The sequence below is a fragment of the Oncorhynchus nerka genome, unplaced genomic scaffold, assembly GCF_034236695.1.
Source record: "Oncorhynchus nerka isolate Pitt River unplaced genomic scaffold, Oner_Uvic_2.0 unplaced_scaffold_12___fragment_6___debris, whole genome shotgun sequence".
Taxonomy (NCBI): domain Eukaryota; kingdom Metazoa; phylum Chordata; class Actinopteri; order Salmoniformes; family Salmonidae; genus Oncorhynchus; species Oncorhynchus nerka.
Genome location: NW_027039963.1, coordinates 26090 through 98178, shown reverse-complemented (window position 1 = coordinate 98178; position 72089 = coordinate 26090). Strand labels below are relative to the sequence as shown.

General features: G+C 42.7%; 3 protein-coding genes across 7 annotated transcripts in view; 1 reads left to right on the top strand and 2 right to left on the bottom strand.

Annotated features, from left to right (window-relative positions):
• The window catches only part of rnf141 (ring finger protein 141), a 14414-nt gene extending 313 nt beyond the window's left edge, over positions 1 to 14101 (top strand). The window contains exons 2-6 of one of the 2 annotated variants that reach the window (XM_029634811.2): positions 4551 to 4725; positions 5165 to 5273; positions 5486 to 5649; positions 5781 to 5888; positions 10402 to 14101. In XM_029634811.2, coding sequence (XP_029490671.1) covers positions 4589 to 4725; positions 5165 to 5273; positions 5486 to 5649; positions 5781 to 5888; positions 10402 to 10552 — 669 coding nt within the window. In that variant the 5' untranslated portion in view covers positions 4551 to 4588 and the 3' untranslated portion in view covers positions 10553 to 14101. Of the gene's footprint in view, positions 1 to 4550; positions 4726 to 5164; positions 5274 to 5485; positions 5650 to 5780; positions 5889 to 6389; positions 6562 to 10401 lie in introns of those variants that run through there. The other variant, XM_065015594.1, reaches the window with a different exon arrangement.
• Positions 14102 to 18372: 4271 nt separating this feature from the next.
• Positions 18373 to 39314, bottom strand: LOC115109634 (AMP deaminase 3-like). Of its 4 annotated transcripts, none has more exons than XM_029634815.2 (15): positions 39068 to 39314; positions 32191 to 32416; positions 31747 to 31939; positions 31384 to 31549; positions 30939 to 31158; positions 30720 to 30849; positions 30375 to 30569; positions 29911 to 30042; positions 29657 to 29820; positions 27431 to 27557; positions 25230 to 25393; positions 22988 to 23108; positions 20179 to 20352; positions 19802 to 19912; positions 18373 to 19522 (listed from the first exon to the last, which is right to left on the bottom strand). In XM_029634815.2, the coding sequence occupies exons 2-15, from the start codon at positions 32409 to 32411 to the stop codon at positions 19346 to 19348; spliced, it is 2295 nt and encodes a 764-aa protein (XP_029490675.1). In that variant the 5' UTR covers positions 32412 to 32416; positions 39068 to 39314; the 3' UTR covers positions 18373 to 19345. The 4 variants fall into 4 exon arrangements, with proteins under 4 accessions (XP_029490675.1, XP_029490674.1, XP_029490672.1 ...); XM_029634814.2 differs by having other exon boundaries at positions 32191 to 32413; XM_029634812.2 differs by lacking the exon at positions 39068 to 39314 and adding an exon at positions 37496 to 38173.
• A 3117-nt stretch (positions 39315 to 42431) lies between these two features.
• Positions 42432 to 67663, bottom strand: LOC135568831 (coiled-coil domain-containing protein 120-like). The gene is made up of 4 exons (XM_065015593.1): positions 67188 to 67663; positions 65936 to 66025; positions 61726 to 61789; positions 42432 to 43816 (listed from the first exon to the last, which is right to left on the bottom strand). Exons 2-4 carry the CDS (start codon positions 66023 to 66025, stop codon positions 42432 to 42434), a joined length of 1539 nt encoding a protein of 512 aa, XP_064871665.1. The 5' UTR covers positions 67188 to 67663.
• Between the last annotated feature and the right edge of the window lie 4426 nt (positions 67664 to 72089).

Below are 72089 nucleotides of genomic sequence, written 5' to 3'. Positions count from 1 at the left end.
CGTAAAATGCCAAAGAGAAATTGCAACAACTATAGGAAAGCATTTCATGTGACTAACAAACAGTTACAGTTTTTGATGTCAAGGCAAGCTAACTTAGCTGGCTAGCTCGCTGAGTTGATTACATAACATTTCTGATACCACTAGTATCGTATTCGTAACAGCGTGTAACGTTGGTTAGCGTTCAAATTGTTGTTGCGATTCTTCTGGGAACTTCGACATTGGCGTAAGCTAACGTTTGATGGATAATCATATCAATGCCGTGATAGGGAACAGTCCTGACTAGCCACATAATGAACTTAGGTACCTTAACGACCCTGGGTTTATAACCGCGGATATTGACTCTGCCGGGTGCTTTTGAGGCACAGTCGATAGTCCCAACGACCTTATGTACGTTTTGAAGGGCAATAGGCTCTGGAAACAAATAAACAGACAAATACGCCATCTAAACGTGAATTGATTCTCAATTGATTCTAGAAACATAAATCCCTTGACTTTCATTTCACAAATGCAAAATACACACGTCACTGTACACTTTTGCAGCCGACAGTATTTTTCAATTACCACGTTTACATGCACACCAATATCCCGTTATTATTCTGCATACTCTTTTGTCATGACTTGTTGACCCAGAAGACTAAATATAGTAGTGCTCACCATAATGTCTTCCATCTATAGAATGAATGCATTAGTAATCAAGTTAACACCTGTAAAGTTGTCTGTTTTGTTTTAGGGACGGGAAGAATGGTCCTGTGCAAAATGTTAGTCATCAGTTTGAAAGGTTTTAAGGAAATGAAAAGAGAGAACGACACACGTTTCTGATAAGACTTAAGTGTGTCTAGGGTGCATATTTTATGTGGTTGAAATACTGTCTGGTTGCATACGTGTAAAAGATAACACATTATACAGGCATTCACATTTTCTCAAGAGATGCTGAAATAATAAATAACTTTTCCTGTGTCCATATTTAAGTTACTATTCAATTTAACCCATATGATCTTAAATTAGGAATATTCTGTTTATTCGTGAATACTGGGATACTAATGAGCGGGATATCAAAGGTGCATGAAAATAGATTATCCCGAATAAGACCTTAAGTGGGATATGAGCTACTAGCTGGAATACTGTGCACAATGTAAACGTTGCCAGTGACAACACATTTGTGGTGTACACAGGTGTTCGGAGACGCATATATAGCTAATTAGCACAGATAGTCCACTCTCCACTCACAGAAATATTTGCATTTACAACAAGCTTTGCTTAAGAAAATATAAATTTCCTTACGGCAGCAAGTTCAGGATGACTGAATTGACATTTAAACTTTCGGTTGTATCAATGTAAATAGTTGGTTAGAAAATACATTCCACATGAGAGGAGCACTGAGAAGGAGCACCAGTATTGGCAAGCAAGGAAGTTGGATTTTGGAGAAATGTCATCAGTGCATGCTCCTCAAGCACTACAATCAGGTTCGGCTCCGGGATGACATGCCGGTGGGGGCTTTTGAAAATCCATTGGGGGCGGGCACAACTTAAATTGCTTTAGAACCTAAATAAATCCACATGAGGACTGGTGGCCCAAGAGCACTTATTAAAACAGCACATGCCGTAACATCGATTCAGTACCATGGACAGAAGGCTACCGCGCGATGACCTCACACTCAACAAAACAAAGGAGATGATCGTGGACTTTAGGAAACGGCAGAGGGAGCACCCCCATCCATATCGACGGGACAGTAGTGGAGAAGGTGGAAAGTTAAGGTCCTCGGCGTACACATCGGCAACTGCTCCTCCCACAATCGTAAGGCTCTCCTTAGGGTAGTGAGGTCTGCACAACTCATCACCGGGAGCAAACTACCTGCCCTCCAGGACAACTACACCACTCGATGACCAGAATTTTGAGTTTTATAAATGTAAAGCTTGGATCTGCCAGTGCTTTCAATAAGCCTGTGACCTCAAGTGTCACATCTGTGCCAATTTGCATTAAGTAGATTCGATGTCACTGAGTTTCATAGTGACTGACACCGTGGTGAGGTGGCCAGTTCCCCTCTGATCAATACTTTTGTTTTTTCTCTGTTTTTTTTGTCCCCCAGTGTACTGTGCAGCCACTGTGGCTTTCCTGAATAAATTGCTCAGGCAGCTACACATTGAAACATCCTATATCGCCTCAGACGGCATGGCGTGCGCCACAACCAAATGCAGACCTTGAAACAGGTGCTACAAATGACTGCTTTCTCCCACTGAAAATGCGACTCGGGGAAAGTGTCAAGACAAACCTGTGCTGGCTCCTCATCACTGAGGTCGTCAGGCGCTAGTGACTGGGTTAACGGCGGTGCAGGTGCTTGTTGTAATGTTGCCCTCTTGCTGCTGGCGCTAGGCCCGGGCTCTTCTCGATCTTGTTGGTCAGCAGGCAGTGGTGGGAGATGGGTGGGTATTACATTTTGCTGATAGGCTCGTCAACCTCAGTGGCCGGGCTAGCAAGTTGCTTGGTGAGCTCGGCATCTGTCTCTACATGATGGTCCTCAATTATTTTTTATCTTGGCAGTGCCCAGTCATTTTCGGATATCCATGCTGATCAAAGCTTGCCCAACTAGCTATAATTATTCAGTGCGCCACGACCAAAACTTAGCGAAGCTAGCTGTCTGCAAAAGTGAACCAACTTTTTTTGTGAGTAAAAAATAAAATGTCATTTTGACCCCGCCCTGGGATCCAAATTTCATCTGGGGGGTGCTTTTCTACTGCTTTTCTATGCCTTAGAGCCGGCCCTGACTATAACGGATGAAGGCATGGTAAGAGCGTGTTGAATGAATAGACGTGGTTATGGACAGTGAGGGAGAAGAGCCGAGTGCAGAGGGAATATGTGTGCTGAGGAAGAATGGCGCCAAGTACAAACCGCACTCTGCTGTCAGCGCAAAAATTTAACCTGACGAGAGTGAGGATGAATTATGTGCGGTTGCCTCCTTGTTCATGCAAAGGATGAATCTGGCCCAGTGGGAGTGACATTTTCTTTTGAGAATGTGGCTCCCTGCCTTTTGGTGGACCCATAGATGGTATCAGACTGGGTAGAAAAGAAGTTGGGTACTGTTAAATCGGTGAAGATAGCTCGACATAGAAGTGCCCAATGTGAGAGGGAGGTTAAGCTTGCCAGGATCAGAGGAGATCAAAAGGCGTTGTATGCTGAGGATCTGTCAAGGTGTGTAGTAGACCTAGGCCAACGCAGCCAATCCGTTGACTTTCCGTAAACAAGCGCTGTAACCCTAGATAGGTGTGTATGAATTCAACCTTTTTTTTGTTTTATTTATTAATTCTCACTGATATGAAAGATAAGGTCCTTATGCTTCCAAAACTGTAACGCAAGCGCTGTTAATGTTCAGACTGAGCGTCGGTCCAATTACTCTTATGTGTAATGTAATGGAACTGAGTGACGATGAAGGGCTAAATCCTAGCTAGCCAGGTATATTTGGCTATTTTGTGAAACACTACCTGCCTCAATTTATTTGGGTCCAACCCATTACAAATGTTCACAAATGGGCCTCCCGAGTCGTCACTACAGCCTGGGGTTCGATCCGAGGCTGTGTCATTACCAGCTGTGACCGGGAGTCCCATAGGGCGGTGTGCAATTGGCCCAGAGTTGTCTGGGTTAAGGGATGGTTTGGCCAGGGGGGCTTTACTTGGCTCATCGCGCTCTAGTGGCTCCTTGTGGTGTGTCGGGCACCTGCAGGCTGACTTTGATCGTGTTTCCTCCGACACATTGATGGCTTCCAGGTTAAGAAGCGTTTTGGTGGGTCATGTTTTGGAGGAAGCGTGAATTGACCTTCACCTCTCCCGAGCCTGAGTTGCCGGGATGAAGCAAGATCGTAATCACGAAAAGGGAGGGGGGCGGTTATTTATTATCTAAATAATACCCTTTGGCTGGTAGAAGTCTGAAAACACAGATCGTAGGCTACAACGCTGGGATAAGTCCTTCACTGAGTTCCCTCTTAAGCAGCGCTTCCCAATCTAGGGGATGTGACCCCATGTGGGGTTGCTTGATTTGAAAATGGAGTTGCGAGAGAAACTAGGTGTGGTTGTAATAAACAGTGGTTTCTGTTTTCTTCCTTAAAATGTGGCGCTATCTTTTGAACAGTTTTAAGGTACAAAAGATTGACCCCATCACAGAAAGATAAGACTTTCTGTTTCCCTCTACAACGCCCACAAGTCTCATTTAGAACAGACTGGACAAGACCAGGCACTAAATCAGACTGGGGGGAATAACCTAATCAATGGTGATATTTTCTACACAGAAGATCATACAAAATTATTACCTGATGAATTTAACAATGCCTTCCTGACGCATTTCTGTCACGTCAAACCATACTTTCTTCAGATTGACAGTACCCCAATTTAAAAAAAGTAAACATTGGCAGTTGATTACATCACATTTTTCTTTAACAGGGTTGGGTCATGAACTTTTTTTTAATATCAAAATGGGGTCGTGGGCCAAAAGTTTGGGAGATCCTTGCTCTAAAGACCGTAGGTAAATTACTTGGTGACTTTGCTTTTGTTTCCCTCGGTCAGGCCACCCTGCATAGTGCTGTTCTTTGAGCGCGGTTGGGATGGGCCAGCAGATCTCAGGCCAGGCGGTGATGACCCGTCTACCTGAGAAGCTGGTGAAGCATGCTGGGCTGGTTCGCGACAGCGGCTATCTCAACTACGAGGAGTTCCTGGCCAGGGTGGCAGAGCTCAATGACGTGTAAGGACGGCCATGTCGTGACTGTCAATGTAGTCCTTGTTTGCTTTGTACTTAGTCATTAAACAAATAGATGACGATGATAATAATATCCAACTCTACAAAGAGAATAACAATATTTCCCAGTTCATTTACAGATGGGGAACTAATTCCCCCAAGTAACATCCAGCTCCTCCGCTGGCACTTCTTGAAAATTATCCACTTATAACGCTACTTATTAACTGACATAATTCAGGTTATGAACCTTAATCAAGAGCTTAGAGCACTCTCTCCCTGTTAGGATTTAACCTAGTCCTTCCCCAATCAGTAGGCCTTGCTGGTGTGAATGTGGCTTTCACAGGCAGTGAGTGATATAAACTGAGGAGGGTTAGGGGACAGTGTTAAGTTGTCATTGGATCATTTGTTGAGTAACAATGTTTCTCCATGACTGTCAACTGAACAGGACGGCTAAGCTAGCAGCTGGACAGCAAAAACACCTGATCTTTGAAGTCCAGACTGGCTCGGACACCTCTGCTCTGTGGAAAGTGGCTGTGAGGATAGTCTGTACCAAGGTGAGAAAGGGACAAAAGTTGGTCTCTTGATGGTGACATGTCATTGTGAATCAGTCTTCACTCTCGCTATTTTTTAAAAAATTTAGGGGAAATGTGTGTTTTTCAACCAGTAATGTGTGTGTTACTGTGTGTGTTGTCGGCACATTTGTGTTCATGGCATGTGTGTTTTTGAGACTGAAACATGTTTGTGTTGTTGCGCTGTGCTCTGGCAGATCAACAAAGAGAATGGGATGGTGGAGGCGTCTCGCATCATGAACCTGTATCAGTTCATCCAGCTGTACCATGACATCACCAGTCAGGCAGTGGAGGTGCTGTCAGCAGAGGGCGCCAGCCTCCCGTCAGGGGACTCCTGCCAGGCCAGCATGTGGATGGGCAGGTTAGTAGTTCAGTGTGCGTCTGTGGGAAGTCTTGCATTGCCATCCTTCCAAGTCTTGTTCCGTAATGTGAGGAAGTCTGGAACTGGAGGCAAGTCTATGACTGGCTGCCATTGTGTGTATTCCCCTACAGGGTGAAGCAGTTAACTGATGAGGAGGAGTGCTGCATCTGCATGGATGGTAAATCTGACCTCATTCTGCCCTGTGCTCACAGCTTCTGTCAAAAGTGCATTGACAAGTGGTAAGAGACACCGACACATTCCACAGTGGTCCCACTGATAAATCTGTTGTCCCGACGTCTGTTGTCATTGAGCATGTTCGATTATAACGCCTATGTTTCTCTGCAATTTGATCAGATAGTTAGGACATGTAAACACCTTAATCGGAGTGCCAGCTGTGTCTGCGCATGTGCTTGCAGGAGCCTTATGTGCGAGTGAAGTGAGCTTGTAAAACCTAATTGTGAATGTTATAAATAGTTTTCATATACAAACCTTCTGTCTGAACTTGGGTTCCATGGCAGTCAGATTTGATGCTACATCCTATGCATAAGATTTTGAGTTTAAGGAGCAAAACAAAAGGGTAATTGTTTCTAGTGTACATTTCTTATAAACCTCTTCCTCTTGGTACTTTGTGGATAAGATATCTTCCAGGATAAGTGTTTTAGCTGGGATCGTGTGCAGTCTAATATTCAACACGCTTCTCTGAATCCTGATCACCAACATCCATTGTCATTTTTACACAGGACCTATGTGACTCCTCGTCAGCTGTTTCATATCAACATTTTGAGTGACGCTTCCTGTATATTGTTCCCTCTTAATGAACCTGGTAGCTTTTATACTTTATTTTTGCTGGTCTGAACAGTGGAACGGAACGAGAAATTGTGCTTCTGCTCAGAATGAAACGATTGGAAAGTAGTTTCTGTTCCAACCCCTTCTTTGAACCAATGCCTTCTTGTCGCTGAAACACTTTGATGTGTCGCTTTAGTTTCTTTCTGTCATTTTTTTCATGTATGTTTATTTAATTTGATCCCTTAGGTCCTCGGATTGGGATAGGGGGGGGGGGGGGGTTGTCATTTAATTTTGGTATTATTTCTCAATAAAACAAACTTTAGCACAAAAAAAGCTTCCATTATACTGAAACTGTATCTAAATCCAAACTGGTTTTCCAGTAGGCTACTAAGAGAAGCGCATCAAATATTTAAAATGGGTCTCTTTGCTCTTAACGCTCCTTCTTAAATGAAGTGGTACAGAGTTGGCTACAATTCCATCCTCCAGAAGAGATGGCATATATGTGTGGATAAACCAATTTTCTTGGAGAGAATGTATCATGACATTTGTAAACAACGATGGTAAAATTGTCACGCAAGCAATTAATCAAGGTGAATGGAGATGAATACACAATGAGGGGCTATGCGTTCTTTGGAAAATAATGAACGACGTGGAAGGTGTGTTCCATGACGTGCTAGGAGAGTTGAACTGACCTTCCATGGAGTTGCATTATTTGCCAGAGAAAGCATAGAGCACCAAGTTACCAATGGCTATAATTTAAAACATTTGCTCCAGAAATGAAGTAGCTAGCAAGTTTACCAGATGGTGACCGTAGTTGCCTTGGTAACCGAACAGATGTGCTAGTTTAGCTAATCAAACCATTAGTCCTACCTTGCTATTATAAAATCTAATTCAACAATGCCAATGTTTTCAATTCCTGCTTTTGCTTTCAAAAGCAGCTCAAACCTAGAACATGTAAGAATGAACTATAGCCATTGAAATATTTTTTTAATAATATATTTTTCTTCCTTTTTTTTTCCCAAAAACAAAAACAAACTTTTATACATCTGAATGATAACTTGTAGTCATTCTTTGTGACTATATCTCATCTGCCCAGACCCGCCTGCTCACACTCCCATCCCTAGTGCCTGCATTATTGTTTGCCACTTGGTCTTTTAAAAAAATTCAGTAGCCCATGCTATTTAAATAGTTAATCATTAGATTGTGTTAATTATGGCAGATTGGCCTCTCGGGTGGCGCAGTGGTTAAGGGCGCTGTACTGCAGCGCCAGCTGTGCCATCAGAGACCCTGGGTTCGCGCCCAGGCTCTGTCGTAACCAGCCGCGACCGGGAGGTCCGTTGGGCGACGCACAATTGGCCTAGCGTCGTCCGGGTTAGGGAGGGCTTGGTCGGTAGGGATGTCTCATCGCACACCAGCGACTCCTGTGGCGGGCCGGGCGCAGTGCGCGCTAGCCAAGGTTGCCAGGTGCACGGTGTTACCTCCGACACATTGGTGCGGCTGGCTTCCGGGTTGGATGCACGCTGTGTTAAGAAGCAGTGCGGCTAGGTTGGGTTGTGTATCGGAGGACGCATGACTTTCAACCTTCGTCTCTCCCGAGCCCGTACGGGAGTTGTAGCGATGAGACAAGATAGTAGCTACTACAACAATTGGACACTACGAAATTGGGGAGAAAAAGGGCTAAAAGGGCTAAAAGAATTGTCCAGCCCATTGGGTATCACACTACATATGTAGACAGGTGGATTAAAAGTATGTTTTTATATTTTAATACTTCTGACAACTTTCTGGCTCCGCCCACAACTTCTAAACTTTATACTATTCCCAGAAAGCATAGATCGAGTCATAATACTTGTACACTTGAGACATGACTCAGACGTTGTGCTGTAGAATTTGTGAATTCTCTCTGTCATAGTTGAAGTGTACCTATGATGAAAATTACAGGCCTCTCATCTTTAAGTGGTAGAACTTGCACAATTGGTGGCTGACTAAATACTTTTTTGCCCCTCTGTATATATTTGTCACTTATTAAGCATCCTATTTTAAAAAAAAATTTTTGTGGTCCTCTTAAACTCAATTCACAGCAATCCTTTTTCTTTGTCCTATTGCCATTATTTCATATTTTTACACATTAATGTTATAACCTGAGATTTGAGTCTTCTGAAAATATTTTAAGCACCTGTGGAATTGAGTTTTCAATATTGGTCAGGTATATCTGGAGATCATCGGCAAATAAGTTTAGTTTAAATGACTGATACCTGTTACATTTGAGTCCTGTCTAGTTCTTTCTGCAGGCTGTTCAATTGCCAGTGCAAACAGGAGGGGAGAGGGGACATTCCTGTCTTGTGCCCCTTTCTAAAGCAATTTAATCAGATAATGTATCATTTTGCTTTAGGATATTTATACAACAATGTTATTAAATGTATTGTTTCAGCTGGAAATGTTGAATAGGAACTGTCATTCAAGACAATCAACAGCCATTATTATAGCCATTGAATTCTACTGTGCAAATATACTGTGTTAATAGGGAAATAATGCACGCTCTTAAATGCCCTTCAAGCCAATCAGAAACAAGTATTCAACAATCCCATGGCATAAAATTATAAACTGGGTGGTTCGAGCCTTGAATGCTGATTTGGCAGACAGCCGTGGTATATCAGACCTTATACCATGGGTATGACAACATATATTTTTACTGCTCTAAGTTGGTAACCAGTTTATAATGGCATTATGGCACCTCGGGGGTTTAGGGTATATGGCCAATAAACCACCGCTAAGGGCTGTATACAGGCACTCCACGTTGCGTCTTGCATAAGAACAGCCCTAGCCGTGGTATATTGGCCATATACCACACCCCCTCGAGCCTTATTGCTTAAATAACCAACTTATCACAGCTCTGCCACAAATGGAAGAAGCAATTACTTGAAAGAGAAAGGAATTAATTAGTTAGTTTGTCTGCCACCAATTAAAAAGTACAGTATCAATGGCATAAAATGACCAATATAAATTGCAAAATATATCATTTTCACTTACGGTCAAGAGGTTTGACAACTATGCTTCATAAAATTCAAGATAGTTGGGAACAAATTTTCTAAGTCCCAATACCATGACATTGGTTTTATGAACTGATATACAAAACTTAGATTTAAGCTGTTATATCAAATTCTCACTACAAAAGAATGCTCAGTATATGGGGCATTGAACAGTCAGACCGGTGCAGGCTGCCACAAGGAAACCGACTCAATAGAGCATCTCTTTTGGTTCTCTCCATCTGTGGCTTGATTTTGGCGCATTTTCGGTAGAAATGTTGCAGATGGGGAGGTTCAAGTCCCTAGTGAGACACCATGGTAGATTGGAGGTATGTATTGCCAGAGGAAATGGTACAATAATGATTTACCGGGAGAGATGGGTTGATCTGTGGCTGTTTTGAAGGTTGGAATAGATACATACACACTTGCACATTTTATAAAGGTTTGAGATCCTTCAATCAGGGGTGAGTGTGGGGCTGTGATTGTATGTTTTGTGTTTAGTCATGTATGTTTTTTTGGTTTCACGCTGTGGGCGGTGTGTGCGCTGGCCTGGTGGTTATGGGTACGCTCACTTCCATGCCCGCCTGGGCAATCGGGTGGGGCTTGGTTCTTCCCACCCTTGGAAAATCCCATTGGGCCGGGGGCAATCGGGTGGGGGTTAAGCGCATCCACTGCCCAGAGGACCCACTGATAGGAGTGGCCCTTTGTATTGTCTTTGTATTATATTGTTTTAATAAAATGCTAGACTTGATAGCACATTTATTTTGATTGGTTATTTTCGGGATTCACTAAAGTCCCTTCGGGTAGCCTAATTTAGGCCTGATGTCCATTTTAAACCGAATTATTAGGGAAATTGTTCTTGCAAAGCATACAGAGGTTTTAATCAAACTACATTAATCAGTGTCCATGTAAATGTACCCAATTATTTGGTTTGTTTTCATAGGAGTGGGCAGAGCAGGAATTGTCCGATATGCCGCTTGCAAGTGACCGCTGCCAATGAGTCGTGGGTGATGCCTGATGCCCCTACAGAGGACGACGTAGCTGGCTATATCCTCAACCTGGCTGACGAGGCAGGCCATCCACACATACCTTAAGCTACTCAACACTAAGACACTTTGATTAACCACTGACAACCAAACTGACATCAAGAATAGTTCGGGGAAGGGTTTGGAGTTTTTCGTTTTGGGGGTATGTAGAGAAGATGGGTTGCTTTATAGGAATTTGCCGGTTGTGATTATTTCTTTTTGTTCTTTTCCATATTTCAAGATTATTTTTACATGATTGCTCTTAAACTTGTGTGTGTATATACAGTGCCTTCGAAAGGTATTCAGCCCCCTTGACTTTTCCCACATTTTTGTTACGTTACAGCCTTATTCTAAAATTGATTGTGTGTATATATTATATATATATATAATTTTTTGTATTTTTTTAAGTCCTCACCGATCTGCACACAACTCTAATGAAAACAGGTTTATAAATTTGAGGTGCCTATAATTGAAAAAAAAATGATATCACATTTACATAAGTATAAGACTCGAAATTGAGCTCAGGTGCATCTTGTTTCCATTGATCATCCTTAATGTTTCTACAACTTGATTGGAGTCCAACCTGTGATAGATTAAATTGATTGGACATGATTTGGAATGGCACACATCTGTCTATATGCATGTCAGAGCAAAAACCAAGCCATGAGGTTGAAGGAATTGCCTGTAGAGCTCCGAGACAGGATTGTGTCGAGGCACAGATCTGGGGAAGGGTACCAAGACATTTATGCAGTATTGAAGGTCCCCAACAACACATTGGCCCTCATCCTTCTTAAATGGAAGAAGTTTTGAACCACCAAAACTCCTAGAGCTGGCCAAACTGAGCAATCGGGGGAGAATGGCCTTGGTCAGGGAGGTGACCAAGAACTCGATGGTCACTGACACTGCTCTAGAGTTCCTCTGTGGAGATGGGAGAACCTTCCAGAAGGACAAACATCTCTTCAGCACTCCACAAATCAGGCCTTTATGGTACAGGGGCCAGATGAAGGCACATGACAGCCCACTTTGAGTTTGCCAAATGACACCTGAAAGACTCGAGACCATGAAAAACAAGATTGAACTCTTCGGCCTGAATGCCAATCGTCATGTCTGGAGGAAAGCTGGCACCATCCTTATTGTGGTGGCAGCATCATGCTGTGGGGATGTTTTTCAGTGGCAGGGACTGGGAAACTAGACCGGATCGAGGGAAAGATGAATGGAGCAAAATGTAAAGATCCATATGAAAACCTGCTCAGGACCTCAGACTGGAGAGAAGGTTCACCTTCCAACAGGACAATGACCCTAAACGCACAGCAAGACAATGCCGGAGTCCCAATGTCCTTAAGTGGCCCAGCCAGAGCCCGGACTTGAACCCGATTGGACATCTCTGGCGAGAGCTGGAAATAGTTGTGCAGCAATGCTCCCCATCCAACCTGAAAGAGCTTGAGAGAATCTGCAGAGAAGAATGGGAGAATCTCCCCAAATACAGGTGTGCCTAGCTTGTCGCTTCATACCCAATAAGACTCAGGGATGTAATTGCTGCCAAAGGTGCTTCAACAAAGTACTGAGTAAAGGATCTGACAACTTATGTAAATGTGACATTTCATTATTTTTAGGAATTAGCAAAAATGTGAACTGTTTTTGCTTTGTCGTTTATGGGTTATGATTTGGAAAGGCACACAGGACAATGTTATCAGTTTTAGAATAAAGCTGTAACCTAACAAAATGTGAAATGTCTGAGTACTTTCTGAAGGCACTGTATATACAGTACCAGTCAAGTTTAGACACACCTACTCATTCAAGGGTTTTCCTTTGTTTTTACAAAAAAAAATTACATTCAACTATGACAACACATGGATTCATGTAGTAACCAAAAAAGAAATCAAAATAGATTTTAGATTCTTCAAAGTAGCCACCCTTTGCCTTGACAGCTTTGCACACTCTTGGTGTTCTCTCAACCAGCTTCACCTGGAATACTTTTCAAACAGTCTTGAAGGAGTTCCCACATATGCTGAGCACTTGTTGGCTGCTTTTCCTTCACTCTGTGGTCCAACTCATCCCAAACCATCTCAATTGGGTGGAGGCCAGGTCATCTTATGCAGCATTCCATCACTCTCCTTCTTGGTCAAATAGCCCTTACACAACCTGGAGGTGTGTTGGGTCATTGTCCTGTTGAAAAACAAATGATAGTCCCACTAAGCGTAAACCAGATGGGATGGCGTATCGCTGCAGAATGCTGTGGTAGCCATGCAGATTACGTGTTTCTTGAATTCAAAATCAATCCGTGTCACCAGCAAAGCACCATCACACCACCTCCTCCATGCTTTACGGTGGGAACCACATGTGGAGAGCATCTGTTTACAGATTTCCACTGGTTTCATGTCCATTGCTCGTGTTTCTTGGTCCAAGCAAGTCTCTTCTTCATATTGGTGTCTTTGCAGCAATTCAAACATGAAGGCCTGATTCCCGCAGTTTCCTCTGAACAGTTGATGTTACTGTTACTCTGTGAAGCATTTATTTGGGCTGCAATTTCTGAGGTGCACTTAACGCTAATGAACTTATCCTCTGCAGCAGAGGTAACTCTGTCTTCATTCCCTGTGGCGGTCCTCATGAGAGACGGTTTCATCATGGTGAGTGATGGTTTTTGCGACTGCACTTGAAGAAACGTTCCAAGTTCTTTACATTTTCCAAAATTGACTGACCTTCATGGCTTAAAGTAATGATGGACTGTCATTTTCTCTTTGCTTATTTGAGCTGTTCCTGCCATAACATGGACTTGGTCTTTTACCAAATAGGGCGATCTTCTGTATACCACCCCTACCTTGTCACAACACAACTGATTGGCTCAAACACATTAATAAGGAAAGAAATTCCACAAATGAACTTGCATTCCAGGTGCATTCCACCTCATGAAGCTGGTTGAGAGAATGCCAAGAGTGTGAAAAACCCTGGAATGAGTAGGTGTGTCAACTTCTGACTGGGGGGTGTGTGTGTACACAATCTCTCCACAATAATATATAAACCAAGCACATTGTTTCGTTAAACCTACTCTTATAATTGCACTTTGAATAGTAGATGTTTTTATAGGCACCTCGAACTGCTGTGGAAATGTCCATAAATCACTAATCACACAACTTCTGTACTTTTATTTTATTTTAATTTTGAAATCCTATAACACACTGAATGGTTTGCTATTTGATGAAATGTGAAAATTTAAGTACAATAATCTCATGGATGCTTCAGCCACGATAATCTTTATATTTTCTCCTCAATGTTAGTTAGATGAGGTGATGTCTCCCCAAAAATGTAGCTTTTAGTTTAAATATACAAAAATGTCATTGTTTATCAAAATAATTTCTATATCATGAGTACTTAAGCAAGGCCAGTGCATTGGATGTTTTAAATATTTAACTTTTTATTACGTGTGAGGCTGAGTGAATGTTAAAATAGTACTACATAATATATTTGGAATGTGTTATTCCCATTAGGGAACTGAAGATTTGAGCTGTATGTACTTTACTCATGACTGGCTGGTACTATACTGAACAAAAATTTAAACGCAACATGTGAAGCGTTGGTCCCATGTTTCATCAGTTTAAATAAAAGACCCCAGAAATTGTCCATATGCACAAAAAACTTCATTCTCTTATTTTGTGCACACATTTGTTTACATCCCTTTAGTGAGCATTTCTCCTTTGCCAAGAAAATTCATCCACCTGACAGGTGAGATATATCAAGAAGCTGATTAAACCATGATCTGTGCACCTTGTGCTGGGGACAAAAGGCTACTCTAAAACGTGCAGTTTTTCTCCAAGTTTTGAGGGTGCATGCAATTTGCATGCTGACTGCAGGAATGTCCGCCAGAGAATTTAATGTTCAATTCTCTACCATAAACTGTCTCAGTCCTTTTTGATAATATGGCAGTACAACCACAGATCACCTGTAACCACGCCCAGGACCTCCACATCCGGCTACTTCACATGCAGGATTGTCTGAAACCAGCCACCAGGACAGCTGATGAAACTGTGGGTTTGCGAAAGTGCCGGCATAAGCTATGGACACAATTGCATTTTATCGATGGCAATTTAAATGCACAGATACCGAGATGAGATCTCAAAGCCCATAGTCTGCCGCCATCACCCAATGTTTCAGCATGATTATGCACAGCCCCATGTCGCAAGGATATGTGCACAATTCCTGGAAGCTGAAAATGTCCCAGTTCCTCCATGGCCTGCATACTCACCAGACATGTCACCAACGTACCGCGACCTCGCCTTTCCTTCAGGACTGCCGCGCGAAAGAAATGTCATGCTGCACAGAGACACAAACGATTGAACTTCATTGAGTTCGCACCATTCATTTGCACTATATAGATCAACGTTTTTTTCTGGGATCGAATCAACATAAACGACTTTTCAATGCAACCAACCAAAACAAATCTAACTTTGCAGGTTTGTGTCTTTGATTTTGTTGTAGGCAGAGCCAGAGCGCAACGGAGTAGAATTCTATTGGCGTGAACTTGCGCTCTTTCAATCACTCGCGAGGTAATGCGCTTGTCAGATCAGAGCGCAGATTTGTAGCTATTCTTTGCTAGTTATCGAGTTATTATCCCAGTTATAGATACGTGTATAGGTCAGCAATGGGGAGTTGTTGCTTCATACAAGAGCACAAAACGTGTAGGCTACATTTTAAGCTGTCTTTGAAAAGCCGGTCAGGCAAAAAGCATATGTCTTAATTAAAGGAGCAGTGTTGTATTTTGAGACAGGCTTGAATATGCAAATACGGCAATGGGCCGAGGGGTAGCCTACATTGTCAAATTTCTGTATGGTGATAATACATTTTATTTTGTAAAGCCACTTCTTGCATTGTCCAATGAATGCAATTTACAGTCAGCTATTTGGCCCATGGTGTTACAGACCAAGTAAGAAACGTAATGTAAAAACGTTTTTAAATGTCTCATGCAATATAGGCCTGCACTGAACACCACATATAGGCTAGATCCTATAAATTAAAAGCTTATTCCGTGTGAAAATGTTCTGGGATTCGTTCCATTGGTTTTGTTGGGAGGCCTACATTATGCTCAAAACCACAATGGCCTATTGGCTACTGTCAAACTGTAAGGGTACGGCCTCAGTGTTCGCTGTAAACAAATGCCGGAGGTTGCACAAAATTCACACTATGTTAAAGTTTCCGCTCACAAGAGCAAAAATGTGCTCAGTGCCCCCAAAAATTAGAGAGAACATTTTGTAACCCACTGAGCATGTTTGGGATGCTCTGGATTGACGTGTACGACAGCGTATTCCAGTTCCCACCAATATGCAGCCATTGAAAAGGAGTGGAACAACATTCCACAAGCAACAGCCTGATCAAGTTTATGTGAAGGAGATGTGTTGCGCTGCATGAGTCAAATGGTGGTCACACCTGATACTGACTGGTTTTCTGATCCAACAGATGCATATCTGTATTCCCAGTCATGTGAAACCCATAGATGAGGGCCCAATTAATGTATTGACTTTGACTGATTTCCCTATATGAATTGTAACAGTGTACTTGAACAACATTTTAATTAATGTTTTAAAATTAGTCCACAGAAAATATGTAAATCAAATCTGACCAAATTATTTAGTGTTTAATGTTGACCAATTGCACTTTTGAATATTTTTGTAGTTTACTGTGATAATTAGTGCATTTTTGAGTAAAGGGTTGTTCCATATGATTTTGATCACTTTCTGACTGCACCCCTTTTGATTTGAACAACACCTTCCATACATGTTCACCCACAGAAGAAGAGGTCAGAAAGTGACCTTTTGGACCTGAATGCCAAAATATTAAGGAGATAAAGGTGCTCAAAGTTGACCCATTTTGCATACCCCACCCTACCATGAGACATCTGTCTTCATCACTGAAAAAGATAAACGGTTGAGTTTGATATAATTTGAAAGTTTACACACATGGTTGTCAAACTTTTTTTTTTTATATATAAAACATACGTTTTAATGTTGGCAATTTTAAAGCTTTAATGTCCATTATCTATAAAGGCATAAACTCTGTTTCATGTTCATATACAGTACCTGTCAAAAGTTTGGACACCTACTCATTCCAGGGTTTTTCTTTATTTTTACTATTTTCTACATTGTAGGAACAGTAGTGAAGGCATCAACACTATGAAATTACATATTCTCTTAACCAGCTTAATCTGGAATGCTTTTCTAGCAGTCTTGAAGGAGTTCTAACGTATGCTGAGTACTTGTTGGCTGCTTTTCCTTTTTTATTTAATTTTTTATTGTCCCCAGCACTTGAGTAATGAGCATGCAGTTTAATCAGCTTCTTGATATGCCACACCTGTCAGGTGGATGGGTTATCTTGGCGAAGGAGAAATCGCATATTACATCATTATGCAGCATATTTGGACTCGCCTTGTTGTGCTTACTTGAACAGGAAGGTGGCGCGGCGGTCCTTCGTGGGCAAATTTTGTCATCAAAGTCTGGCATTCTCTGGATTTATGGTGCTATCAAGACAACTGAGAACTCTGGGGGGAGGTTGAATCATGACATCCGTGATCTTCACAAGCCACAAGTAGCTCTAGAAAGAGGCCTGAGTTCCCGACTTACAATTCCCGAGATGGATGAGCATTCAAAACATATTTTCCCAGTCGGAGCTAGTTTTCTCCCCCCCAAGTTCCCAGTTGTCAGAATTCCCAGTTCAGAATTAAGTTGTTTTGAGCGTGGGTCAAATCATCCTTCTTTGACAGCATGGCCAATGTTGAATGTTTTTCATTTAAAGCTTGGAAAAGAGACCCTTAAACCCAGACTTGGGACCACACAGCCACTCCACTGAATAGCAGGCTAGTGATTGCTTTGCAATGCTTGCAGTTAGCCACTGATTCCTTCCATTCACTGAATTCACTGAATTTGTGATTTCCAACTTGTTGTGTAATGTTTTTATGTCCAATGACCATTGAGTACCGATACGTTTTATCTATAATTTCTCTTCATATGACAAGGATTAAAAAGGATTTGCCAGTAGATTGTCGACTTAATTCATGATGATGACTGCTAGCTAAGATTTTGAAAGTATGATGTTGACATGATCAGTCCAATCAAAACTACTGTAGATATGATTTGATGTAATTTTATCTGTGGCCAATGACCTTGAGACTTCTTGGATGGGCACTTCTAATGTAACTATATGGCAGCACCCAAGGGGCTTGAATTTTCTAGCTCTCCCCACTGAGCCAATCACAGCGCAACGCTCCGTATTTTCTGCTGGCTTGCCCCACCACCACAGAAAGCATTTGGCTAGGCTGAAACACCTCCATTTTGGATCTTCCTTACTCAAGAAAACAAAAAAGAGACCATGTTTGTATTCCTTATATTAAGCAAGCCAGACTGCACAATTTTTTTTTTTTTAATGTACGTATTGCCAGGGGCACACTCCAACACACTCAGACATAATTCACATTAAGCATTTGTGTTTAGTGAGCCTGCCAGATCAGAGGCAGTAGGGATGACCAGGGATGTTCTCTTAAGTGTGTGAATCGGACCAAAATGTAACTTTTGGAGGTCAGGGAAAATGTATGGAGTGAAAAGTACATTATTTTCTTTAGGAATGTAGTGGAGTAAAAATAGTCAAATATCTATAGGAAAGTACAGATACCCCCCCAAAAAGGACTTAAGTAAAAATACTGTAAAGTACTACTTAAGTACTTTACACCACTGATTAAATAAACCAATACCATTGGCTAATAAAGAAGTTCATATTTTGCACATATATGTATTCTGTCTTCTATTATATTAAAAGAGTTTTGACAACTTCTTGTGATTGCCAGTCTCATATTTGACCAACTGTGTTTCAGGTGCATGTGTAACAGTTTTGATTCTGTTTGTGTGAAATATTGTAAGTAACTCTTTATTGTCATATAAAAACATACATTCCCTCTATCGCATCATGTACAATACAGTTGAGTGACATTTGATGCTGCATTGAGACAAGGGTGAAAGTCTCCCAAATTTGTAATATTCGGCACATGATACTAGTTAACCTTTTTGAAGTGATTTTTGTGGACCATCTCTACAGCAGTGATATAATGAGCACCTCGGAGGAGCATTCAAAATGGTGGAAGGGGCTCCGTAGCAAACCTCTCTTCACAAACTTGTATAATAAAAAAACACCACCACCCTCAGACACAGTTACAACAACAGGGATACAGACCTCGAAAACAATGCATCAAAATGTATGGCTATCCTTTACATGTGAGTCCTTTTTACCTGACATAGTAATATCCCTCCTACCACTATGTACTGTATTTCAAATAGAAAGGCCACAATTACACAACGACCGGTGTGCTCTCTGATTTGGCTTTTAATCTGGCGTTGAGAGCTCCTGTGTTGGCACAGTTGGTAGTATTTCTTGAACAGGACACGAGAACTATGGTAGTGCATAAGCAGTGTCCCTCTGGATCCTATGTTCAACTACAAACAGGGTTTTCGTGGTAGGGATGAAGTTCTACTTTATCAAACACCATATGGGAAAAAGGCATGCAGACCAAAGAAAACAAGAATCAATAGGGTAATGTTGATTTGCCTAGTGCGCTGCTGTTGGCTTGGCTTGATTTGGTGCGGCTTACACGGTACAGTCTCATTCATTTAGCTCGGTGTCTTATTCTCTCAGTATTACCGTAGCGCGGTAGCAGTACAGGATTTGGCTGTGGTCTAGAGCTGAAGTGAAGAGCGACCAGAGGTCACTCTAACCCTTTTCAACACTACTGTCACGACCCAAACCATACTGTGCTGCCACAGATACCTTTAACATTGACCTTTCCAACACTGTCCCAGCAGCTACTGTGTGGGTCTCTCTGTGCTGTGGTCACTCGACCTGTGTGCCGCCGGCCTCGGTCTTCACAGCCTCCACCAGGAAGCTGAGCTCATTGCACAGGGTCTCGTGGCGGTAGGCCATGCGGATCTGAGCCACATTGGTCCGTCTAATGTCATTCCCGTCGGGCCCGTCCTGCAGGTAGTTGGCCCCCAGGAAGTGCTTCTTTTCCTGGCAGGAGAAAAGGGGGATACAGGATACGTGTCACTAAATGCGTGTCACTTCAGTGACACAACACTGGGACACACTCAGGAGTTCCATGAGGAGGTGGTCGGGGATGGCTACTGAAATCACTTGTGAGTGTGATGCCCCGGTGAGTTCTCCGAAGCTGTCGGCATGAGCTTATAGAGGGTGAAAGCATCTGTCACTGTCAGCAGGCACTACTCGTGTTTGCCGCAACGCTACAAATTTACCCAGGAGTTCTATTTACCAGGTATTGATTTACTGTACCTGATGAGACAGACCACTCTGCAGCACACTGTTCCTGGCGATTTCACATGTGTCACAGGTGCTTAGCTTCCACAGCTGGGCCGCGATGGCATATTCCTCCATCAAGGCCTCCTGCAGCATGGACAAACAGACAGGGGGGAGTTTCCCCAAAAGCTTCTTTGCTAACACACTACTTTATTTCACGCACAGAAGACTAACCGTCAAACATTGATTTTACAATTGTTACTCTCTGGTAGGTGTGCAGCTGGGTTGTGTAGATATATTTATTACGACGATGAGGTTCGTCTTGCCTTCTGGTAGGCTAGTTGTCATTTCTGCCACATTGCTTACACCAATCCAATCATTTCATATCAACAGAAGTGCCCAGTGGCTCTGACCTTGGTGTAGTGAAACTGCATGGGGTCGTCAGTGGACAGGGACACACACAGGCCCTTCTGGAGGAACTCCTTGAGAGGGTTCTTGGAGTACTCCAGGAACAGGCTGTTGTTGCTTAGAGGAGACATGGCGATGGGGACCTGGGCCAGGTAGTACAGGTACTGCAGCACAGGACTCTGAGAAGGGAGAGATGGAAAGATGTCAACACTCTCTTTGTCTTGACTTTGAGCCATGGGTAGGGGGAAGGGTGGGGTTGTTTGGGCGGGTGTGACAGCTAGGATGGGACTCAGGTGGGATCTGGGGAAAGGATGGTTGGGATGGGATGGGATGGGAGGGCCAGCTGTATGGGGACCTGGGATCATGGGAGGATGGAGACAAAGAGGTTCTTATGGTCTTCCACAACTTTCTACATTTTTCACAGATTGCCATGTTTAAATTGTACCATTTGCAACCATAGAAAATGTACCAAACTGTGCCATTGTATATTCTACTGCTGTTTCTCATGATTGGTATACACAAAAAATGTAACACCAAGTTCCAGGGAAGCTTTCCCAATCTTCATTCTTTGATTGTGCAATTCTAGGTCTTTATTGTCTGATCCACCCTTAACATAACAGTGTGATAAAGACCTCAATAGATGTAACATGTCCAAGTTCAATCCGATTATTTCATGAGTTAGATAATCAATTGTGTCAAATACTCAATGTAGTCTATTCAAAGTTAACAAAAACACTAAGATCTGTTTACAAAGGTAGACAGGTGGTTTTTACTGTATTCGTTTCCACTTAGCTAAAATAAGCTGCTGATTTGTCATGTATGTCATCCCAGTGCTTGTGAAGTGAACATGGTGGAGCTGTGCTGTGCAAATGAAAAGTGTCCTTTTGACACAAAGAAGCTGATGAAATGTGGAGTGATTCAGTTCTCAGTAAGTGGGCGCTCTTGACTTTTGGTAAAAAAGAAAAAAAGAAAGGTTTCTGTGGAAAGCAACCAAGGAGAGGAAATTTAGCAGTTTTGGAGATTTCAAATACACTATATATACACAAACGTATGTGGACACCCCTTCAAATTTGTGGATTCGGCTATTTCAGCCACACCCGTTGCTGACAGGTGTATAAAATCGAGCACACAGCCATGCAATCTCCATAGACAAACAATGGCAGTAGAATGGCCTTACTGAAGAGCTCCGTGACATTCAACTTGGCACCGCCATAGGATGCCACCTTTCCAACAAGTCATTTTGTCAAATTTCTGCCCTGCTAGAGCTTCCCCGGTCAACTATAAGTGCTGTTATTTTCAAGTGGAAACGTCTAGGAGCAACAACGGCTCAGACACAAAGTGGTATGCCACACAAGCTCTCAGAATCAGACAGCTGAAGTGTGTACTCGTAAAATCATCTGTCTTCAGTTGCAACACTCACTACCGAGTTCCAAACTGCCTCTGGAAGCAACGTCAGCACAATAACTATATGCCGGGCGGCCTCCCGGATGGCGCAGTGGTTAAGGGCGTTGTACTGCAGCGCCAACTGTGCCATCAGAGACTCTGGGTTCGCGCCCAGGCTCTGTCTCATCGCGCACCAGCGACTCCTGTGGCGGTCTGGGTGCAGTGCGCGCTAACCAAGGTTGCCAGGTGCATGGTGTTTCCTCCGACACATTGGTGCGGCCAACGTCCGGGTTGGATGCGCACTGTGTTAAGAAGCAGTGCGGCTTGGTTGGGTTGTGTATTGGAGGACGCATGACTTTCAACCTTCGTCTCTCCCGAGCCCGTACGGGAGTTGTAGCGATGAGACAAGATAGTAGCTCCTAAAAACAATTGGATACCACGAAATTGGGGAGAAAAAAGGGAGAACATTAAAAATATGTATATATTTTTAAACTGTATGCCGGGAGCTTCATGAAATGGGTTTCCATGCCCGAGCAGCCGAACACAAGCCCAAGATTACCATGCACAATGCCAAGCGTCGGCTGGAGTAGTGTAAAGCTCGCCGCCATTGGATTCCGGAGCAGTGGAAATTAGTTCTCTGGAGTGATGAATCACGCTTTACCATCTGACAGTCCCACAGACGAATCTGGGTTTGGCGGATGCCAGGAGAATGCTACCTACCCCAATGCATAGTGCCAACTGTAAAGTTTGGTGGAGGAGGAATAATGGTCTGGGGCTGTTTTTCATTGTTCGGGCTAGGCCCCTTAGTTCCAGTGAAAGGAAATCTTAACGATACAGCATACAGTGACATTTAGACGATTCTTTGCTTCGCACTTTGTAGCAACAGTTTGAGGAAGGCTCTTTCCTGTTTCAGCATGACAATGACCCCGTGCACAAAGCGAAGTCCATACAGAAATGGTTTGTCAAGATCGGCGTGGAAGAATTTGACTGGCCTGCACAGAGCCTTGACCTCAACCCCATCGGACACCTTTGGGGTGAATTGGAACCCCGACTGCGAGCCAGGCCTAATCACCCAAAATCAGTGCTCGACCTCACTAACGCTCTTGTGGATGAATGGAAGCAAGTCCCTGCAGCAAAGTTCCAACATCTAGTGGAAAGCCTCCCCAGAACAGTGGAGGGTGTTATCGCAGCGAAAGGGGTCCAACTCCATATTAATGCCCATGATTTTGGAATGAGATATTCGATGAGCAGACTTTTGGTCGTGTAGATTAGACAGAAGGGAAAAGCTTCCATTCCCAGTGAAAGGTGATTTATGAGCTGTGTGGCTCAGCACAGCTTTAAAATATTATAATTCCTGTTACAGGTAATCCTTTACTACCCAACCTTGGGCATATCATAGGTAATGATTAGGGGTCAGTTGAGGTTTCGGACCTTCTTCAGGTTGAGACCGTGGGAGATGTTGTCGGCCGTGAGGAAGGCAGAGACCAGGTGGGTGATAGAGCCGGCCTCGCCACAGTGGGGCCTGAACTGGAAGGTGTTGAGGCCTCGTTCCCTGAGGGAAAACAAAGAATGACGCATTACATAAAGAAGGAGACAAATTTCTGAAACGGTTGGACAAATAAAGTACAGTGGCAAGAAGAAGTATGTGAACCCTTTGGAATTACCTGGATTTCTGCATAAATTGGACAAAACATTTAATTTGATATTCATCTAAGTCACAACAATAACACAGTCTGCTTAAACGAATAACACAAACAATTATACATTTTCATGTCTTTATTGGACACACTGTGTAAACAGTCAAAATGGAGGGGAAATGGGAAAAGTATGATCCCTCGGATCAGACCTGCACATTCCTCTTTCCAAAACTGTTTAAGTTCAGCAATATTCTTGGGATGTCTGGTGTGAACCGCTCTCTTGAGGTCATACCACAGCATCTCAATCGGGTTGAGGTCAGGACTCTGACTGGGCCACTCCAGAAGGCGTATTTTCTTCTGTTGAAGCCATTCTGTTGTTGATTTACTTCTGTGTTTTGGGTCGCTGTCCTGTTGCATCTCCCAACTTCTGTTGAGCTTCAATTGGCGGACAGATAGCCTTACATTCTCCTGCAAAATGTCTTGATTGACTTGGGGATTAATATTTCCATCAATGATTGCAAGCTGTCTAGGCCCTGAGGCAGAAAAGCAGACCCGAACCATGATGCTCCCTTCACCATACTTTATAGTTGGGATGAGGTTTTTATGTTGATGTACTGTGCCTTTTTTTCTCCACTCATAGTGTTGTGTGTTCCTTCCAAACAACTCAACTTTGGTTTCATTTGTCTACAGAATATTTTGCCAGTAGCGCTATTGAACATCCAGGTGCAACTTCAGACGTGCAGCAATGTTGTTTTTTTTGGACAGAAGTGTCCTTTTGTGGTGTCCTCCCGTGACCACAATTCTTGTTTAGTGTTTTACGTATCATAGACTCGTCAACAGAGATGTTAGCATGTTCCTGAGATTTCTGCAAGTCCTTAGCTGACACTAGGATTCTTCTTAACTGTCACGCCCTGATTTGTTTCACCTGTCCTTGTGCTTGTCTCCACCCCCCTTCAGATGTCACCGTTCTTCCCAATTATCCCCTGTGTATTTATATCTGTGTTCTCTGACTGTTTGTTGCCAGTTCATCTTGTTATTTCAAGCTATCCAGCGTTTTTCCTGTCAGCGCCTATGTTTCCCAGCCTCTCTTTCCTCGTCCTCCTGGTTTTTTGACCTTTGCATGTCCTGACCCTGTACCCACCCACCTGACCTCTCTGCCTGACCCTGAGCCGGGCTGCCGTCCTGTACCGTTGCTCCACCTCTGGATTACTGAACTCTGCCTGTCCCTGACCCTGAGTCCACCTGCCATCCTGTGCATTTGCCTTACCGTGGATCTTCGACCCCTACCTGCCTTTGCTACAATAGACATTGTTACTTCGACAGTCTGCATCTGGGTCTTACCTTGATTCCTGATATTAATCTCATTAAGCATTCTGCGCTGTGTTCTTTGCAGGACGGCCACTCCTAGGGAGAGTAGCAACAGTGCTGAACCTTGTCCATTTATTGACAATTTGTCTTACCGTGGACTGATGAACATCAAGGCTTTTAGAGATACTTTTGTAACCCGTTTCAACTTCATGCAAGTCAACAATTCTTAACCTTAGGTCTTCTGAGATCTCTTTTGTTCAAGGCATGGTTCACATCAGGCAATGCTTCTTGTGAATAGCAAACTCAAATTTTGAACCAACATCTCCAATCCTGTCTCATTGATTGGACTCCAGGTTAGCTGATTCCTGACTCCAATTAGCTTTTGGAGAAGTCCTTAGCCTAGGGGTTCACATACTTTTCCCAACCTATACTGTGAATGCTTAAATGATCTATTCAATATAGACAAGAAAAATACAATAATTTGTGTATTATTACTTTAAGCACACTGTGTTTGTCTATTGTTGTGACTTAGATGAAGATCAGATCAAATTGTATGACCAATTTATGTAGAAATCCAGATAAGTCCAAAAGGTTAACATACTTTTTCTTGCCACTGTATGTATTGTACATTACGAGTCTACCTTTAATCATAGCAGTAGGCTACACATAGGAATAACATTAGTACAGTACATGTTTTCCGGACACCCTGGTCATGAGCAGTGACTTACTTCCTCAGGTTGTTGAGGACCATGATGTTGGCGTACATGTGGAAGAGGTAGTAACTGTAGGGGGGGTTTTCGCCTGAGGTCCACTCCTCAGGTTTGGGGCTCTTGTAGGAGAACATGTGGTCACTGTGCTTGGACTCATCATCCACGCTGTCGAACCCGGTCACCTACAGGACAAGGGGTGACCTGAACAGGTGCCATAGCTGATGCACTGTAACCATTTTGGCACTAAATTGCTGCTACACATGATGCTTGACACAGGAGTGTGCTACACATTGGTGCTGGTAGAAGTCGTGAATTACTCTCATACAATGTAAAATGCTTTGAGACCCAGGGGGAAGTACTACTGTATGAATGCAATCCAATACCAACATTTTATTATTAGGTGTGTGTGTGTGTGTGTGTGTGTGTGTGTGTGTGTGTGTGTGTGTGTGTGTGTGTGTGTGTGTGTGTGTGTGTGTGTGTGTGTGTGTGTGTGTGTGTGTGTGTGTGTGTGTGTGTGTGTGTGTGTGTGTGTAAATATGTAAATATATGTATATACAGTTGAAGTCAGAAGTTTACATACACTTAGGTTGGAGTGCCTTTAAACAGCTTGGAAAATTCCAGAAAAGGATGTCATGGCTTGAGAAGCTTCTGATAGTCTAATTGACATCATTTGAGTCAATTGGAGGTGTACCTGTGGATGTATATCAAGGCCTACCTTACAACTCAGTGCCTCTGCTTGACATCATGGGAAAATCAAAAGAAATCAGCCAAGACCTCAGAAAAAAAATTGTAGGCCTCCACAAGTCTGGTTCATCCTTGGGAGCAATTTCCAAATGCCTGAAGGTACCACGTTCGTCTGTACATACAATAATACGCAAGTATAAACACCATGGGACCACTCAGCCGTCATACCGCTCAGGAAGGAGATGTGTTCTGTCTCTGAGAGATGAACGTACTTTGGTGTGAAAAGTACAAATCAATCCCAGAACAACAGCAAATGACCTTGTGAAGATGCTGGAGGAAACAGGCACAAAAGTATATTTTGCCACAGTAAAGTGAGTCCTATATCGACATAACCTGAAATGCCACTGCAAGGAAGAAGCCACTGCTCCAAAACCACCATATAAAAGCCAGACTATGGTTTGCAACTGCACATGGGGACAAAGATCGCACGTTTTGAGAGAAATGTCCTTTTTATCTGATGAAAAAAAATAGAACTGTTTGGCAATAATGACCATCGTTATGTTTGGATGAAGAAGCGGGAGGCTTGCAAGCCGAAGAATACCATCAGCCGAAGAACACCATCCAAACCGTGAAGCACGGGGGTGGCAGCATTATGTTGTGGGGGTGCTTTGCTGCAGGAGGGACTGGTGCACTTCACAAAATAGATGGCATCATGAGGAGGAAAATTATGTGGATATATTGAAGCAACATCTCCAGACATCAGTCAGGAAGTTAAAGCTTGGTCGCAAATGGGTCTTTCAAATGGCCAATGACCCCAAGAATACTTCCAAAGTTGTGGCAATGGCTTAAGGACAGCAAAGTCAAGGTATTGGAGTGGCCATAACAAAGCCCTGACCTCAATCCTATAGAAAATGTTTGGGCAGAACTGAAAAAGCGTTTGTGAGCAAGGAGGCCTACAAACCTGACTAAGTTACACCAGTTCTGTCAGGAGGAATGGGCCAAAATTCACCCAACTTATTGTGGGAAGCTTGTGGAAGGCTACCCAAAATGTTTGACCCAAGTTAAACTATTTAAAGGCAATGCTACCAAATACTAATTGAGTGTATGTACACTTCTGACCCACTGGGAATGTGATGAAATAAATAAATCATTCTCTACTATTATTCTGACATTTCACATTCTTAAAATAAAGTGGTGATCCTAACTGACCTAAGACATGGAATTTTTACTAGGATTAAATGTCAGGAATTGTGAAAACCTGAGTTTAAATGTATTTGGCTAAGGTGTATGTGAACTTCTGACTTCAACTGTGTGTGTGTGTGTGTGTGTGTGTGTGTGTGTGTGTGTGTGTGTGTGTGTGTGTGTGTGTGTGTGTGTGTGTGTGTGTGTGTGTGTGTGTGTGTGTGTGTGTGTGTGTGTGTGTGTGTGTGTGTGTGTGTGTGTGTGTGTGTGTGTGTGTGTAGTTATTTCACCATTTCTGACTTAGAAAATCAGTCTAAAGTTGAGCTACTCCACTGTGTTTTGTAAATACTCACGTATTTTAAGAAAACGTGTATCTCCTTGTTCTTTTGTGGATTGACTGTAGCCTCGAACAGTGGGAGGAAAATATTCTCCAGCAGCTTGGCGAAGTTCGGTATTATCTTCTTCGACCTGAAAATGTCACTGCAAGACAAAATGTTACATTTGTGAAACATATCTTTAGATAGACCGATGTAATTTGCTTGATCACTGTAAGACTGATTGATGGTGGATTCAGTTCAATTATTTGTTGATAAATAATAATGCTGACAACAGCCTTTCTTTGTTAAAGTAGCAGCACCATTCCTACTATCCTTTGTGTGACTTATACACTCATAGAAAAAAATGGTTCCAAAATGTTTTTTCGGCTGTCCCCATAAGAGCACCCTTTTTGGTTCCAGGTAGAACCCTTTTGGGTTCGATGTAGAACCCTCTGTGGAAAGGGTTTTACAAGGAACCCAAAAAGATTCTACCTGGAACCAAATGGGTTCTACCTGGAACCGAAAATGGTTCTTCAAAGGGTTCTCCTATGGGGACAGCCAAAGAACCCTTTTAGGCTCTGGGAATCAATTGCTTCTAAGTTAAATAACAACCAGTAAAAGGGACCATAACCTTGGTTGACAATGTAACGTCATAAACTCAGCGAAAAAAGAAACATCCCTTTTTCAGGACCCTGTCTTTCAAAGATAATTAGTAAAAACCCAAATAACTTCACATATCTTCATTGTAAAGGGTTTAAACACGGTTTCCCGTGCTTGTTCAATGAACCATTGACAATTAATGAACATGCATCTATGGAACGGTCGTTAAGACGTTAACAGCTTACAGACGGTAGGCAATTCAGGTCACAGTTATGAAAACTTAGGACACTAAAGAGACCTTTCTACCGACTCTGAAAGATGCCAAGGGTCCCTGCTCATTTGTGTGAACGTGCCTTAGGCATGCTGCAAGGAGGCATGAGGACTGCAGATGTGGCCAGGGCAATAAATTGCAATGTCCGTACTGTGAGACGCCTAAGACAGCGCTACAGGGAGACAGGAAGGACAGCTGATCATCCTCACAGTGGCAGACCATGTGTAACAACACCTGCACAGGATCGGTACATCCGAACATCACACCTGCGGGACAGGTACAGGATGGCAACAACAACTGACCGAGTTATACCAGGAAAGCACAATCCCTCCATCAGTGCTCAGACTGTCCGCAATAGGCTGAGAAAGGCTGGACTGAGGGCTTGTAGGCTTGTTGTAAGGCAGGTCCTCACCAGACATCACCAGCAACGACGTCGCCTATGGGCACAAACCCACTGTCGCTGGACCAGACAGGACTGGTAAAAAGTGCTCTTCACTGACGAGTCGCAGTTTTGTTTCATCAGGGGTGATGGTCAGATACGCGTTTATCGTTGAAGGAATGAGCATTACACCGAGGCCTGTACTCTGGAGCGGGATCGATTTGGAAGTGGAGGGTCCGTCATGGTCTGGGGCGGTGTGCCACAGCATCATCGGACTGAGCTTGTTGTCATTGCAGGCAATGATGTGGTTCTCTTCCTGCAGGCTCATCCTGACATGACTCTCCAGCATGAACACTGACATTCCTGTCTTGCAGGAAATCACGCACAGCCATACTACTCGTTCTGTGCCTGATCTTCTGCAAGACAGGAATGTCAGTGTTCTGCCAAGGCCAGCGAAGAGCCCAGATCTCAATCCCATTGAGCACATCTGGGACCTGTTGGATCAGAGGGTGAGGGCTAGGGCCAATCCCCCCAGAAATGTCTGGGAACTTGCAGGTGCCTTGGTGGAAGAGTGGGGTAACATTTTACAGCAAGAACTGGTAAATCTGGTGCAGTCCATGAGGAGGAGATGCACTGCAGTACTTAATGCAGCTGGTGGCCACACCAGATACTGACTGTTACTTTTGACCCCCCCTTTGTTCAGGGACACATTATTCAATTTCTGTTAGTCTGTGACAGTTTATGTCTCAGTTGTTGAATCTTATGTTTATACACATATCTACACGTGTTAAGTTTGCTGAAAATTACGCAGTTGACAGTGAGAGGACGTTTCTTTTTTTATTTCTTTTTTTATTTTACTTTTTAAATTTTTTCATCTTCATTGCCATGGAACACTTACAACTAGTGCAGTTTTACAAAGACCATTGTGGTTGAAGCATTGTAGTACCACTAACCTGGAGATCAGCATTGAGAGCAATATTCCCTGATCTTTCCTTCTCGCTGTGGCACTTACTAGATCCTGGGCACTTGGATGATCCAGCGCATGTTGGGGGAGTGAACCTTGTGCTGAATGAACCATGAGGCCAGGCTCTCCCACTCATCAGGGGAGCGGCCGTAGATGGACATACGGGGCTCTGCGTGCTGGTACTTACTCTCCTCCAGCTCATGAGCCACTTCCTGTTATAGAGGGAGAGGAAAGCAATTGCAGTATGTTAGAGATTCCCATGATAGTGGAATCGTGATCTTGATCTTAAGTTGACGCTATACCTTGATGATGCGTGCAAAGTATTCCCCTTTGATGTAGTTGTCTGTTTTCAGGTAAATCTCTCGGAGTTCGCTGGCTCCTACAGGGTTGTACTTGGAGTTGAACTTATCAAAGCGGTGGAATGTTTGCCTTCCCTAAGAGAGTACACGTTTATCATGCATGCATTTTTCATGCATTTTTTGTCAACAACAGCAGTTTAGCACCACTATCATTGTGATCCTCAAACACACTATTGGCAAGTTGCATGGAACCTACAGCAGAACTGCAATTGTTTAAAGACATACTTCTGAGTATTCATATATGCATTTTAATGGTGTTATGAACTGCTTATGAGCAGTTTAATCGTCATGCAGAATAGGTTATTAAATGTGTTAAAAATCTTGATGTAAACTGTAATAACCTAAATACTACCCAACAATATTATTTCAAGCATTGGAGTGTCTAAGAGTTTCTGGAACATTCTTACAGCGTGTACGTCCAGGGAGTCCACAGTGAGGTCATAGGGGTCCATGGCCAGGGTGTCAAACACCTGTTTCAAGGTGATCATCTGCCCCCCCTTCTCCAGCACAACGCGGTCTGCCTCGGTCTTGTAGGTGGTCTGGATGAACTTCAGCAGGTGCTTCTGGTTCATGCAAGCGGCTGCGTGGATGTGAGTGTCTACCTGTATTCGCGAGGAGGCATAAGCCAACATATTTTGTCAGCTTGTTCTAAAGCTCAGCTTGAGTCAGTGAGATGTCATTTATGACCATGTAATCATGGGAGTTTCAACCCTTGTATTTGCATTCCATCTTAAACTATATGCGTCACCAACCTTCCTGACGTTATAGAAGTCTCTGTGAGGCACACCTTTCAGCTCCTTCAGCTCAGCCATCTCATTCAGCATCTCGTGCAGATAGAACTTGGAGGCCACGAAGTTCAGTCGTCTGTAGCAGTAGGTTTTCCTGGAATGACAATGAGATGATGTGAGAAACACCGTAATAGAGTGGGTCATTGGGAATTGGGAAACAGTGTGAGGTGGTGGGGTGCTCACGTGGGCCCGTCTACGATCATGGCGAGGACATGACTCAGGTCAATGGCGAAGGTCTCCAAGTCGGGGTAGGGCAGACTGTGGGGCTGCTGCTGCTTCAGGGCCTCTGCATCGTCGTACACGTACACTATGCCGTCCTTCATCTGTAGAGAGTAGTTCAGGTCGTCAGGGATGCCCTCCGTAGTGTACGGGTCCTCCCCCTCACGAGGGCAGGGGCACATATCTGCAGAGGACAGGATCAAATAAGTGACCAGAGGGAAGAGAGGAGAGAGATGATAGGTGAAAGGAAATGACAGAAGAAGAGGCTGAGAACGAGTGTCTCGAAGTAGAGTTACATTTCTAAAGCTTGAGCTCAGAAATGATCAAGGAAAAGCTGTTTGTAAGACTCTTAGCCCCAAAGCTGGCACTGTATGTGGTTGATGCTGGATGTGTACATGTGATTCTCTACCTGGCAAGATCTCATCCTCCACGTTCCACTTCTGGTTCTCAGCACTGCGAAGGAACTGGGCGGTGGTCCTGGGGAAGCGGTGGTAGGCCAGCCTGGAGTACTTCTCCCTGATGAACAGGGCCTTCATCAGTGTCTTGGCTGCCTGCTCATAGTCCTCCACTGTTATCTGGGAAGAATGCGTGTTGACAGGCCATTATAGGCAATACACTGTCATTAGAAATGGCAACACCTAGAAGTATTGTTTCCAAGCTAGCTCTTCCCTTGGTATCATTTTTTGGGGGGTCATTGCATGAAGGATATGACATGATTTGTGATGTGATTCAATGAGATTATATAAATATATTATGTTATGATGACGCTTACCCCTGCACAATAATCTCCGCTGATGGTGACCCTCTGGAACTCTGGGGAGTTCTCTGGGATACTGGGGCAGACAGGTGTGCCAGGGAAGAGCAGAGGAGTGACTACAGACATAGCCCACTCTGGATTGATGTTGAGGGAACTGGGGAACTGCTGAGATACCAACTGGGAACGCTTCATCTTAAAACTCTTCTTCCTGGAGAGATCAACATCATACAAGGTGATAAGTGGACATTCCGGACCCTAGTCTCCATTTTAAATCAATGTCATTCAAAATTTTAAATCAATGTAAATCAATGTCATTCATTCAATGTCATTCAATTCCTCACTGAAAGTGTCAACATTTGAAGTTCAGTTCATTTCCGTGACTTGACATGAACCGAAATACTTTGAAATTGACTCCCAAAGTCCCTGACCTATTAGACCCGTTAGTTTATATGTGTGCACCTCTTGGTGCTTTCCTCAGAGTTCTGCTCGGCGATCTCCTTGAGCATCTCCATCTCCCGGTCCTGGTGCAGGCCGATGGGGCAGTCCTCAGGCACGGTGTACATGGACAGGGCATCCTTGGTGTCCTCCTCCTTCAGCACCGAGGCGTACACCTTCTCTGCCAGCAGACGCACCGACTCATCCACCTCGCTCAGCGAGATCTTGGTGAACTGACGCGGCATCTCTACTGAAACCGAGGAACACGGGTTTAAAACACATGGTGTAATTGTCCTTAGATTTGAGTTATAAAATGATTTATACAGTACCAGTCAAAAGTTTGGACACACCTACTCATTCCAGAGTTGTTTCTTTATTTAAAAAAAAAACTATTTTCTACATTGTAGAATAATAGTGAAGACATCAAAACTATGAAATAACACTTATGGAATCATGTAGTATCCAAAAAAGTGTTAAACAGATTCTTCAAAGTAGCCACCCTTTGCCTTGATGACAGCTTTGCACACTCTTTGGTATTATCTCAACCAGATTCATGAGGTAGTCACCTGGAATGCATTTCAATGAACAGGTGTGCCTTGTTAATTGGTGGAATTGATTTCCTTCTTAATGTATTTGAGTCAATCAGTTGTATTGTGACAAGGTAGGGGTGGTATACAAAAGATAAGCTTATTTGGTAAAAGACCAAGTCCATATTATGGGAAGAACAGCTCAAATATGCAAAGAGAAACGACAGTCCATCACTACTTTAAGACGTGACGGTCAGGCAATCCTGAAAATGTCAAGAGCTTTGAAAGTATCTTCAACTGCAGTCGCAAACCAGCAAGCGCTATGATGATGAGGACCGCCACGGGACAGGAAGACCCAGAGTTATAAGTTCATTAGAGTTAACTGCACCTCAGAAATTGCAGCCCAAATAAATGCTTCACAGAGTTCAAGTAACAGACACGTCTCAACATCAACTGTTCAGAGGGGATTGCGTGAATCAGGCCTTCATGGTCGAATTGCTGCAAAGAAACCACTACTAAAGGACACCAATAATAAGAGACTTGCTTGGGCCAAGAAATGGATATTAGACCGGTTTAAATATGTCCTTTGGCCTGATGAGTCCAAATTTGAGATGTTTTGTTCCAAGCGCTATGTTTTTGTGAGACGCAGAGTATGTGAACGGATGATCTCCACATGTGTGGTTCCCACCTTGAAGGATGGAGGAGGAGGTGTGATGATGTGGGGGGGCTTTGCTGGTGACACTGTCAGTGATTTATTTAGAATTCAAGGCACACTGAACCAGCATGGCTACCACAGCATTCTGCAGTGACACTCCATCCCATCTGGTTTGTGCTTAGTGGGACTACCGTTTGTTTTTCAACAGGACAATGCCCCTACACACCTCCAGGTTGTGTAGGGGCTATTTGGTGGCAAAGGGTGGCTATTTTGAAGAATATAAAATCTATTTTGATTTGTTTAACACTTTTTTGCTAACAACATTATTCCGTTTGTGTTCTTTCATAGTTTTGATGTCTTCACTATTATTCTACAAAAGTAAAAAATAAAGAAAAACCCTTGAATGAGTAGGTGTTCAAACTTTTGACTGGTTCTGTAAATGACTTGTAAATGAAAACTGTTGGTATGATTATTATATTATCTCTGACGAAATAATACTGCTGTTAGGGAAAATAAAACATTATCTTGGCAGAGGCAGTAAATACAAGCACAACATGCTGAATCTGAGAGCTCGGTGTAATGGGAACACGTGTTTGCAACACCTCGGCTTAAATCACTGCAGTACACATGTCCTTGAGTGTCCTTGTCCTCTATGTGCCTTCATTTGCTGTCGGAGTCGTAATCATGTTACAGTAAACAAAACTGTTCACCAAAAAGGGCACGTTGCAGAGACGGCATCACTGTTGACCTCCTGGATCAGAGCTCAGTCACTGAGCATGAAAAGGAAAACCGTTCACCCACCTAGCCTCTCTGTCTCCAATTGTCGGTCTCAGTGACACTGTGCATTTTGTTGGTAAAGCATTTTCGACTGTGATGCAGACAAAATGGACTTGATAATGTGTTGAGTATCAGCATATCAATCAAATATCCGTTCACGGGATAGTATGAGCTCATGGCTGATCATGTCAATGTTGTTACTGCACAGGATGCAAAAAAATAATAATGAGTTTTTAAAATGAGTGACCATATTAGGCGACTGCCTTCCCCCCAAAAAAAAGTTTAAATGATGATAAATGATTCCTTTCTTGTTCTACAGAATTGCCCATAGGCTTGGTTCAGGGTAGATCTGGTTACTGTGGTGTTTGTTTCTGCCTGGCAGTTTCACAAAACCACTGTTATGCAACAAACATGGTTTTGTTCACGTCTTTCAGTTCCATTGTCTGTTCCCGCGTTGTTGCACAAAACCAACTCTATTCACATGAAATGAGACAGAATATTCCCAGTCAGACCAAGCGGACAGAGATAAGGAGGGGTTAACAATCTTGAGGTCCATTTCTACTGTAAAAGGCTAAGACAACCCAGAGTGTTTGTTGTTTTAGTATTCAGTTATTTGCAGACTATATTACTCTTGGTTCCCAGGATCTTTCTGCAATGTTTATTTGTGTAGCCCTCAAGCCTTACAATTACCGGGCTTCCATTTGCAACCAACTGATTCTGCTGATTCACGTAGCTCCGCCATTTTGGAGTGACACAGACCTTTGGTTGCTATCCAACTATCCAGTCTATGATGTTTACTGTGTTCTTATTTTATTGACCATGTCTCCACGTGTGACTATTAATACTAGTGCCACTATTAGGGTAGCATCTGTGACTGAGTGGGTCAGTTGGCCAGTTCACCAGTCAGATGTCACGGATACAGTGTAGACTAGAGCAACAAGCCACTCTATCAAATGAGTGCTTCGCTGTTGACTCTCTTTCACCAAATGTTGACATGGAACTCAAGCCATCTAAGATCTTTCAACAACTCCAGTGCCCTAAAAATAGGCCTACAATGCTTTGGAACATTTCCCCACTGGTTGGAACATTTCCAGCCTCTTCCTCGTCCAGCGTCTCTAGGAAGGCCGCATTTCCGACGAGTCTTCCCAACACATGCGTACTGTTCCAACAGCTGGGCAGTCTCATCAACAGCTGGGCAGTCTCATCAACAGCTGGGCAGTCTCATCAACAGCTGGGAAGTCTCATCAACAGCTGGGCAGTCTCATCAACAGCTGGGCCGTCTCATCAACAGCTGGGCAGTCTCATCAACAGCTGAGCAGTCTCATCAACAGCTGGGCCGTCTCATCAACAGCTGGGCAGTCTCATCAAATGAAATGTTATTTTCCTCATGCCTCATGCACTGAATACAACGTGTGTAGACTTTACAGTGAAATACTTGTTTACGAACCTTTCCCAACAATGCTGAGTACAAGTACCAGATCAATGTGCAGAGATACTTGAGGTAGATACGGTGCATTTGGAAAGTATTCAGACCCCTTGACTTATTCCACATTTTGTTACATTACAGCCTTATTATACAATGTATTCAATTGCTTTTCCCCTCATCAATCTACACACAATACACCATAATGACAAAGCAAAAACAGGTTTCTAGAAATGTTTGCACATTTATTACAAATAAAAAAACAGAAATCTCACATTTACACAAGTATTCAGACCCTTTACTCAGTACTTTGTTGAAGCACCTTTGGCAGTGATTACAGTCTCGAGTCTTCTTGGGTATGACTCTACAAGCTTGGCACACCTGTATTTGTGGAGTTTCTCCCATTCTTCTCTGCAGATCCTCTCAAGCTCTGTCAGGTAGGATGGGGAGCATCGCTGCATAGCTATTTTCATGTCTCTCCGGAGATGTTTGATCGGGATCAAGTCCGGGCTCTGGCTGGGCCACTCATGGACATTCAGAGACTTGTCCCGAAGCCACTCCTGCGTTACCTTGGCTGTGTGCTTAGGGTCATTGTCCGGTTGGAAGGTGAACCTTCGCCCTATTCTGAGGTCTTGAGCACTCTGGAGCAGGTTTTCGCAAAGGATCTCTCTGTACTTTGCTCCGTTCATCTTTCCCTCATTCCTGACTAGTCTCCCAGTCCCTGCCGCTGAAACAAATCCTCACAGCTTGATGCTGCCACCACCGTGCTTCACAGTAGGGATGGTGCTAGGTTTCCTCCAGACGTGACTTTTGGCATTCAGGCCAAAGAGTTCAAACTTGGTTTCATCAGATCAGAGATTCTTGTTTTCTTTAGGTGCCTTTTGGCAAACTCCAAGCTGTCTGTCTTGTGTCTTTTACTAAGTAGTAGCGTCCGTCTGGCCACTCTACCATAAAGGCCTGATTGGTGGGGTGCTACAGAGATGTGTTCTCCCATCTCCACAGAGGAACCCTGGAGCTCTGTCAGAGTGACCATCTGGTTCTTGGTCACCTCCCTGACCAAAGCCCTTCTTCCCTGATTGCTCAGCTTGGCTGAGTTTGGCTGGGCGGCCGAGTCTTGGTGGTTCCAAAATTCTTCCATTTAGGAATGATGGAGGCCACTGTGTTCTTGTAGAAACATCTCAAGGATGATCAATGGAAACAGGATGCACCTGAGCTCAATTTCGAATCTCATAGCAAAGGATCTGAATGCTTGTTTAAACAAGCTATTTCTGTTTTTTGTTTGTTTATACATTTACAAAAAATTCTATAAACCTGTTTTTGCATTGTCATTAAGGGGTATTGTGTGTAGATTGATGAGGGGATTTTAAAAATATATATATATTTTAGAATAAGCTGTAACGTAACAAAATGTGAAAAGAAGTCAATGGGGTCTGAATGACCTGCACCACACTGCTAAGTTTCTGACCTCCTCCTTCGAGTCAAACTCAGCGGCGTCGGTGATCATGGAACCCCACCCGACCCATACGCTGTCTATGGCAGCCTGACACATATACATACAACACAGTCAACAACAGTGTATATGGGGACAATAAACAGAGTAATTTACTGAGGGATTTAGTTGTTGACTTTGTGTCCGTGTGGAAGGTCAGTGCCTCTATACACCATCACACACAATCCAAACACATGACATCATCAAACTGGCGACTCATCCTAACTTATTGTCATTTCCTCTGAAAATGCCCCCTTTTCAGCATTTGTCTATTGTCAACTTGCTGTGCTTCCTCACAGTATTTTCTTACACACAGGAAGTGCGCTATCCAGTAGATCCTGACCCTCAGAGTGCCCCAAGCCATAGAAATTCAATGACCCCGCCATTCACACCACGCCCATTGTCATCATCACAACACAATGGGATGGTCAGTAGCCAGCTTTTTCTCTCACTCTTACCTTCTGCAGTGATCCGGGCCATGCCTGGCTCTCTGGCTCTGAGTGATGAGTGATGAGTCTGTATTCCCCAGTAGTGACTCTCTCTGTCTCTCTTGTGAATCTTTCTGTATCACTCTGTTGATCACTACTGTGATGCAGGAGGGGCTCCCTGTGGCGACTCTCTGTCTCTCTTGTGAATCTCTTTGTATCACTCTGTTGATCACTACTGTGACGCAGGAGGGGCTCCCTGTGGTGACTCTCTCAGTCTCTCTTGTGAATCTCTTTGTATCACTCTGTTGATCACTACTGTGACGCAGGAGGGGCTCCCTGTGGTGACTCTCTCAGTCTCTCTTGTGAATCTCTTTGTATCACTCTGTTGATCACTACTGTGACGCAGGAGGGGCTCCCTGTGGTGACTCTCTCAGTCTCTCTTGTGAATCTCTTTGTATCACTCTGTTGATCACTACTGTGACACAGGAGGGACTCCCTGTGGTGTCTCTCTCTGTCTCTGTTTTGACAGCCTCTCTGTCTCTTCGGTGTGATACGGTTGCTTTATCTCTTTCTGTGTGTCTTTCTCAGGATTCACTCAGTTGTTTATCAGCCCTGGTCTCTGTATGAGGCAGCTGCTGGTTGTTTCTGTGTCTTGAGTATCCTTTCCCTCTCTATTTTAGGAGGCTGGGAGCGTCATGGCGACCCGACCCGCTAATCCAAGTCGTGTATGTCACAATGGGCTCTCAGCGAGGCAGTGACTCAGCACTCACTGAGAGATAGGGTGACGGGGGAACCTAATGTCTTCCTGATCCCCCCTCCACCCACCATACACTGTAACAGTTGTAAGGAGAACAGGAGAGCAGAGTACTTCATTCTTGCTTGAATAGATCATTACTGGCAGGAGGCAACCCCTTTGCCTTTGATTTTCTAGTCATGTCTTTGAGGGAGGCAAGCAAGACGCTCTGCTAAACAGCAAAGGTTAAAACATGTTTTGCTTGTCTGCACCAGCTGGCTCTACTTAAAGCCAGGCCTGGAACTGAGCCATTGCAGCCTGCCAGGAGCATAGCAACCACACCCTGCACTGTGGCAAACAGACAACTGATCTTTACCAGGTTTCCATAATCCATAACAGGACCAAGAATACAAGTACCTGATAGAATAGGACGTGCTGTGCACACTAGAGCTTATGGTAATTTATGGAACACTCTGTCCCTGAATCATTGCGTCACACTGAATGAAACACAGTGAAGGACACAATGTTGTAGTAAAATGCACACATTCCCAATCCCATGCTTTGATTGACCTTGACATAGGATACCAGGCATAGAATACTGAATCCGTTTTGCAGTGAGTGGCCTCCTTTACCCTTACTATACGCTGGGTGTCAACAGTCACATGTGCCCCTAAGCATTTACAGAAACAACAAACATAATGTAATCCAATAGTAGTAGGCTGACACACCAGGGTGAGAAATGCCTGCAGCTACTTGTGCGGTGCAATGATCACAATCACTGTTCCAGTGACAGGGAATGGAAAGTGTCAGGTACAAGTCAGATTATAAACACAAAAAAAAGTACGTAGAGACACAGGCCTGCTACTTACCCCAAAGTGTAACAAAGCTGAGAAGGTGGTAGATATATTGTCTTGGTGCGTTGTTTATTTGTTCGGTGTTGTCTCCTGATGCTAGAGAATCAGACGAGTGGAGTGAGTGTGTGGTGCTCTCAGCAGACTATTTCCATTTATTTATCTATTGAAAGGCTGAGCTGCGTCTCCCCGGCCGATCCTTTATTCGCATTGGAAACAATTGGAGGAAACCTGACTCCGCCTCGGAAAGCGTTGCTGCTGTACCTGCCCATCCCACAGAAACTTGTGTGTGTGCCAGTCCTATCCTATCCTGACCCAGTCCCAAAACCACCACTTCCTCATCTCTCACTCCACTCAGAGCCACACACAACCACAGCCGCTCTCCAGATCATTGCTTGACTAATGATGGCATTGGAATTGTATTTATATGAAGGACTGTGACATTTTGCAATATATTCAGTACACTGGTAATACGGCAATCCAGTTCTTTACTCGTACGAGAAGAAATCACACGTTTTGACAGTGACGCATAGAAACACACATGGGAACATGGGATTCGCCTGGATTTATTTAGGCTGAGCGTCGGAGTGAGCTCTGCGGTCTTGAGCTCACTTGACAAATCAGCTCCAGCGTGCCAGCATTGTGCCAACGAGGCCTACATTTAGGAAGGAATAAAAGACAAGACAACCAGCTCCCTTATTACTCACAGCAATTCAGCTTCAGAGGAAGTGTACCTACATACTTCATGCACTTCCAAATGGAGTGTTGGTACAGAGGCCAGGCTCTATAATAATTGCTCGCCTAGTGATGAAAAAAACTACATTTAGATGTAGTAGTAGCACTTCTCAACACAACTCTGTCAGTGTAAATTAGTGTTTTTTGTAATTGCACTGACCCTGCTGAATGCCAGTGCACATGCTCATACCTTGAACAGTACTTAACTCTTAAATGCTGGTAGAGAACAATAGAATGCCCCAGGCTGCGTTCTCACCTCGGCATTCAGACAGTGCTCTTTCTCTTTCATACTGTATGTGCCTGCAAATGCATCTAAATATTCATTAGCATACAGTGTGTGTGTGGTTAGGTTTGAAGCTTCTCTAACCTGCTCTATGTTGTTGGCCTCTGGAAACACCTCTGGTTGTCAGCACGCTCTGTGATAGATTCTGGTGAGTGTAAACTGAGACCGCACAGCTGATTAACCCCTTCACTACCGGCCAGGGGAATTGAAATGTATGCAAATGTTTCCAAATGTATGCAAATACTTGCACCATGATGTGAAACGGTGAAAGAAAGAAGACCATGTTTCAGTTATGGTGACGCACGATCACATGTAGCCTAACTAACCTAACCTTCCTGAGAGTATGATGGAAAGTGTTCATATGTAACCCAACATCCTTCTATGCTTTGCTCTCTATCCCTCGCTCTTCTTTCTTGAACCAGTTTTAGAACATTTGATTCAAACATACTTCTCTGCTTAGTCATAGCTTTCTCATGCATGTTTCTAGAGAGAAACTTGGTACGATGCATGACTGATCTTACACTGCAATGTGAGTCTTTGCGCTGGCCCCCATATAAATCTATACAAAAATGTGGTAATACCTCTTAAACTTGATGGATATCTTCATAATGCTAGTAAGCTTTGGGCTTTGGTGGAGAGAATGCGTTTCGGAATGAACTTTAGACAACAATACATAAGTTGCCAAAAAGTATTTATTATGATGGACTGTGAAAAACCCAAGGGATCATCATCTATTAATGTACTGTGTGAGAGCAGATATGACATTTTCTGTCATTTAAATAGTTGAGGCTGTGTGTAATTTCAGATGTTGTTCAAGGTCCAAAGTGTTCAACCTCCTTTCGTTACAGACCTTTAGTGCCCCCCTGTGGAATATCACGTGTCATTACATGGGGATCAACATTTGTTTTTGAGGGTTGCAACAAAAAAACATGGGTAATGTTAGAATAAAATCATGCCGAGGAAGCTTTATTCAAAAGACGAAGGATGAGACACGACGTGTCGTACAGTGTCAGGCTTCAGATCAAAAGAAAAACGATACAGTCACTGCCTCGCAGTCCAACCAACGGTATTTTATACGAAGCACAGTTTGAAGGCTAAGTAAATGTCATCTATTCCAGATGAAGGGGTCATTTTTATTCGTATTAAAGGAATAATTTATATAAGCGTCGTCTTATGTGGCGCTGTCCAGGTCTTTCTCTTTTGGCAAGAGAGACCTGGTTACCGCAGAACCCAGCAGTTATATTTCATCTGCAACTGTCTGCTTCCCTTACATGTGCAAGTTGAGACAGGGCCTCTTGACTCAAGCGAAGAGAACTTTGGCCAAATATTATGACAAACAACCCTATTGGTCAGAAAATGTTGTTCAGCATTCTCGCATTTCATAAACACTGTGTTTGGATAGATCCTCATTTCCAATGCTGTAGTACAAATAGTTACACCTGAGAATTTGTCAGTGTTGCTATATATTGAAAATGTGAGGAATTTTGGCACCATGGTGTGAGTCAGATGTGCCTCCTTCGGATTAATACAAATTTGAAGGGGATCTTCACTTATATTAGTCCGATCAGAATTGACTCTTCTCTTTGGTCAACAAATCAACAAATCCAATGAAGAAATAAACATTCTACTAAAAGGGTATACTTCATAGCTCACAAGAAACCAACAACACACACCACAGATCATTTAACTGCAATAAAACTTTATAGAAACAGAATTCTTTGGAACATGGTGATGATAAATTAACATTTGCCTAACTAGAATAACAAGTGGATTAATATTAATCTCTAGTTGATACTGAGGGACATATTCTATCATCACACCAGCGTACTAGATACTCTGGATACTCCTAAGGGGTTGAAGCAGTCCATCTTCAGGAAGAGAACACTGTTTGAGAAGCTCCACACCCCAGGGATGAAAGTACTTTGACAGCTTGTGGCTCCTGTTGGGTCTCATAGGAAAAGTCTGTTCCAACAGTACTTCCGACAGTAGCTGCTGCTGCTCATGCAGAACAGCCTGGTTCGGTGGGCGCTGGATCATTTCTGTCACCTGCCCTTTGTGGTTTGGGGTTGAAAGGGCAGTGGAGGTAAAAGGGCAGTGGAGGTAAAAGGGCAGTGTCGTCAGGGTTTGGCCGGGGTAGGTCGTCATGGTAAATAAGAATTTGTTCTTAACTAACTGCACAATTTAAATAAAGGTAAAAAATAAATAAAATGAAGGTGTGTGTGTGTGCGACCCCTTACAACTGGCTTTGCTCCATCTCTTCAGAAAGAGACTCTTCATCCACCTCCAAGATCGAGGGCAGTGATGGAGAGACACACACTGGGAAGAAAGGCCCAGACTTAAAGTTAACGTCCCAGTGAATGGGCTTCACTCTCTTTCTGCGCCCTCGTTGGCTATTCTCCCGCCCGGGCCTTGGCACGGAGGCGGGCATGTGCCCCGCTTGATAGGAGGCTGTTCTGCCAGTGGGACCAAGGGGGTCAAGAGGGTATCAAAGGGGCACTTCTCGCCCGCTTGCACGGCTCTCCTACTAGTCAGCAAAGGGGAGTGGTCGGTGCGACCTGTGTGGCTGGGCGTAGGTCTGGTCAGGGGGTGACAGCCATCATCTCCACAGACTAAAGGTGGACCACAGAGGAACAACCTCTCAGTGCTACTGAAGGACAGGGGCTCAGAGGGTAATATGATTTGTTTGTCACCCAGTTGCTCTGGTAGCTGCTGGTCCAGCATAGCAGACTGGATCTGTAAGAGCTGGATCCTCTTCGACACACGCCGTGTTCTGGCATTGGCAGGCCGGGCTGGCGCTGGGGAGGCAGGTGGGGCAGGCACTCGGCTGGAAGGAACCGGAGAAGCAGATGGAATAGGCACCAGAAGGTCAGGCACATGGCTGACCATTGGGGTAGGCAATGGGATGGCCATCTGGGCAGGTGAGGCTGACACTGCAATGGTTGGCAGCACAGGGAAAGAATTGGTACTCTCCCTCCTACCCATAGAGTTTATAAGCTCTAAGGTCTGATTAGGGAACCTCAGAGTGCTGCCATCAGTATGTCTTGTTATCCTAGCTATCCCGGTCTTGGGTCGAGCCAGGCTTCTGCTGGCCTGGACCTCCGGCTGGAGGTCATCCACAGGAGAACATGGCGGCTGCAAGAGGCTGCCGTCGGACAGAGACCGTCTGGCCTGAGCAGGAGGAGAGCGGGGCCTTTGGTCCTGGATGTTAGACCTCTGGAGAGGATTGGCCTGGATCCTGATCTCAGACTGCCTGCATGGAGTCCCAGATAAAGGAGCTACTGCCTTGGCTGCAGTGGAGCATAAATTAGGTCTCCTAGGGATGCTTCCTGGTGTCTGTGGTCTGCTGGATTTAACCTCTGGCTCCTTGTGGCTGGAGGTCAATGTGCTCCCTCCGGTTTTGGTTTTAACCGGACCCAGACGCTTGCTACCCATCTGTCCCTCCAGCTGCAGACGAGGCATGCGAGGCACCTTGAGGGTGTTTTTGTTCCTTTGGGCATTGAGAGAGGTCACAGTGAGCATTGGGAGCCTGAAGGGTGGAGTGGCCAATGGAAGCCTTCCCATGTCAGCCCTCTCTTTAGTCACATCCATGTTGTGGAAGTGGGATCGGCTATTCTTTCTCCCTGGTGGCGTTGGCTGTAGGACAATATCACTGGCACACCGGACACTGAGGATGTCTGTCAGGCTGTTCTCAGAACTGTTCTGACTGGTCTCTTGTGTCCTCGTCCTGGACTTCCTTCTGTCTTTCATGGCTGTGAGAGTCACAGTGGAGGAGCAAACAACATGTTTGAGAATAAGAATATAGAATAAATTACATATATTACAATTGAATTTGATCAAAGTTGTTATTATAAACTAGTGTTTCTCCACTTTCAAAGGACATACCAATTCCTGCCAAAATGTTCACAAATTCTTTAAAATGAAAGATTCACAGACTAAGGCCTACCTTCAATTTGGACTTCCAGATAATTTGCACACGTAGGATTTGACTATACAGTTTCAACAAAATATTATTGAAAACAGAAACACAAGACCACAATACCTACTTTAAAGAAATACTTTTTTTGTCTAAATCACAAAACATAACAGCTTTTCTTACAGTTATTGATCAAATAAAGTTCTCGTAAAATAAAAGTAGTGTATTTGAGATTATTTCATTAAATTATAGGTCCTACCTCAGATATGGAAGAGCATCAATGACCTGTCTATGAAATGTTGTATTTTAGCAAAAGAATGCTTCATTATGACATCATGTACATTATGACATAGCAACCGTCCACATCATAAAAGTTTGTTAAAACCACTTGAATAGGCATGAAATGTCCAATTAAATACAATAGGCCTAATTCAACAATTGAATAAAAACAATACTTTGACAGTAATTATTCAGTTTATTGGCTTTTATTTTCTTTCCAGTAGTGGTTTTGAATTAATTAAAATGAGAGTAGACCTAGTGAGTTTAGTAGAACTCGATCGCTCATTGAACATCTGTGTGGAACGTTCACACCTGACGCCACACAGACGCCTTTGAAAAACATTCACCATTTTAGTTTCATATTCAACTTATTACTGCCAATAAATTCCCAGTACTGAAATAAATCTGACAATCGCAATTATCTATTTATTATAGCATCCTCTTAGAATGAGAATCACTGTGGTGTCAATGTTTTTGATTATGTCCAAGTAGGAACATAGCTACAGGTATTTTAACTTCTATACTATAATAGTAGTAGTTGTGTGGGTTTTCTTGTCGTGCATTCTTTTTGAGTCAAAGCTAAACCCACAATATTTTGGTCCCATTCGGTATTAGCACCTTCAGCCAATGGGGGAAGTGACATGCCTGATGCCTAAATTGATGTTGTCGACCAAACACATTTCAATTTCACTTTAGAAATACAATAAATAGCCTGTTAATTTGTCGACAAAACAAGTTCATAAATTATATGTTGGCTTCAGGTCTCCAACTCAACCAAAAATGAAAGTGAAAGAATGGAATTAAGCCAGTGTCTTAGATTGAAGTATCCAAGCAGTAAATATATTCTTTAAATATTGAAATTTGGAAGCTTTGTGAACTAAACACAATTCAATATTACTTTTGTAATACAGTAAATAGCCTAAAGTTAAGGCTCTCTTACAAACTAATGTAACAGTATTTATTCAACCTTAAAATAAGTAACAGATCCATGGCCACATTTTGAGGCTACTGTAACTATACATTTATTCGTATGTAATGTTCATCATATAAAGCGTGCATGTTCAAGACAGCATGCCTACTGTAGGTTGTGGCGGATCTGTGGAGATATTCACAATTGATGTTGTCTAAGTAGAATCTCGAACGACATTGATGACTTGCACCATGTACTTTTAATGTATTCTCAACTTCAAACCAAGTAATTTGGTTTTGCTATTTGATGAAGCACAGTGTGGTTTAGTCGCCAGGGTTGTGGGTGCGATTCCCACAAGTGACCAGTGTGACCGTATGCTAAATGACTCAAATGTAAATAACCAGTGATGGAAAAAGTACTCAATTGTCATACTTGAGTAAAAGTAAAGTTACCTTAGTAGAAAATGACTCAAATAAAAGTGAAAGTCAGCCAATAAAATACTACCTGAGTAAAAGTCTAAAAGTATTTGGTTTTAAACATAATTCAGTATCAAAAGTAAATGTAGTTGCTAAAATATACTTAAGTATCAAAAGTAAAAGTATGAATTTAAAATTCCTTAAATTAAGCAAATCAGATAGCCAGAGTCACACCCAGACATCATTTAAAAACAAAGAATTTGTGTTTAGTGATTTGTGAGTCCGCCAGATCAGAGGCAGTAGGGATGACCAGGGATGTTCTCTTGATAAGTGTGGGAATTGGACCATTTTCGGTCCTGCTAAGCATTCAAAATGTAATGAGTACTTTTGGGTGTCAGGGAAAATATATGGAGTAAAAAGTACATAATATTCTTTAGAAATGTTAAGTAAAAGTAAAATATGTCAAAAACATAAATAATAAAGTACAGATTCAGTACTTTAAAGTATTTTTACTTAAATACTTTATATCAAAATAAAGAATGTTGCACACTCCATATATAAACTCCCAGTAATGTTTTAGCATCACTGTGCCTTCTTCAGGGTAATGTCATGAATACTTGAACCAGGTTATGTAGACAAACATTGCAATTAGTGCCATAATGATTAAGTTTATTAGAATTAATTAGTGAAAATGTTTTTAAAAACAATTGTTTATGGCATATTAAATATATTAGGCTATTGTTATCGTATAGAAACATCATTGAATATAGTACATCATATTAGCATCCACATACATTATTGTTTAATTCAATTTCACATATTTAATTGTTTCGTATTTCATTTCATATTTGTTACATGTAATCTTTTGGTTCAACCTTAATCTATAATGAGCATCATCAACAGGGGGAACATATTAAGTGTACACTAGTAAGCTGTAGAAAGATTATATCAATTTATAAGACTTGTTCATAAAAGAAGGAATTGTACATAAGAAGGGCCTGAGATCAAAGTCAATATTCAGACCACTAGGGGTCAATGTTTTTAGAGAGGATATCCTTTAAGGCTCCCTTTGTCGGCTTTTCCACATGAACAGATGATGAGATAGATTACTCCCGTGGTCTTGCATGAGATGATTACCCCTAACAGGGATGTTTCAACCTGTATGTGGGTGTCTGAAGAAGGATGTTTTTATAATGCTATTGCACTGTGCGCATGATCCACATTTGTAGTTCCCATTTGGGATAGGTGTCAAGAGTGTCTGAGTGAGCTCAGGGGGCATGTCAGATCTCACCAAGCTATCTCCAATATTGTGACCACGCTTATAGACCACCAGCGGGGATTCCTTGAAGGTGTGCAATTATTTTTTTTGTCTGATTGCAGAATATGCCAGTCCTTTTTCAGGATTTGCTTTTATTTTCTCCGAACCCTTGGTGTATTTAGTGCAAAAGATGGTTGCATTGTTTTTCTTCCTTGGTTGAGTTAAGTAATTCCTCTCTTGGTTTTTGAGATATTTTCATCATTGCAGCATCAAGAGTTTTGTCCTTGTAGCCTCTCATTTTGAATTGATCTGTCATTTTTTTTTAGCATTGCTGTCAAAATCTGTCTGGTGGCCAGAGATTTGTTTAATCCTGCATAACTGACTGTATGGTTGACCATTCCTGAGGGGAAGGGGATGCATACTATTTACACATAGCAAGGTATTGCGGTCTGTGGGCTTTGTATATAAGTCTGTGTGTACTGCATCATTCTATTTGATGATCCATAAGTCCAGGTAGTGTATTTTTCTCTCATCAGTCTGCATGGTGATTTTGAGGTATTCAGAGCTCTCGTTTAGTAGAGTTTGGAATTCATTTAGTTCCTGCTGACTTCCTTCCCAGAGCACAAAGACATCATCTATGTATCTCTTCCATAGGATGATTTTAGAAACTTTCCCTGCAGAAGGCACAGTGATGCAGAAACGTGGGCAAATACCCAATAAATTACTGGGAGCTTATATACGGAGTGAGCGACTTTATTTTGATAGTTTATCGTTTATTTCCCCACACAAACACATTTTGCTGGGTGTGCACCAGCTCATGTTTTTTAATCTGCTTAATAACTTTACACCACTGTAAATAACACACATATGGGAGTTTATATATGGATTGTGCGACTTTCTTTATTTTGATATAAAGTATTTAAGTAAAAATACTTTAAAGTACTGTATCTGTACTTTATTATTTATGTTTTTGACATATTTTACACTTACTTAACAACATTCCTAAAGAATATAATGTACTTTTTACTCCATACATTTCCCTGACACCCAAAAGTACTCATTACATGTTGAATGCTTAGCAGGACAGAAAATGGTCCAATTCCCACACTTATCAAGAGAACATCCCTGGTCATCCCTACTGCCTCTGATCTGGTGTACTCGCTAATCACTTCCACTATATTTAAAACCAAATACTTTTAGACTTTTACTCAGGTAGTATTTTATTGGCTGACTTTCACTTTTATTTGAATCATTTTCTACTAAGGTAACTTTACTTTTACTCAAGTATGACAATTGAGACTTCCGGAAATGGCTAAGCTCTAACAAGACGTGTCTGCGTAGCGTCCTCAAACTTTCAATCCCTTTTAAGGCATTTGACATGGTTTACCTGTTCGTCAATAGTGAGTTGGAAGTTAAAACATCTATTGTATCGCCAAATTAAAAGATGCCCAATATGTCAAAGCGTCAGACAAGGCATGGAAAAATGCCCCTCTCTGACAGCCCTTCTTCGGATTCGGCAGATGCTAGCTCGGAAGAAGCACCAGCATGGTTCAGAATGGAGATAGATGGACAAGGGTATAAGAAAAATCCAAGAGACACTTTCTGAACACCTCAGCAAAATTGATGTACTGGTCGATAAACTCCACGAAGACCAGATAGTCACAAAGGGACGAGTGACAAAGCTGACCACCAGGCTGCCATCCTGGACGTCCACGAGGAAGTGGACCAAAAATACAAGAAGTGAGAAGATGCCATCTCTAAACTCGAGGAGAAATTGGATTATTACAAAAATGTCCAAAGGCGATCGAATTTGAGACTTCAAGGTTTCCCAGAGGCCGTGGAGGGAAGAGACGCGATCTGCTTTCTACAGGAATGGATTTTACACCTGCATTTTACACCTGCATTGCTTGCTGTTTGGGGTTTTAGGCTGGGTTTCTGTACAGCACTTTGAGATATCAGCTGATGTACGAAGGGCAATATAAATAAATTTGATTTGATTCCCAAAATTCTGGATCTACCCCCTCCCGTGCACCCACTGGAGATCGAGAGGGCCCATCGCACCCTACGGAGGCGGCTGCCTGGCCAGGTTGCACCCAGGGCATTTGTCATTACAATTCTACACTACCAGAACAAGGCTCGCATCCTCTCTGCTGCCCGAGCAAAGGGAGAGCTCAAGTATGGAGATGCCAGAATCATGATCTTTCTCCTACACTACACAAGAGGAGGATGGCTTTCTCCCCACTGAAGAGACTTCTACGTCAGGCTGGCTTGGCATACAGCCTGAGTTACCCAGCGACTTTGTGGATCGAAACCAAGAATGGTGAGCGCACATTTGACTCTGTGAAGATGGCTGAAACATACATGAGGAAAGAACTTCCTGACTTGTCTACTACATCCCGAGGAACTGTCTTTTGAACTTGGATACAGTGGATAGTGAACTGTTAGCACATGATGAAACAACGAAATTACTCATATGATCGACTGGCTGGATGGCTGGCTAGATGGCTAGCGCGATAATGACTAGCGAGGTAAAGTTGGATGTTAGCTAATGTTGGCTGTGCTACTTAGCCAGCTCGCTAAGTTTACAAGGTTGTAGCTTTAGCTACTATACGTCCACACTATGCCAGGTAGTTACAATTTTTCTCTATACTTTAATTGATGCAGAGAGGTCCAGTCGGGTTTGGTTAAATAGTTATGTGGCTTTTGACTGGGTTTCAAGCCTAACTATGTTTATATTACTTCAGGGAATTTTAGCAACTATTACGTTTGTTGGCTTGTTTATTGATAGAGATATATGCTAGCGTTACTGATACCGAGACCGGGATAAGTTACTCGCTGGCCGCCTATTTGCCAACTAGCTGATAGCTTTACACTTGTGTATGTGCATACGTGTGTGTGTATGTGTGTGTGGGTGTGTATATATATAATATTTTTGGGGGGACAGTGAACTCAGGAGGATGGTGATTGTTTAACTACTTGTCCCTATTTTATGAGAGATTATTGTTATCGTCTGTTAAAGGTTTTCATTTATACATCACAGCTTGATGTCTTTTTTCCTGACCTGCTGGGTTGCGTTTGTGGTCATCGCTTTTGTCGCCTCGCGGCACAGGTCTCAGGGCGCCGGGCATTGGGGAATGCCGATTGGTTGACATTTGGGTGTGCGTGTAGGCTCTGTTGGTGACTATGAACGCACACAAGGTTCTTGTTGTTGTTGTTGAGACATGCTCAAAGTGGGGCTAAATAGTCCGGTCATTATTGTTGTAATCAAATTCTATTTTGTTACTTGACTAACAACATTTTTATGCTTCAAGGAACAGTCAATGTACTTCTAATTCCATATACATATAATTTAGAATTGACCTAATTAGAGCGATGCTATGCATAGTAGGTACATCTAGTTTAAAGACTAGCATCTAAGGATATGGATTCTTTCACTCCCTCAGTTGGGGAGGGGGTTGGGTGAGTTTGTGTTAGGGTCAGGGTATTAGCTCAAGAGATGTTTACTACTTTAAACTTTCATAATTTTATTTTGTACAAGTTGTATACACTCAGTGCAATTTTGTTTTTTTCCTTTTCCCTATTTCTTATTTTCTTTAAAGATGTCTGCACCTAATAACTATACTTTTGTGACACTTAACATTAGGGGTACTAAATGCCCAGTCAAGCGTAAACGCATTCTGAATGATCTAAAGTAGCATAAGGTTGATATAGCTCTTCAGGAGACACACCTGACTGATGCTGAGCATGATAAACTGAAGAGCGTGGGTGGGCCAAGTGCATTATTCATCTTTCAAATGTCGGGGCATGAGGGGTGGCCATACTCATTAATAAGCATTGCCCTTTTCAGATACAATCTCAGAATAAAGACAAAGGGGGTAGGTTTGTGATCATTCAAGGTTTCATTAATACTGAGCCCTTTACCATTGTGGTTGTGTATGGTCCTAACCATGATGATCCTACATTTTACCAAGACATCTTTTTGAAGTTAATGTGCCCATCATCAGAGATAATAATGGCAGGGGATTTTAACTTGGTACTGGACCCTTCCAGTGATAGATCTTCCTCTAATAGTATCAACCTCACACAGGCAGCTAAAATGTTAAAAGCAGAAATGAAACACTTTGGACTCGTAGACTTATGGAGATTTCACAACCAAAAGGTTAAAGAATACTCATTTTACTCCCCTGTCCATAACAATTACTCTAGAGACTTATTTCTTATTCCTGCAGCCTGGGGAAGTTTAACTACTGGGTGTAAGTACTTACCAAGATGTATATCAGATCATTCTGCCCTGCTGGCTTCAGTACCAGTTTGTAGAGCACAGCCACCCTCAAGAAGATGGAGGTTTGGTACATATTTACTAAATAGTCCCACATTTGTAACATTTCTGAACACTCATATAGACATTTTTTTAGCACCAATAACTCCTCTGCCTCCTCCCTAATTTTATGAGAAGCTCTCCTTGCATATCTGAGGGGGAAAATCATATCCTTTAGTTCAGATGCTTGTAAGATGTATAAAGGCTCAAGTAGATTCGTTGGAGAATGAAATTACAGATCTGGAAAATGAACATAGTGTAACATTTGACGACTCAACTCAACAATTAGACTCAAAGAGATTGGAATATAACACCCTGACGACCCATGAAGTGGAAAATGCTCTCAGGAGAACAAAACAAAACCACTACGAACATGGAGATAAAGCAGGAAAGTTGCTTCCTTGGCAGTTAAGAGAGGATGCAAGTAGAGTTATTAGCTCTATTAAGCTACCCATTAACACAGTTGTTCACAGTCCTGAGGAAATTAATCTAGTCTTCAGGGAGTTTTATGAAACATTGTACAAGTCTGAAGGGGATGCCCCTGCCACAATGCATGAGTTTTTGAACAAACCCAATTTACAAACTTTAACTGATGAGGATAGAGAGCACTTGGAGAAAGAGATAACATCAGAGGAAATTAGGGAATCAATTTTCAACACTGCTGGGGAAAATCACCAGGGTTAGACGGATTCCCTATTGAATTCTATCGATCCTTTATACCCAAACTAATTGAGCCTATGCTTTGTGGGTCGTATAGACCAGGGGTGTCAAACATACGGCCCGCGGGCCGGAACCGGCCCCCAAGGAGGTTCGATCAGGCCCGCAGGATAATTTGAAAGTGGAAAAAATGCATAAAAGACATGGAATTAATATTTTTAATTCGCTGCAATTCATGGATTATCCGCTAAGGGGCGCACTCTTTCCATCAGAGTAGAAGACAAGCCGCATCACTGAGACAGACTGAAAACAGCAGACGGTATCAATGCGCCATCTGCTGCTTGTTACGACGTTGTTAATACCTTGGTCTCTACCTCTCCGCTACACCCTCATTAGCCAAAATGTCGTTATCCAAACGGAGAAAAGTAGATAAGGAGTGTAGAATTTTCAAAGAAAAATAGACCACGTCCTATTTATTTACAGAGATGCACGGAAAACCTTCGTGCTTGGTGTGTTTGCAACAAGTTTCGGTATTGAAGGAATATAATATTCGACGCCACTACGAGACTCATCACAGCGAAAAATATGACGGCTTGCAAGGACAACTGAGAAGAGATAAGATTAACGAATTGCTGGCGGGTCTGAGACAGCAGTCAACTTTCATCCAGAGCCGAGAAGTCAGTGAAGCAGCGGTAAAAGCCAGCTACCTAATTGCTAGCGAAATAGCATTAGCATCGAAGCCGTATTCCGACGGTGACTTTGTTAAACGATGCATGATGAAGGCGGCTGAACTTGTATGTCCCGAGAAGCGACAAGCTTTTGCCAATATTAGCCTGACGAGGAATACTATAGCAGAGAGGATTTCGAACTATCAGCAGATTTAGACAGTCAATTGAAACAGAGAGTCAAGTCATTTATTGCATTTTCCGTGGCAATTGACGATGACATCACAGACGTGGCCCAACTGGCCATATTTATTCGAGGAGTTGATGAGACATTGACTGTTACTGAAGAGTTTCTTGAGTTGGTGCCAATGATGGACACCACAACAGCCGAGGACATTTTCGGCTCTGTCGTTGCTGCATTGGACAGAGTTGGAGTGGACTGGTCCCGCTGTCAGCCTGGCTACAGACCGCCATCCATGGTCGGAAAGAAAGCAGGTGTCGCGACAAAGTTCAAAGACAAAGTACAAGCCCTTAATGGAGGAGATCGTTTCTGGACATTTCACTGTATTTTGCACCAGGAGGCATTGTGTTGCAAGTCGCTGAAAATGGACCACGTCATGGAGGTGGTTGTTCGCACTGTAAATTTCATCCGGTCCAGAGGTCTGAACCATCGTCAGTTTGACAAACTTCTCAGCGACAGCAACATTACCCACAGCCTGCCATACCACACTGAAGTGAGATGGTTAAGCCGAGGCGCTGTGCTGAGGCATTTCTTTGATCTACGAGAGGAAATCGGACAGTTCATGGAGAAAAAGGAAAACCGGTGTTGGAATTACAATCTCAGGAATGGCTACGGGACCTTGCATTCTTGGTTGATATTACTGAACACTTGAACAATCTGAACAAAATGTTGCAAGGCCCAAAAAGTTGTCACACAGTTTTCTGACAACATACATGCATTTAAGTTGAAGCTGACTTTGTGGGAGATGCAACTGGCAAATGGCAACCCTGCTCATTTCCCCTGTCTGAGAGATGTGTGTGTGACCAGACCTGATGCGGACATGAAACGGTACAAAGACAAAATTGCAGGACTACTGCGGGAGTTTGAGAAACGTTTTCAGGTATTTGGTGAACTTGAGACAGAATTTTCAGTTTTTCGCTCACCTTTCACAGTTAAAGCTTCTGATCTGCCGGTCGAAATTCAGCTAGAGATAATTGATTTGCAGTGTGATGCAGATTTGAAGGGCAAATTTGCCTCTGTAGGTCTGGACAGATTTTATCAGTATCTACTACCAGGGTACCCCAAATTAACAGCCCTGGCTGCTAAAATTTTGTGCATGTTTGGGACAACCTACCTTTGTGAACAAATTTTCTCAGTGATGAATATCAATAAAACAAAAATGCGTTCAAGGCTCACAAACAAGCACTTAAATGACATTCTGAAAGTGACAGCTAGTCAGGACATGACACCTGGTGTTGATGCACTTGTACAGGCCAAAAGATGCCAAGTTTCAGGAACAAATACAAGTCCAGACTAGACTAACACCTTTAAAATGCTGCCTTAGATACTGTTTGCATTGAAAGAATACAGCTCTGTGAAGATGAATCCTTACTGTGGTGATTTAAAAAATGTGCACTTTAATGTTAGTCAGCAGCTTCAAAACAAAAGTTGTGTGATGGAATTCTACTGTTCATACAACTCCATAAATTTTCAATTTCGTGGAGCAGTGTAGCAGAGTATGGTATAATTTTAATGGTCCGGCCCACTTGACATCTCCCTAGGCCGTATGTGGCCCACGATGCGAAATGAGTTTGACACCCCTGGTATAGACCAATATCTCTATTGAACACTTCATATAAGATTCTTGCGAAACTCATTGCTCTTAGACTGGATAAGGTTCTACCGGACTTGGTTGATATGGACCAAACAGGCTTTGTAAGAAACCGCTCATTTCCTGATAATATCAGAAGATTATTTAATATTATGCATTATGTAGAGAATGACCAAGAATCTGTAGTGGCGGCATCATTAGATGCGGAACGAGCTTTTGACCGCATAGAATGGAACTACCTGTTAGAAGTTTTACATAGGATGAATATCGGACCTTAGTATGTAGGTCTGATTAGATTACTGTACAAATGTCCGGTAGCTCAGATCCTGACTAATGGAAACATTTCCTCACAGTTCTCCCTGTCATGTGGCATAAGACAGGGTTGTCCCGCTAGTCTGCTCCTATTTTCTTTGGCTATAGAGCCACTGGCAGAAGCTTTTAGATCTCATCCATCCATGGTGTTTGTATAGGTGGGCGTGAACATCTGGTCTCGCTATATGCCGATGACATTTTGCTTTACCTCACTAAACAAGAAATTTACCTCCGAACATTAGTTGACATCCTGTATATGAACAAACACCTTTCTATAATAACCACATCTTCCCAAAGCCCTGAGAGATGGTATTACATTTTCTTGGTTCAACAAAGGAATTAAAACATTTGGTAATCTCTATAGAGAAGGTGAACTACTATCCTTTCAACAACTGGCATCTCATTTTAAGTTACCTCAAACTCTTTTCTTCAAGTACCTACAGGTTAGGCATTATATTGCCACTCAGCAGGGAGGTAGGATTCAGCCCATGAGTAAACCTAAAACTGATCAACTGTGGCTGGAGAGGAAAGGGGTAAAAGGTTTCATTTCCTACATGAACTCGAGGCTTCAAGCTATGTTGGGGAATGATGAACCTCTGAAAACTTGCATGAAGTGGCATGATGACCTTGGTCTCATATTTGAGAATTAGAAATGGGGAAAGCTCTTTTTAGATGCTCAGAGTCTTTCATTTAACACAAGGCACAAGTTGATGCAATTCAATATTTTACATAGGGTCTACTTTACACCAGAGAGACTGTACAAGATCACTTCTAAATATTTAACATTTTGCCCAAGGTGTAAAACAGGAGTGTGCACAGTTATGTATATGTTTTTGTCCTGCCCTGAACTAAGCAATTATTGGAAAGACATTATTCAGATCTTATCACAGGTCACTAACATGACGGTACCACTAGATCCTTCCCTTATTCTTCTTGGAGATGATTCTGTTCTACCAGTTAATATTTGTAGTAAAACCAGATTCATTCAATTGGCAGTCATTGCAGCCAATAAATGCACAGCTATTATATGGAAGAGTGACACTCCGCCAAGCAAGCAGATGTGGCTAAAAGAACTATCTTCCTATATTCCATCTGATAGAATAACATACAATTGACGTAATAAACCCTTTGAATTTACTGATGTCTGGGGGGACTTTCAGTAGTTTCTAGAGACGTCACCTTAGCTGCCTCATTACTACTTTCTTCATGAATCTATTATTATTTGTTTTTGTGTTGATTCATTTATTTTCTAGCATGGAATGTGAAGGTCATTCTGTTTCTTTTTTTATTGTTAATCAGTGAAGCTAATATCGGTAGAGGGGTGTTCCTGTGTTGGGGAGGGAAGGGTTTTGCACAATATGCTCCCATGTAGCATGGTGTTTTGTTTAGGTGGAAGGAATAACGGGGCATTATCTGTATCATTTTCTGATGATTGTTAAATTGTAAAAGAAAAAAAGAAAAGAAATGCCAATAACTATATTGTAAAAAAAAAAGTATGACAATTGAGTACTTTTTCCACCACTGGTTATTTACATTTTAGCTTTTAGTTTATTTACATTTAGCATACGGTTGAGTTGGAGACGTGAAGCCAACATATAATTTATTAACTTGTTTTGTCGACAGATTAACAGGCTATTTATTGTATTTCAAAAGTGAAATTGAAATGTGTTTGGTCGACAACATTAATTTAGGCATCAGGCATGTCACTTCCCCTATTGACGGTGCTAATACCAAATGGAACCAAAATATTGTGGGTTTAGCGTTGACTCAAAACAAATGCACGACAGGAAAACACACACAACTACTACTATTATAGTATAGAAATCAAAATACTTGTAGCTATGTTCCTACTTGGACATAATCAAAAACATTGACACCACAGTGATTCTCGTTCTAAGAGGATGCTATAATAAATAGATAATTGCGATTGTCAGATTTATTTCAGTACTGGGAATGTATTGGCAGTAATAAGTTGAATATGAAACTAAAATCGTGAATGTTTTTCAAAGGCGTCTGTGTGGCGTCAGGTGTGAACGTTCCACACAGATGTTCAATGAGCGATCGAGTTCCACGTAACTCACTAGGTCTACTCTCATTTTAATACATTCAAAACCACTACTGTAATGAAAATAAAAGACAATAAACTGAATAATTACTGTCAAACGATTATTTTTATTCAATTGTTGAATTAGGCCTATTGTACTTAATTTAACATTTCATGCCTATTCAAGTGGTTTTGACAAAGTTTTATTATGTGGACGGCAACTATGTCATAATGTACATGATGTCATAATGAAGCATTCTTTTGTTAAAATAAGAAATTCCATAGACAGGTCATTGATGCTCTTCCTGAACTGAGGTAGGACCTAATAATCTCAAATACACTACTTTTATCTTATGAGAACTTTATTTGATCAATAACTGTAAGAAAAACTGTTATGTTTTGTGATTTGTGACAAAAAAAGTATTTCTTTAAAGTAGGTATTGTGGTCTTGTGTTTCTGTTTTCAATAATATTTTGTTGAAACTGTATAGTCAAATCCTACGTGTGCAAATTATCTGGAAGTCCAAATTGAAGGTAGGCCTTAGTCTGTGAATCTTTCATTTTAAAGAGTTTGTGAACATTTTGGCAGGAATTGGTATGTCCTTTGAAAGTGGAGAAACACTAGTTTATAATAACAACTTTGATCAAATTCAATTGTAATATATGTAATTTATTCTATATTCTTATTCTCAAACATGTTGTTTGCTCCTCCACTGTGACTCTCACAGCCATGAAAGACAGAAGGAAGTCCAGGACGAGGACACAAGAGACCAGTCAGAACAGTTCTGAGAACAGCCTGACAGACATCCTCAGTGTCCGGTGTGCCAGTGATATTGTCCTACAGCCAACGCCACCAGGGAGAAAGAATAGCCGATCCCACTTCCACAACATGGATGTGACTAAAGAGAGGGCTGACATGGGAAGGCTTCCATTGGCCACTCCACCCATCAGGCTCCCAATGCTCACTGTGACCTCTCTCAATGCCCAAAGTAACAAAAACACCCTCAAGGTGCCTCGCATGCCTCGTCTGCAGCTGGAGGGACAGATGGGTAGCAAGCGTCTGGGTCCGGTTGAAACCAAAACCGGAGGGAGCACATTGACCTCCAGCCACAAGGAGCCAGAGGTTAAATCCAGCAGACCACAGACACCAGGAAGCATCCCTAGGAGGCCCAAAATATGCTCCACTGCAGCCAAGGCAGTAGCTCCTTTATCTGGGACTCCATGCAGGCAGTCTGAGATCAGGATCCAGGCCAATCCTCTCCAGAGGTCTAACATCCAGGACCAAAGGCCCCGCTCTCCTCCTGCTCAGGCCAGACGGTCTCTGTCCGACGGCAGCCTCTTGCAGCCGCCATGTTCTCCTGTGGATGACCTCCAGCCTGAGGTCCAGGCCAGCAGAAGCCTGGCTCGACCCAAGACCGGGATAGCTAGGATAACAAGACATACTGATGGCAGCACTCTGAGGTTCCCTAATCAGACCTTAGAGCTTATAAACTCTATGGGTAGGAGGGAGAGCACCAATTCTTTCCCTGTGCTGCCAACCATTGCAGTGTCAGCCTCACCTGCCCAGATGGCCATCCCATTGCCTACCCCAATGGTCAGCCATGTGCCTGATCTTCTGGTGCCTATTCCATCTGCTTCTCCGGTTCCTTCCAGCCGAGTGCCTGCCCCACCTGCCTCCCCAGCGCCAGCCCGGCCTGCCAATGTCAGAACACGGCGTGTGTCGAAGAGGATCCAGCTCTTACAGATCCAGTCTGCTATGCTGGACCAGCAGCTACCAGAGCAACTGGGTGACAAACAAATCATATTACCCTCTGAGCCCCTGTCCTTCAGTAGCACTGAGAGGTTGTTCCTCTGTGGTCCACCTTTAGTCTGTGGAGATGATGGCTGTCACCCCCTGACCAGACCTACGCCCAGCCACACAGGTCGCACCGACCACTCCCCTTTGCTGACTAGGAGAGCCGTGCAAGCGGGCGAGAAGTGCCCCTTTGATACCCTCTTGACCCCCTTGGTCCCACTGGCAGAACAGCCTCCTATCAAGCGGGGGCACATGCCCGCCTCCCGTGCCAAGGCAGAGCGGGAGAATAGCCAACGAGGGCGCAGGAAGAGAGTGAAGCCCATTCACTGGGACGTTAACTTTAAGTCTGGACCTTTGTTCCCAGTGTGTGTCTCTCCATCACTGCCCTCGATCTTGGAGGTGGATGAAGAGTCTCTTTCTGAAGAGATTGAGCAAAGCCAGTTGTAAGGGGTCACGCACACCTTCATTTTATTTATTTTTTACCTTTATTTAAATTGTGCAGTTAGTTAAGAACAAATTCTTATTTACCATGACGACCTACCCCGGCCAAACCCTGACGACACTGCCCTTTTACCTCCACTGCCCTTTCAACCACAAAGGGCAGGTGACAGAAATGATCCAGCGCCCACCGATCCGGGCTGTTCTGCATGAGCAGCAGCAGCTACTGTCGGAAGTACTGTTGGAACAGACTTTTCCTATGAGACCCAACAGGAGCCACAAGCTGTCAAAGTACTTTCATCCCTGGGGTGTGGAGCTTCTCGAACAGTGTTCTCTTCCTGAAGATGGACTGCTTCAACCCCTTAGGAGTATCCAGAGTATCTAGTACGCTGGTGTGATGACAGAACATGTCCCTCAGTATCAACTAGAGATTAATATTAATCCACTTGTTATTCTAGTTAGGCAAATGTTAATTTATCATCACCATGTTCCAAAGAATTCTGTTTCTATAAAGTTTTATTGCAGTTAAATGATCTGTGGTGTGTGTTGTTGGTTTCTTGTGAGCTATGAAGTATACCCTTTTAGTAGAATGTTTATTTCTTCATTGGATTTGTTGACCAAAGAGAAGAGGTAAGTGCTGACCGGATGAATATAAGTGAATTTCCGATTCAATTTTGTATTAATCCGAAGGAGGCACATCTGACTCACACCATAGTGCCAAAATTCCTCACATTTTCAATATATAGCAACACTGACAAATTCTCAGGTGGAACTATTTGTACTACAGCATTGGAAATGAGGATCTATCCAAACACAGTGTTTATGAAATGCGAGAATGCTGAACAACATTTTCTGACCAGTAGGCTTGTTTGTCATAATATTTGGCCAAAGTTCTCTTTGCTTGAGTCAAAAGGGCCTGTCTCAACTTGCACATGTAAGGGAAGCAGACAGCTGCAGATGAAATATAACTGCTGGGTTCTGTGGTAACCAGGTCTCTCTTGCCAAAAGAACCCACTTTTGCAAGAAAGACCTGGATAGTGCCACATAAGACAACGCTTATATAAATTATTATTTTATACGAATAAAAAGCACCCCTTCATCTGGAATAGATGTAGTGTTGCCTTACGTTTGTGAAATATGAATGACTTTTGATTAGCCTTCAAACTGTGCTTAGTTTAAAATACTGTTGGTTGGACTACGAGGCAGTGACTGTATCGTTTTTCTGAACTGAATCCTGACACTGTACGACACGTCGTGTCTCATCCTTCGTCTTTTGAATAAAGCTTCCTCGGCATGATTTTATTCTAACATTATCCATGTTTTTTTTTCAACCCTCAAAAACACATGTTGATGCCCATGTAATGACACGTGATATTCCACAGGGGGCACTAAAGGTCGGTAAGAAAGGAGGTTGAACACTTTGTACCTTGAACACCATCTATAAACTTACACACAGCCTCAACTATTTAAATGGCAGAAATGTAGGGTATGTAAACATTATATAAAGTGGCATTGTTTAAGTGACTAGTGATACATTTATTACATCAAATGATTCATTATTAAAGTGGCTAGAGATTGAGTCTGTCTCAATGCATTGCAATGCTTTGCCATCAGCCATCGACAGAATGCATCCTATGAAATATATAAAAGCTATCCAACTGCCTAAGTTGTACCTAATGGAAGCGTAAAATAATTAACCATTTTAAATTCTTGATATTTGACACATTATTTCTATTTTATGACTGAAAATATTCATGCAGAATGCCAGAATGATGCAACACGGAAGGCAACTCAACGGCTGTAGTGTAGTTCTTCATTAAAGTATTTAAACTGGAACAACCATTTTAGTAATGGATTCAATATATCCAAGTAACAGATTAATAGTTTAGAATTTTCTTTATTTTTCTGTAACATTCAAAGTCAGCAGGCTTTGTATTCTTGAGACCTTAGTCACTCCAAAAGTGAACCATCCACCTGGAAAAACTTCTCCTGAACAGTGAGAAAGAGGACATTCGTCATCTGCCTATGAGCTTAAGTCAAGTAAGTCCCATTAAATCCTCAGAAGTACACCAAGATAGCCAGAAGCATCTCATACACTTATTTTCTCTGATCTGCAACTATTCTGTTGTGTACATAGAACTGTACTGCTCTGCAGTCCCTGTTTACTAGCGCTTGGGGAGAAGCAGAAATGCATGCGTTTTCCAGGCATTTTTCCCCATTCGGATAAAGTTCATCAAGGAATCTTCAACTGCATCCACCTCTATTGTCGACCAAAACCTTTTAGTTCCTTTGTCAACTTTCTAAAGAGATGGCATTATGAATGACTACATTAAATAAATGTTGCCTACAATACAGTACTTGAACATCTCTCTGTATGAACTCTACAAGGTTACAGCTGTATCTGCAGAGAGTGTGTTGAAATTAAACTAACAATCCCAACTAAATAACTACATAAATAAGGATGTGAGAGGAGAATGTGCAATGCTGACATCAAGGCAGACTCAATCTGTATGGAATCTAAGCCCAACAATCTGTTTGCAATGTAAACCTTCTAATAAAAGCAATACCTATTAAATCAAGTTCCCTCCCTCAAGAAAAACAATGTAAAGCGTGGTAATCCTTCTGTGTTATCATCTATCCTGACACACTAGTTCCAGATCTAATGTCTTGACTTGTGTCCAATCCAAACTGAACCGTTCTGTGCTGGCATGGTTGGAAATACACTAACTGATAAAGACAGGATTGGACCAGCACAGTACGGCCATAAGTTGACACTACAGAGTGAAAATGCACTGACTGAAGACAGTAGGAAACATCTTTACCGTGTGAACCTCTCTTTTGTCCCAGCTTTCCCTTGGTCATTGGCCCGAATCGCTGACATCTCTCCTGGAAAACATCAGTGGAAATCATGTCAGTTTCACCCAATCCAACCTATGAACCAATCCATAAGCGATAACTGTTGGAGCAACTCAAAATGCAGGTTTATAACAGCTGTGCCATTCAAGCCTATTGAATATGGTATGAGAGGGACGGCTACAGCCACACTGTCACGGTTCATGAATCCACTGCCTCCTTTTCCTTTTCTCTCTCTCTCTCTCTCTCTCTCTCTCTCTCTCTCTCTCTCCCGTGTTTGTGTGGGCGTGGTTCCCACAGATACAGCCATGTAGTGAGAGGGGAACGCGCAATACCATGCTGAAATGAAGGCAGACTCCATCAGGGTGGATCCTAACCTTTTTCACACCACTGTACAATCCAAACTGAACCGTTCTGTGCTGGCATGGTTGGAAATACACTAACTGACAGAGATGGTCGCCTCGCTTCGCGTTCTTAGGAAACTATGCAGTATTTTGTTTTTTAATGTCTATTTCTTCCACTGTTCCCCAGGAAATCTTAAGTCTTATTACATACAGCCGGGAAGAACAATTGGATATAAGAGCAACGTCAACTTACCAACATACTGACCAGGAATATGACTTTCCCAAAGCGGATCCTCTGTTTGGACCACCACCCAGGACAATGGATCGGATTCCAGAAGGCGACCAAAAACAATGGCGCACCAGAAGGGGAAGACGGAGCGGTCTTCTGGTCAGGCTCCGTAGACGGGCACGTCGCTCAGCGCTCCCGAGTATACTACTCGCCAATGTCCAGTCTCTTGACAACGAGGTAGACAATTGTAACATTCTCTGTTTCACGGAAACATAGCTCACTCTGGATACGTTATCAGACTCAGTACAGCCACTCGGTTTCTTCACGCATCACGCCGACAGAAACAAACATCTCTCTGGTAAGAAGAAGGGCGGGGGTGTGTGTCTTATGATAAACGAGTCGCAAATCTGACCACGACTCGATTTTGTTGCTCCCAGCCTATAGACAGAAACTAAAACAGGAAACGCCCGTGCTCAGGTCTGTTCAATGCTGGTCCGACCAATCTGATTCCACACTTCAAGATTGCTTCGATCACGTGGACTGGGATATGTTGTGGATAGCCTTAGACAACAACATTGATGTATACGCTGATTCGGTGAGTGAATTTATTAGCAAGTGCATCTGTGAGGTTGTACCCACAGTGACTATTAAAACCTTCCCCAACCAGAAAACGTGGATAGATGGCAGCATTCGCACAAAACTGAAATCACGAACCACTGCTTTTAATCATGGCAAGGCAACCGGAAACATGACCGAATTCAAACAGTGTAGCTACTCCCTCCGCAAGGCAATCAAACAAGCTAAGCGTCAGTATAGAGACAAAGTAGTCGCAATTCAACGGCTCAGACACGAGACCTATGTGGCAGGGTCTATAGTCAATCACGGATTATAAAAAGAAAACCAGCCCCGTCGCGGACACTGACGTCTTGCTCCCAGACAAATTAAACAACTTCTTTGCTCGCTTTGAGGACAATACAGTGCCACTGACACGACCCGTTACCAAAACCTGCGGGCTCTCCTTCACCGCAGCCAATGTGAGTAAAACATTTAAACGTGTTAACCCTCGCAAGGCTGCCGGCCCAGACGGATTCGCTAGCAGTGTCCTCAGAGCATGCGCAGACCAGCTGGCTGGTGTGCCTACAGACATATTCAATCAATCCCTATCCCAGTCTGCTGTACCCACAAGCGTCAAGAGGGCCACCATTGTTCCTGTTCCCAAGAAAGCTAATGTAACTGAGCTAAATGACTATCGGCCCGTAGCGCTCACTTCCGTCATCATGAAGTGCTTTGAGAGACTAGTCAAGGATCATATCACCTCCACCTTACCTGACACCCTAGACCCACTCCGATTTGCTTACGGCCCCAATAGGTCCACAAACGACGCAATCGCAATCACACTGCCCTAACCCATCTGGACAAGAGCAATACCTATCTAAGAATGATGTTCATCAATTACAGCTCAGCATTTAACACCATAGTACCCTCCAAACTCGACCCCGCCCTGTGCAACTGGGTCCTGGACTTTCTGACGGGCCACCTCCAGGTGGTGAGGGTAGGAAACAACATCTCCACCCCACTGATCCTCAACACTGGGGTCCCACAAGGATGCATTCTCAGCCCTCTCCTGTGCTCCCTGTTCACCCATGACTGTGTGGCCATGTACACCTCCAACTCAATCATCAAGTTTGCAGACGACACAACAGTGGTAGGCTTGATTACCAACAACGACGACACAGCCTACAGGGAGGAGGTGAGGGCTCTCGGAGTGTGGTGTCAGGAAAATAACCTCACACTCAACGTCAACAAAACGAAGGAGATGATCGTGGACTTCAGGAAACAGCAGAGGGAGCACTCCCCTATCCACTTCGACGGGACAGTAGTGGAGAAGGTGGAAAGTTTCAAGTTCCTCGGCGTACACAAACTGAAATGGTCCACCCACACAGACAGTATGTTGAAGAAGGCGCAACAGCGCCTCTTCAACCTCAGGAGGCTGAAGAAATTTGGCTTGTCACCAAAAACACTCAAACCTTTACAGATGCACAATCGAGAGCATCCTGTCGGGCTGTATCACCGCCTGGTACGCCCACAACCGTAAGGCTCTCCAGAGGGTAGTGAGGTCTGCACAACGCACCACCGGGGGCAAACTACCTGCCCTCCAGGACAACTACACCATCCGATGTCACAGAAAGGCCAAAAAGATCATCAAGGACAACAACCACCCGGGAGCCACTGCCTGTTCACCCAGGCAACCATCCAGAAGGTGAGGTCAGTACAGGTGCATCAAAGCTGGGACCGGGAGACAGCTTCTATCTCAAGGCCATCAAACATCACTAACATTGAGTGGCTGCTGCTTACATACTGACTCAAATCTCTAGCCACTTTAATAATTCAAAATTGGATGTAATAAATTGATCACTAGTCACTTTTAACAATGCCACTTTATAAACTGTTTACATACGCTACATTACTCATCTCATATGTATATACTGTACTCTATACTATCTTCTGTATCTCCCTCATCCATATACTTACATGTACAGATTCTTATTCATTCCTTTACACTGGTGTGTATTTAGTATTTTCACCTTTATTTAACCAGGTAGGCTAGCTGAGAACAAGTTCTCAATTACAACTGCGACCTGGCCAAGATAAAGCAAAGCAGTGCAACAAACAACACAGAGTTACACATGGAATAAACAAACATACAGTCAATAATACAATAGAAAACGTATATATACAGTGTGTGCAAATGAGGTAGGATAACAGAGGTAAGGCAATAAATAGGCCATAGTGGCAAAATAATTACAATATAGCAATTAAAACACTGGAGTGATAGATGTGCAGAAGATGAGTGTACAAGTAGAGATACTGGGGTGCAAAGGAGCTAAATAAATCAAATCGATAACAGTATGGGGATGAGGTAGTTGGATGGGCTAATTACAGGAGGGCTATGTGCAGTGATCTATGAGCTGCTCAGACAGCTGGTGCTTAAAGCTAATGAGGGAGATATGAGTCTCCAGCTTCAGTGATTTTTGCAGTTCGTTCCAGTCATTGGCAGCAGAGAAGCGATCGGTTGAAGAGATAAGGTAGTTGTTGTGAAATTGTTAAGATTACTTGTTAGATATTACTGCACAATCGGAAATAGAAGCACAAGCATTTCGCTACACTCGTATAAACATCTGCTAACCATGTACATGTGACCAATAACATGTCATTTGACTACAGAGTGAAAATGCACTGACATATCAGAGGTATAGGTATAGGCATACCGGTCAGATTTTCTTCATAGAAACTGCCTTCCTCTGATGATCCTGATGGCCCTGGGACATAACCATCTTCACTATTGTCAATACTAGATATCGAGTCATCAGTCTTGTATCCAAGCATAGCTTTGGTAAACTGTATTGCAGAAAAAAAGCATCTTAGATAACTAGAGAGATAACACAAAGTATTTGGACATTTTGATTAGTTATGGCTCTGTGCTCCTCTACTTCACATTTTGTTACAATACAATGAATATGGGATGAAAGTGCAGACTTGCCTGTCTTTGATTTACAAAGCAGATTCACAAGAACGATGTGCTGGTTTTGAATGACACAAACTTACGTAAACACTGTCAGTTCTGACCAACGGTTGTGCATCATCCAACACATGGACAATCGATCCAGAGGTACTGGCAGCCTCGGTGTATGACATCTAAGGATACAATAATATTAAATTAGTCATGTGCCACTTAGGCAATTGAATATGATTACACAATCCCCAGTATCCTCATTCTAAACAACTGACAAACCTGAGCTTCGGGATTTATTATTTCCTTTTCAAATCTGGCCTACACGTTGAATTATGTTTCTTTTAGAGTTTCCATATGTCTTCTTAGCCTCTGCAGTGCCTTCGTAAAGAAAGACAAGATTCTAAAAGAATGACAAGATTGCTCGGCACACAACAAAGGGGATGGGCTGGGGGACACCAATGACTGTTATCATTGACTGAATGAGGTCCCACAAACATCTATTACAATTTCCTTTTCCACTTTCAAGGTAAAAAAGCAAGTATAAGCATAACATAAGCACATTATACAAGTTCCTGGATGCAACTAAAGCACATCTGCTTTTATGGATGGACTAAACGAGAAACAGTATGAGTGATATGGCTAAAGGAAGGTATGTGAATTGGCAGTCCTACCAAATTTGACACTTTACACAATCCTTATTCCTGTTGTGGTGTTTCACTCTTTTGAGTGCAAAGCCAAACTAACTAGCAAAGTATTTCTCTTTGGGTAAGAAAGGGTGATAAAAAAAACTGCCAAAACGTAAATAAAATAATTAAATTAGGCGATTTATTTAAATATTTCAGCACACATGCATGCTTATGACTTGACAAAACAGATGAAAAGGAACTGGCTTTTCTAGCTAGCTTGTAAACCAATTCAAGTTACACTGGCAATATTATTTTCCAATGCATGCAACATTGGGTTAACCACAAACATGTATTCTGAATCAAAGACATTTTGACCAATTATGCTAAACTAGCACACTAACCGTTAGCTAGCACGCTAACCGCTAGCTAGCACGCTAATCATTAGCAAGCAGTAAATAAATATAAGGTAAAAACATGCAAAGTAACAATTGCACGTTAATGAATTGTTTGGATGAGCCTACCAATTTCAATCTCATGATGAAGTATATCTGATACAATGCGGCTTTCGGACATTGTCAATGCATGTTGGATTCCACCGAAAGACATACATGAGCTAACATTAATTACAAATAAAGACAAAGGGAACATACATTGCTTGCCAATACACCACATACAATTTTAGTTAACATATTCGTTAACAGTTTAGTTAATAGCTTACCTTCTTGCATGAATGCAACGTCTGCAACCATCCTCCTCTTCCTTTAAAAAACGTGCTGCACAGCTACTTTTGTTGTGATCATGCTCAGGCAGAGACAGGCTTGCCAGGTCAATTTCACATTTCTAGTAAATCCAGTCAAAACTCCCTTCAAAGCCTGAAAACGTTCACAATCTCAGCAGATTACAGGGAAATTAATTGATTTAAAAAAAAAAGATCATGTTGGTAACGGTGCAATATAGAAGTAGTATAAAAACTTGCAGATTTCTGAATATGTGTGCAATATTATTACTGTCACTGTCAAGTTCAGACCTTAGTTCCTTTATTATGTCTTTGTGTTAGTTTGGTCAGGGCGTGAGTTGGGGTGGGTAGTCTATGTTCTTTTTTCTATGTTGTATTTCTGTGTTTGGCCTGGTATGGTTCTCAATCAGAGGCAGCTGTCGATCGATCGTTGTCTCTGATTGAGAATCATACTTAGGTAGCCTGTTTTCCCCATTTTGGTTATCAGTGATTGTTTTCTGTGTCTGTGTTTTCCACACAGAACTGTTTCGGTTTCAATTTGTGTAGGGTTCAGTTTTGATTAAAAATATGAGAACACTTACCACGCTGCGTATTGGTCCGATCCTTCCTACTCCTCCTCAGAAGAAAAGGACGAAAACCGTGACAGTCACCTACATTTCCTTAGACAATTTGGGTTTGTAGCTTACACAGTCAGTATCAGTGAGGTGTTCAGTTTTTTATTGGCCAAGATAAAGCATAGCAGTGTGAACAGACAACACAGAGTTACACATGGAGTAAACAATTAACAAGTCAATAACACAGTAGGAAAAAAAAGGGGAGTCTATATACATTGTGTGCAAAAGGCATGAAGAGGTAGGCGAATAATTACAATTTTGCTGATTAACACTGGAGTGATAAATGATCAGATGGTCATGTACAGGTAGAGATATTGGTGTGCAAAAGAGCAGAAAAGTAAATAAATAAAAACAGTATGGGGATGAGGTAGGTAAAAATGGGTGGGCTATTTACCGATAGACTATGTACAGCTGCAGCGATCGGTTAGCTGCTCAGATAGCAGATGTTTGAAGTTGGTGAGGGAGATAAAAGTCTCCAACTTCAGCGATTTTTGCAATTCGTTCCAGTCACAGGCAGCAGAGAACTGGAACGAAAGGCGGCCAAATGAGGTTTAGGGATGATCAGTGAGATACACCTGCTGGAGCGCGTGCTACGGATGGGTGTTGCCATCGTGACCAGTGAACTGAGATAAGGCGGAGCTTTACCTAGCATGGACTTGTAGATGACCTGGAGCCAGTGGGTCTGGCGACGAATATGTAGCGAGGGCCAGCCGACTAGAGCATACAAGTCGCAGTGGTGGGTGGTATAAGGTGCCTTAGTGACAAAACGGATGGCACTGTGATAAACTGCATCCAGTTTGCTGAGTAGAGTGTTGGAAGCAATTTTGTAGATGACATCGCCGAAGTCAAGGATCAGTAGGATAGTCAGTTTTTCTAGGGTAAGTTTGGCGGCGTGAGTGAAGGAGGCTTTGTTGCGGAATAGAAAGCCGACTCTTGATTTGATTTTCGATTGGAGATGTTTGATATGAGTCTGGAAGGAGAGTTTACAGTCTAGCCAGACACCTAGGTACTTATAGATGTCCACATATTCAAGGTTGGAACCATCCAGGGTGGTGATGCTGGTCAGGCGTGCGGGTGCAGGCAGCGAACGGTTGAAAAGCATGCATTTGGTTTTACTAGCGTTTAAGAGCAGTTGGAGGCCACGGAAGGAGTGTTGTATGGCATTGAAGCTCGTTTGGAGGTTAGATAGCAGAGTGTCCAAGGACGGGCCGGAAGTATATAGAATGGTGTCGGCTGCGTAGAGGTGGATCAGCGAATCGCCCGCAGCAAGAGCAACATCATTCATATATACAGAGAAAAGAGTCGGCCCGAGGATTGAACCCTGTGGCACCCCCATAGACACTGCCAGAGGACCGGACAGCATGTCCTCCGATTTGACACACTGAACTTTGTCTGCAAAGTAATTGGTGAACCAGGCAAGGCAATCATCCGAAAAACCGAGGCTACTGAGTCTGCCGATAAGAATACAGTGATTGACAGAGTCGAAAGCCTTGGCAAGGTCGATGAAGACGGCTGCATAGTACTGTCTTTTATCGATGGCGGTTATGATATCGTTTAGTACCTTGAGTGTGGCTGAGGTGCACCCGTGACCGGCTCGGAAACCAGATTGCACAGCGGAGAAGGTACGGTGGGATTCGAGATGGTCAGTGACCTGTTTGTTGACTTGGCTTTCGAAGACCTTAGATAGGCAGGGCAGGATGGATATAGGTCTGTAACAGTTTGGGTCCAGGGTGTCTCCCCCTTTGAAGAGGGGTTAATAAATCCTAGGTTAATAAATCCAATGCAACTGCATGTTTTAAAAATGGTAGGCTATCTTATGGTAGGCCTAGTTATAAAATGACATTATAGGCCGACACTGTACACTATAGGCCTATTTTTTTGCCGGATTGGAGAATGTCTGCAATTGTCTTGCCTAGTGCAGCAAAACTGCCAAAACATGGCCTGGTCATGGATGAAAGCATCTGTTCAAAATGGGGTAGAACTGAGGGAACATAAGGCGGACCCCAGGATTTCAGCTTCCTGTGTTAGCTGTTGTTATCTTCTTGCAGCGTTTATTTGTAGATAGACTCACCCCAACAGGGAGTTATGAGTTGGGAGATATAATAAAAATGTCTGCTTAATGCTTTTGAGGGAGCAGCAGAAAAGTGTATCCAAGCTGGGGTACCCCTTGCTAGAATTGTTAGTTGTAGCAGTAGTAGTAGCCATGTCATGGCAGCAGTGTTGTAGTCGAGTCACTAAAGCATAAGTCTGAGTCAATTCACAAGACCCTATGGCTAACTCTTGAGTCAAAGTCATCAATGTTTGAGTCGAGTCGAGTCACAAGTCCCTGTGGCTGAAATAAGAGTCCCTGTGTTTGAATCCCGGTCCAATATTTCAAGTCTAAGACAATGGGTCCATATTAACTTAATATTAAGTTATTAACCCAGTCAGAATGTGGTGGGGGGAATTTCAATCAATCATTTTTAAATCCCCTTTCTTTCTGTGCCAACAAATGTCTATATGCTACAGGTCAACCAGATTGTCAGCTAGCTAGCTAGCTAATTAGGTAACATGATTGAACATGGTGTGGCTGCACAGCTTCTCTATCTTTGATGTAGTCTAAACAGAAACTGAAAGACAGAGACAAACAGATACACTTCTATAAACTATACTGATGTCAGATATTAGTGGCTAATGTTCACATTCTGTGGAGGTCAACTGCTCCAAGTTCTGTGTGTGTGTGTGTGTGTATGTGTGCGTACGTGGTTTGGTTTGAAGCTTCTCTAACCAGCTCTGTGTTGTTGTCCTCTGGAAACACCTCTGGTTTTCAGCGCTGTGATAGAAGATTAGCGCCGAAGCTGTGGCAGACAGATTCTGCTAGTGAGGGTATACTGAGAGCACACAGCTGATTAACCCCTTCACTGCCGGCCAGAGAAATTGAAATGTGTGCAAATGTTTCCCAGTTTATACAAATACTTGCACCATGACGTGAAACCGTGAAAGAAAGAAGGTCATGTTCAGTTATGGTGACGCACGATCACATGTAGCCTAACTAACCTAACTAACTAACCGTTTTGGAATGAACCTTAGACAACAACACATAAGTTGCCAATAAGTACTTATTATGATGGACTGTGAAAAACCCAAGGGATCATCATCTATTAATGTACTGTGTGAGAGCAGATATGACATTTTCTGTCATTTAAATAGTTGAGGCTGTGTGTAAGTTCAGATGGTGTCAAGGTACAAAGTGTTCAACCTCCTTTCGTAACAGACCTTTAGTGCCCCCATGTGGAATACAGTCACTGCCTCGCAGTCCAACCAACGGTATTTTAAACGAAGCACAGTTTGAAGGCTAAGCAAATGTCATTCACATTTCAGAAAATGTAAGGCAACACTACATCTATTCCAGATAAAGGGGTCATTTTAAAAGGAAGAATTATATAAGCGTTGTGTTATGTGGCACTATCAGGACTTTCTTGCAAAAGTCGGTTCTTTTGGCAAGAGAGACCTGGTTATCGTGTAACCCAGCAGTTATATTAAATCTGCAGCTGTCTGCTTCCCTTACAAGTGCAAGTTGAGACAGGGCCTCTTGACTCAAGCGAAGAAACCTTTTGCCAAATATTACGACAAACAAGCCTATTGGTCAGAAAATGTTGTTCAGCATTCTCGCAATTCATAACCACTGTGTTTAGATAGATCCTCATTTCCAATGTTGTAGTACAAATAGTTCCACCTTAGAATTTGTCAGTGTTGCTATACATTGAAAACGTGAAGAATTATGACACCTAATTGTGAGTCAGATGTGCCACCTTCGGATTAATACAAATTTGAATCGGAACTTCACTTATATTAGTCCGCTCAGCACTTACCTCTTCTCCTTGGTCAACAAATCAACAAATCCAATGAAGAAATAAACATTCTACTAAAAGGGTATACTTCATAGCTCACAAGAAACCAACAACACACACCACACATCATTTTCAACTGCAATAAAACTTTATAGAAACAGAATTCTTTGGAACATGGTGATGATAAATTAACATTTGCCTAACTAGAATAACAAGTGGATTAATATTAATCTCTAGTTGATACTGAGGGACATATTCTATCATCACACCAGCGTACTAGATACTCTGGATACTCCTAAGGGGTTGAAGCAGTCCATCTTCAGGAAGAGAACACTCTTCGAGAAGCTGCTCACCCAGGGATGAAAGTACTTTGACAGCTTGTGGCTCCTGTTGGGTCTCATAGGAAAAGTCTGTTCCAACAGTACTTCCGACAGTAGCTG

Bases quoted from the DNA above. Each gene is read 5' to 3' on its own strand.
- LOC115109634 (XM_029634812.2), bottom strand. From the start codon at position 37,517: ATGGCCCGGATCACTGCAGAAG. The intron at 30,570-30,719 runs GTTGGTGACGCA...TCGCGAATACAG, and splicing joins ACTTCTATAACGTCAGGAAG to GTAGACACTCACATCCACGC. The intron at 25,394-27,430 runs GTGAGTATTTAC...CTTGTCCTGTAG, and splicing joins TACACGTTTTCTTAAAATAC to GTGACCGGGTTCGACAGCGT.
- LOC135568831 (XM_065015593.1), bottom strand. From the start codon at position 66,025: ATGTCATACACCGAGGCTGCCAGTACCTCTGGATCGATTGTCCATGTG. The intron at 61,790-65,935 runs GTAAGTTTGTGT...GATGTTTTCCAG, and splicing joins TCAGAACTGACAGTGTTTAC to GAGAGATGTCAGCGATTCGG. The intron at 43,817-61,725 runs GTAAAGATGTTT...TGACTCTCACAG, and splicing joins ACAAAAGAGAGGTTCACACG to CCATGAAAGACAGAAGGAAG.